Below are 72089 nucleotides of genomic sequence, written 5' to 3' on the forward strand. Positions count from 1 at the left end.
ACTATGATTCTTCCCTTAATCTCTACCTGTTTTCCAAGCTATAAATACTCGACTCTTTTTCTTTTCACCTTAACGGAATACACTTCAGAGCTTCACTTAATTCTCACAACCCCTTCTAAAAGTTTCTGCACTTTGGCTTTCTCAAGACTTCTGCTTTCATTTGTTTTCCTGAAACTGGTACGTCCTAGTTTTGATTCTAGCATCAACCCCAATGTGTTTACTTACAAGTTTTTATGTCTATGCCTACTTTACTGCTTTGTAGAATTCAATTTCTATGATAGTATGCTTATGTCTTGCTATCTATTACTGCAATAAATCCCATTCCCCATACCCCTTTATGTGCTTGAGCAGTGGTTTAAGACATGGAAATACACAAAATTATTGTCCATGGATTAAAACTGGATCCTTTGGATCCTAGGCTCTTTCAATTTCCCATACCACATTCCCTTAGGTATGTTGAGTTGAGGTATAGCCTGGCAGCATCTAAGTTGCTGTCCAGGGCTAAACCTGACCTTCAATAGGTCCTAACTCTCTAATTCTTGGTTGACAGGCTGGTCAGGGGTGTGCCAGCACTCCTAATTGCTGGGCATGACCGCCAGTCTGCCTTAGCATTCCCTAATTCCCCTTGTGAACTTACACCTATTCCTAGAATCTTAAGCTCTGCCCCTCTCTTTTGAGCCTTGCTTTGGGACCTTGAGTTCCCTCTAAACTTGGACATTTGAGGGTTGGCCCTTCCACACTGCACTATAATCTGAATCTACAATATATTTGGGGTGTAAGCACTGCCTGGAGTTCCTGAAACTCCTTGGATCTCTGAAACACCCCAGATAAGAGAAGGCTTTGGAATCTGATCTTTGGAAGTTGGTTTATTTCATATTTCAGACCTGGGGTCTGAATTAGGCTCTCCTTGGTTGGAATCTTTAATTTCTGATATATTCTTTCTTATTCATTTTGGTCTGTAATAATCTTGTAATAAATATTTGGGGTAAGCTAGTGGAAAAGGGTAGGGGACTATGCATGCAAGGGGTAGATACCATGTTCATAGGGATTACTATTTTTCTAAAGTTCTGCATTTTATAAATCACTGAAATTCTGCACTCATGTAGATACCATGTTCATAGGGATTACTATTTTTCTAAAGTTCTGCGTTTTATAAATCACTGAAACTCTGCATTCTCATATAGATACCATGTTTATAGGATTTTCTGCATTCTCATATATATGCTATGTCTATAGGGTTTTCTACAATTTCATAACAGATGCCATGCCTGTAAGCCGATTCTAAAATTCTGCATCTTCATACAGACACCATGCCTATAGGACTTTCTGCATTCTGCATCTGTCATTAGGCAAACCTATTATAGGATTTAAATACCTAATCAATTGCATGTAGACAACCTGCCTATAGGATTCCTGCATAAGCAATAATAGTGCTCAAATCAGTAACACCTAGAAAGCATCTATAGGAGTTGTTGATTGAACTTGAATCGTCAACTCGCTCATAAGCCTAAAATTAGTAGCAATAATGTTTAACGCCTGCAGATCTTATGTCCCTGTAGTTGACAATTCTTCTTCTGCAATCAGTTTACTTCTTTATTTCCGAAACTAATAGATATCATGCCTATAGGTTCTGTTTAACGCCTAGGCAAGCCTTAGGGTAAAATTTTATAATCGCATCAGTTTTGATAATTACAACCAGCAGGCAGGCCTAATTCGGACTTCTTATCTGAAAAATATGTGATAAATTAGCCACCCTTCCTACGTTAAGTTTAACATAGACCAAACCAGTATTTGTAAGTCATGCTAAATAATCTGCTGCTTTGAATGAGGAGGCCGACTTGAGCCTTAACTGCTATTTGTATCCCTTTTAACTGCTATCTGTTATTGCTTGTCGCCTAGATTTTTATCCCTTTGAAAACTCCGCAAAATCCCCAACTCCTTCCCCTTTAGGATTAGTAGTCCCATATGCCTCTAGGACTGATAGGATTGGGACGGGTAATAGCATGCAATAAGTAACGATGCCATTTCGCGCTTTAACACCTTAACGGGATGGAAGGGTAGATATGGATATGATGACCGATGCGCTAATATCACGTGCGACCCCTCTTCTGAGGAGTGATTGCTGGGTATTGCATTGAAGTTATCCATATTAATTATAAACTTAGGATCCCCCTCCCTTTATTTGCTTTCATCTCTTCTTGTAAAACTGTTCAAATCTTGTTTTTCATAAATTTCTGCCCTCTCTACTTACCTTCGAAAATTTTCGACATGATTGCAATGTTATATGCGAATCCTTATTTGAGCCTTGATTGTTTACTTGTAAAGTCACAATTGTAACATGGCCGGGAACCACACCAGTGGATCTCGAGAGGTGCCTAACACCTTCCCCTCGAGATAATTTCTAGCCCTTACCCGAACTCTAGTTTTCCAACTCAAACTCTTCTAAAAAGTGTCCTAATGCACTATAATCATTAGGTGGCGACTCTTCAACTTCCAAATCTAATTCTCGAAAGGGAATAGAGTTGTCTTTCCAATGTCGTATACCCGATTTCTGACCCCACGGTTAGCGAAAAGGGGGCGTCGACACAAGTACCTAAGGGCAGCATGATCGGTGTGCACTATGACCTTGGCCCCCATAAGATACGGTCAGAACATTTCCATTGCAAACACTATGGCCAACAACTCTTTTTCGGTAACCGTGTAGTTCCTTTGAGCCTCATTCATGGTCTTGCTTGCATAGTACACCAGATGAAACATCTTGTTAACCTTTTGACCCAAGACAGCCCCAACCGCAATGTCACTTGCGTCACACATGAGCTCGAAAGGTAAGCTCCAATTTGGTGCGGTAATGATTGGGGTAGTGGTGAACTTAAGCTTGAGAAGCTCAAATGCTTGCATACATCCCTCATCGAATACAAACTTTGCATCCTTTTCTAGTAGCTTGCACAAGGGGTTTACCACCTTTGAAAAATCTTTTATAAACCTCCGGTAGAACCCTACGTGCCCAAGAAAACTCCTCACCCCTTTGACGGAAATGGGGGAGGAAGCGTTGAAATCACCTCTATCTTGGCTTTGTCAACTTCAATTCCACGCTTTGAAATCTTGTGGCCCAATACTATGCCTTCCTCCACCATGAAGTGACATTTTTCCCAATTAAGCACGATATTTGTGTCTTCACATCGGGCTAATATTCTATCCAAATTTCTCAAACACTCTTCAAAGGAATCACCAACCACACTGAAATCATCCATGAAGACCTCTAAGATATCTTCCACCATATCGGTGAAAATAGCCACCATGCATCGTTGGAAGGTCGCCGGAGCATTACACAACTCGAACGACATCCTAGAGAAAGCAAATGTGCTATACAGACAAGTGAATATGGTCTTTTCCTGATCTTCCGGAGCAATCAAGATTTGATTATACCCCGAGTATCCATCCAAAAAGCAATAAAAAGCACGCCCCGCAAGACGATCAAGCATTTGGTCAAGGAATGGCAATGGGAAATGATCCTTTCGGGTCACCTTGTTTAGCTTTCGGTAGTCCATACATACCCTCCATACGGTAACTGTCTGAGTGGGAATAAGTTCATTGTTGTCATTTGTTACCACAGTCATACCACCCTTTTTAGGTACACATTGCACCGGAGAAGTCCATAAGCTATCGGAAATGGGGTACACAACAATGGCATCCAACCACTTGATCACTTCTTTCTTCACCACTTCTTGCATTTCCTCGTTCAATCTTCTTTGATGCTCCAAGGAAGGCTTTGCATCATCCTCCAAGATAATTTTGTGCATACAGAAAGCGGGGCTTATTCTCCGAATGTCAGCCAAAGTCCATCCAATTGCCCTTTTCTGCTTTTGAAGCACCACCAAAGTGGCCTCAACCTGCATGTTAGTTAGGCAAGAATAAAGAATAACTGGTAAAGTGGAATTTGAGCCTAAGAATTCATACCTGAGGTGTGGAGGAAGTGGTTTAAACTCCAACACCGGTGGCTCCTCAATTGATGGTTTTTTGGTGGAGTTGTCCGATTTTCAAGATCCAAAGACAATTTTCTAGGCTCATAAGAATAAGAGCCCATTCCATGTAAAGCATTCATGCACTCCACTCGGCTTGCATCCTTATTGACATCAAGATTTAACAATACGGCTTCCAATGGGTCCTCCACATTGATCATTGCACTGGTGTCATCAATTATCACTGTTGTGACGAGGTCAACAAAAGAGCACACCTCGGTACCATTGGGCTGCTTCATAGATTTGCACACATGAAAGATGACCTTTTCATCTCCCACTCGGAAAGTGAGCTCACCCGCTTCAACATCAACCAATGCCTTCCCCATTGCAAGGAAAGGCATTCCCAAGATAATAGGAACCTCATAGTCCACCTCACAATCCAAAATCATAAAGTCGGTCGGCAATATGTATTTGTCCACTCGGATAAGCACGTCATCAATAATTCCCAAAGGTCACTTCATCGATCGATCCACCATTTGGAGTCTCATTGAAGTTGTCCTAGGTTGCCCAATACCCAAAGTTTTGAAAATCGAGTAGGGCATCAAATTGATACTAGCTCCCAAGTCTCATAGATCCTTGGCAAAATTCGCACTCCCAATGGTGCAGGGAATGGTGAAAGCACCGAGATCTTCAAGCTTTGGGGCCATTGAATGCACTATAGTACTAACTTGGTGAGTCATCTTTATAGTTTCACAATCCATAGAACACTTCTTTGTAACCAAGTCTTTCATGAATTTTGCATAACCCAGCATTTGTTCAAGTGCCTCCACCAACGGTACATTAATAGATAAGCTCTTCATCATATCAATGAACTTTTTAAACTGATTATCATTCTTCTACTTCGCGAGCCTTTGAGGATAAGGTGGAGGTGGCCTTGGCAAAGGAGCCTTGGCTTTTGGCACAACCAGATCCGGCATGTCAATTATGTGTTCCCTAGACGGGTTCACATCATTTTGAGTTTCCACCTAGACTTCTTGAATATCAATCCTCACTTCATTGTTCACATTTTCATCAACCACATCTTCAACTACCAAAGGGACTTCGTCATCTTGCAACTCAACATCATCATCCACGACTTGCTTTTGCTTAGAGGCATTCACATCACCGCCTCTCCCACTTCTTGTTGTAACTGCCATAACATGATTGTTCCTACCCTTTGGGTTCACTACCGTATCACTTGGTAGAGCACCCTTCGGGCGAGTATTCAATGACTAAGAGATTTGGCCTAATTGCACCTCCAAGTTTCGGATAGAGGTGTTGTAAGAAGCTAAATGTGCATCAGAATCCGCATTCCTCTTCATCATCTTCTCGAACATCATTTCAATTCTGCCCATATCATTACCCGAAGAACTAGGACCTTGAGATGGAAATAGTGGTGGATTGTTCGGTTGTTGGTACATTGGGGGGGCTTTGAAAGCATTGCCCTCGGTTTCCTTGGTTTCCATTGTTCCATCCTCCTTGATTATTATTGACATCCCAATTATTGTTATTACCATTCCAATTCCCTTGGTTGCCTAGATTGTTGTTCTGATTACCCCAGTTGTTGTTTTGGTTGTTGTTCCCCCAATTGCCACTGTTTTGTTGATTGCCCCAATTGCCTTGAGGTCTCCACTGTTGTTGGTTGGAAGAGTTGCCCTGTTGGCCTTGATAGTTGTTTACATATTGAACCTCTTCACTTTGGTCATCATAACCATCATTTTGAAAACCATCACATGCATCATCAAATTGCTCAGAATTCCCTTGGTTTTGTTGCCTTCTTTGCCTTCTCTTGTTGATAAGCATATTAACACCCTCCATGCATTCACTTGGCAAGGATTTTGCACTTGTTGTAACTGTGCCTTAGCCAATTGATTCATAGTAGTTGTCAACTCCGCTATAGCTTGCCCATGGTCATGTAATTCCTTGTGCAAATGAATAACTGTAGGGTTGGGTTGAGATACATTGGCTCTACTTTGCCATGCAGAAGAAGTGTCAGCCATCTCATCAAGTATATCACATGCCTCATCATATGATAGTTTCATAAAGTTTCCCCCGGCAAGTTGGTTCACTATGCATTGATTTGTTGTATTGATGCCCCGGTAGAAAGTTTGTTGGATCATAGCGTCGGTCATCATTATTGGGGCATTCCTTCACCATCATTCTATACCGCTCCCTAATCTCATGCAAAGGTTTCGTGGGCTCTTGCTTGAAAGCCAATATCTCATCTCGTAGTGCCGCCATATGCCCGGGTGAAAAGAATTTAGAAATGAATATATCCGCCAACTCATCCCAAGTTGTGATGGAATGGTTGGGGAGTCTCTCAAGCCAATCAATGCCTTCCCCCGAAGTGAGAATGGGAAAAGTCTCAACCTAAGAGCATCCTAAGACACATTCGTTTGTTTGCTCCCTCAGCATGTATCTACGAACCCCTTTAGATGTTTGTAGGAATTTTGATCCGCAGCGCTCGTGAAGTACCCACGCTGCTCAAGTAAGGTCAACATCATATTGGTTATCTGAAAGATGCCCGCCCGGATTCTAGGTGGGACAATAGCACTTGCATAACCCTGGTTCGGAACTACTCTAGGAGCTACTCTTGGAGGTGGCGGAGGAGGGTCTGGAATATTGTCATTTAGATTAGCATTGGCATTGCGGCCTCTACGTTGTCCTTGAGGTACAAGAGGCAGCTCATCTTGCTCAACATCATCTACCTCCTCCCCTGCAATCACGTTTCCAAGAGGGTCATTAGCGTTGTTCAAATCCATATTTGTACCTGAGTAGTGATACAAACAAGTAAGTAACAAAGAAGGAAAGAAGAACAATACAAAAAACTAACTAAATAGATAGCTAAAACCGTAGCTCCTCGGTAACGGCACCAAAAAGTGATCACCGCCTACTCCACACCACTAAAAAGTAGTGATAGAGGGTCGCAATATCTTTTACCCGATTTTGGGTCGGGATCAATTTCCACAGAGAGCTAAAAAGGGAGTTGAGTATCTATTTAGGTTGGGATTACGTATTGGTTCCAAATTCACTGCTATTCATTTTTGGGTTTTCTTTTATAATTCTACTATTATCAAACTACAAATTATAATTGCAACTAGATTAAGCTAAGAGTAAAATGCTACAAGTCATTCAAATATTCTAAAAGGCACTAGGGTAGTGACTTTTACCTAGGTAGCCAATTGATGGGTAATTACGTCTAAACCACGATTGACATGATTGGGGAATATGTTATAAACGTTGCTCGATATTACCCACTCTAACACCTCTCGGCAGAAAGAATGATTTTGCCCAATTGACTTTCTCAAGACCAATTGGGTATGCATATTTGCTCAAGCAAATAGGGTTCAAGTCGGGTATTACTCTCTCGAGGTTTAACCCTTTAATTGGGACTATCAATTCTCTTGAGTCCATCCCAATTCCTTGTTGGATCAATTTCGGACACTTAGGCTCTCTTTCTCAAGAAAAGCCCAAGTCAACTTAGCACAAACTAGTGTTTGCAACCACTAATTCAGTAATTAAACCATGAAATTGACCCAAATAGCAAACACCCATAGTCAATCTAGCCCTAAATTGCAACACCCATCAATTACCCACACTAGGGTTGAGCCACAACCCTAGCTAATGGGTCTAGCTACTCATACTTGAAGAGAAAAATAGAGAAATAGATGAAGATGAACACATATTAATTAATTGCTAAGCTAAATACAAAAAATCAATGATAAAAAGTAAGTAAAAACGCCCAAAATGGCTACAAGATATGTTCCCACGAGCGCAGCAGCTATTCTAAAATGTCTGATGCCCTAAAAATGGAAAAAGATTCTATTTATACTAAGCTAGAAAAACTGGATAAAAATGCCCCTGCGGGGTCAGTGCGGCCGCACTAGGCTCTTGAACTTGAAAACTTGGCTCTCTGAACTCAGGCTCCGTGGACTGCACAGAATGGACCGCGGTCGTGGAGGCTTCTAGTGCGGTCCGCACAAACTGGACCGCGGATCGCACAGGCTTGAAAGCTCCAACTTCACCCTTTCTGAACCTTGGCTCTGCGGACCGCACAGAATGGTAGTGCGGCCACATTGCCTTCAGTGCAGACTACACAAAACCTTCTGCGGCCGCACTGCCTTAATGCCTGAAGTACCAGCTCTCTGAACCTCCCTATTGCTGACCACACAAAGTGTAGTGCGGCCTCACTAGGCCTGTTTTTCCTGAGTTTGTCTTGTCTTTAGTACTTGTGCCAGTTTCACTCCTTTTGAGATGCTCTTTGACATCTTGTCACTTTATTGATCAAACTTGTAATCAAGCACAACTTATGAGCCTTTTGGGACTATTTTGTTTGAATTTATAAACAAAGCATAAGCAAGAAGGAGTATAAAATGCGCCAAAATCCCTAGTTATCAATCATCACCGTTTCTTCCTTGGTTAGAGGAAGATGTCTTGTTGAATACCCCATGAGCACTTCCTTCCACTTAGTGTGCCCTTGTTGTAGACTTTGTGGCCTTTTCTTTGTGGAGAGTATCCCAGAAGGATTTCTTCATTTGCCTTTTGCATTGAACTTCCCAAGCTGGTCCTTCCAGTTATCGAGAGCATGGCATTTTCTAGTCAAGAAGGTATTTTCTTCCATTTGGCAGTCCATGCCGCATTTTCCAATTTCGTTCTTTTATTTAGCAATACCATCTTGTTGTGGAGTCCTTGGTGTAGAGAAGTTGTGCGTGATCCCCTATTTTTTGCTTTCACTTGAATCTTTTGACAAGAGCCATTAACACGTCGAGAGTCTCCTCCTTTGCTTTGTGAACCCATGTCCAGGTGACTCTTGAGTTTGGCAGACCACACACCAGGTCCTTCTGAGGTACTTTATTCGGAGGTGAGAGGGTTGCATACACCAATCTCTCATGCCAAAATTTCCGACTTCACCCATCTCATACCACCAGTTTTTGGAGATTCATAGTCGACCGAGTGGATGTTCCCGTTTCCTTTGTCCACTGAGACCACTTGGTCAGTTATCAGATTGGTACATGTACTTTAGGCCATTCACATAGTACACGTTCACAACTGAGTGCAAAAAAAACTTTCCAACTGAGAATGTACCCTCTCCTTTCTTTTTAAGGATACATTTCCTTCCTGCGGGGCTTTTAGTGAGAAGAATTTCATGATGTGTTTCAGTCATGTGCTTTGAGCATCCACAGTCCATAGTCCATCGCAGTCCGCTTCCTCTCACTGTTCCCTGCTCATGCAAATCAAAGGTTAGACTTAGGAATCCAAACTAGTTTGGGTCCCTTGTTATGATAGAAAGTATGAATAAGGGCTTTCCTAGTCCATGCAGGCAACATCCGCTTCTTGCGAGCGGTAACTGGTCCCTTGTTAGTAGTCACTTTATCAGTAAACACCTTGTTTTTCTGAAAAGACTGAACCCTGGCCTGACAATTTTCTTTAAAATGCATGTTGTTCCCACAGTGGGTACATAGCCAGTTATCAGGTACATTGACATACTTGCTGTGAGGGTTGTAAGGAGTTTTCTCCCTTTGGAACCCGATGCCCTGCCTGTTTCCACTATTGTTAAGATACATGGCAGTGACAACATCTGAGGACCAGGTCCACTTCAGGGATTCTCAAGATCAGTTCTTACTTTCTCAAATTCAGCTTGAAGTTGTTGATTCTTCTCGAGTTCACTACATAGACTAGTTTTCACAACAGTTAATTCCTTTTCAAGCATGATGTGTGTCTCACTCGCTACTTCCTTTCATTTCCCAAGACTCACATTCCTATGTTCTCTATTGAGTTCCTCAATGGTTTCCTCTAGATCGGTGCATATCACTAAAAGGTTATCCCTCTCTTCTTCAGTAGTTGCAATTTTTCCTTCTAAGGTGTGTCTCTCATTGCTAAGACCTTCTATTGTTTCTTTTAGATCAACAACTACTACCATCAGGCGGTCTCTCTCATTTTCCACACTAGTTACTCTTTCATTCAAGGCTTCATTTTATTTTTCAAGATTAGATATGGTCTCATTTAGGTCCACTACGCAGACCACCAGATCATCTCTAGATTGTTCGGCCTCTCCTAATTCTATGGTCAGGATCTCCTTATCATTAACAAGGCTGTAATAGGCATCAATTAGGACATTAGCTAACGACCTTAGCTTCTTAGAAGAGTAGGATTTCAGATTTCTCTGAACATCCCTGAAGTTTACCTCATCGTCTTCATCTTCTTCATTATCATCAGACTGAGCCATCATCGCGAACAGTGAATCATACTTCGTTGCTTCAGTTTCCACTGCCATCATGGAACTATTTTCTGCAACTGGTTCCGTTTCGGATTCACTAGAGGAGTCTCCCCAAGTAGCAAGAGCCTTCTTAACAATATTGTCAGCAGTACCTTTTCGATTGAATCGTTTGTTTGGAACCAGGTTCCTTTTTGCTGCTTTGTCAAGATTTTGCTTGTATTGCTCCTGTTTCGCGAGTGGGCAGTCTTTGATGAAATGCCCTGACTTTCCACATCTGTGAGAGAGATTGTTGTTCCTTGCTTTACTTGAACTGCCCCACTTTGGTATACCACCATTTCATCGAACCATCTTTTGAAATCTCTTAGTAAGATAGGCCATGTCACTATCTTCATCACTTGAGTCACTGCTTTCAGCTTTGAGTACCAGGTTCTTTTCCTTCTTAGGCTCTCTTCCTTCACTGTCTTTCTTTCTTTTCATGTCGCGTGTCTTCAGATTACCAATCAACTCATCCATGGTCAGATTTTGTAGATCTTTAGCTTCAGTGATGACATTTACCTTACTTTCCCAAGAACCAGGTAGAACACTGAGGATTTTCCTTACAAGCTTGTTTCTGGGAATGACATCTCCAAGTGAATGAAGCTCATTTATGATGGAGGTGAATCTTGTGTGCATATCTTGTATAGATTTTTCATCCTTCATCCTAAAGAGCTCATATTCCGTGGTGAGCATGTCAATCTTGGACTGTTTGACCTGAGTAGTTCTTTCGTGTGTTGTTTGCAACGCTTCCTATATTTATTTGGCAGTGTCACAAGCTGAGACTCTGTTGTACTCATCAGGTCCTATGCCACACATCAAGATTTTTTTGGCACGATAGTTCTTTTCTACAGCTTTTCTGTCAATGTCGCTATACTCTTTTCTGCCTTTCGGCACCATTGGTCCTGTTTCTTCAAGCTTCTTCATAGGGACATATGGACCATCACAAATAATGTCCCACAGTTTTGAGTCTTCTGCCATCATAAAATCATGCATGTGGGTCTTCCAACCAACCATAGTACTGACCGTTGAATTTGGGAGGTCTGTAGGTTGATTGTCCTTCCTCAAAGTTGGGTGGACCATCCATTGAGATCTTTTCTAGGTATTAACCTTTTAGAAAGAACCCGCTTTGATACCAATTGATAGTTTATATGAGTCCACCAAATTGTAGAGTACCTGGTCCTATATGAGATAATGCTAAGAAATCTTATGGAAACTGAAAGTAAAGAAGACAAGGGATTTTTACGTGGAAAAATCCCACACAAGGGGATCAAAAAACCACGACCTGATCTTGTAGCTTGCAATCTCCCTATTACAAGCCACTTTGCAATAACTCTATTACAAAGACTTCAACTGACTTGTGATGCTCTCACCACAAGCCACTTTATAACTTTCCTAGTTACAAAGGCTTTAAACTTATGACTATTCCTAGTCACAACATAAACTCGAAAGTTTATGGATTTTTGTTTTTTTCCTAAGACAAAGCTTCTAAAAAAGCAAACTAGGAAATACAATGAAGAACAAATGACAAGATTACAACTCAACTATGGATGTACATAAACTCAATAACAAACTAATCCTTAGTGGAGTTGTCTTCTTGTTCTTGACACACCAGTGACTTCAATGCCGGATAAACACTGTTATGCTTGGGAGAATATCACTGAATGCACAAAAGATGTTGTGCCTTGCACCAGGATGTTATATCACAAAAGACATCACAATAGATAGTGGTGTCAATTCTTGGTACACGCTTCTTCCCAATGAGAAGTGACTGTTGTACTGTCTGCACAGCCACTTCTGTGCAGTTGCGTTCCAGCTGGATAGTTGACTTGTACTTCTGTCAGAGAACACTAACGGACCAGGTCCTAGTTGTGTTCCTCTTCTGTAACAGTTGCGAGATGGTCAGTTTATGCTGCTACGTTTCAGCTGTACAGTTGACCTATACTTCTGTCAGAGAACCCTAAGGGACCAGGTCCCTGTTGTGTTCCTCTTTATAACGATTGCGAACAGTCACTGGCTTGTACTTGTGTCGGAGAACCCTAAGGGACAAGGTCACCAGGTCCCTGTTGTGTTCCTCCATGTGGTCGTTCATTTATTTGCTGATTTTCAGACTTGGACCAGGTCAGTTGAAATGTATACCATGTGGGCCAGGTTCTCTATCTGGTTCTTTACAACAAGTTTGTTAGATCATCAAAACATAAGAAGCATCAGGCAAAGACATTGAAAACCTATCACCTAGGTTTTGATAAAAATGATATTTAACCACGAAAATGATTATGGAATTGGGGAGAAATTATATATTTGAGTTCGTGAGGTTATGGATAACATTTCTCTTCAAAAATTTGCGGAATCCGGGCACATGGGCCCCAAGGTGAATTTTAAGAATCTTCCAATTTGGGTTGGGTAATTACTCTAATAGTTAAATTATGAACTTGTGAGTGTATATTGATTAATTTATATAATATTTGGCTAGTTTCGGATTTTTTGACACCAAGTTGAGACATTAGAGTGAATTCATAGGCCGGAAAGTGAGCTTTGAGATGAGATAAATCTCTTGCCTAACCTTGTAAGAGGGAATTTACCCTATAGGTGTTTCACTACTAGAAATTCGGGAAAAACCGTCCAAAAAGACCGACTAAAGTTGGCCGGTAATGGACAATAACCGTCCAAAACGCGACCATTTACGTGTGGACAGTATTTTAAAGGTCGGAAGGGCATACCGACCAAAGTTAGTCAAAAATTACAGACCAAACTTTGGTCGGTTAATTGAATTCCAAAAAAAATTGCCAGAAACACCGACCAATTTTTTTCGGTATTTTAATTATGCAATTAAAAAATGCACCATCTGGGAATCGAACCAGGGTCTGTACTGTAGCGGGATACTATTCTACTACTAGACCATTGATGCATTTTATTTTAATACAGTCTTTTATTTTATTTATACTCTTTAATTATATTTTCGCTCGAAAATAACCAACCAAAGTTGGTCAGTTTTATTAAAAATTAAAATTACCGACCAAAGTTGGATAGTTTTTTAAAATGACCGGCCGAATTAACCGACTGATTTTGGTCGGTTTTTTAATATCAATTTTAATTTATTTTAAAAGAAAAACCGACCAAAGTTGGTCGGTTTCTTGAAAAATAAATTTTGCGGGACTCAAAAATAGGTTCCCGCATTTTTGCACCAAAGAAAATACCAAAGTTGGTCGGTTTCGTAAAAAAAAATTAAAAATATTTTTTTTGAAAAATCGACCAACTTTGGTCGGTTTTTTGGCTGGTTTTTTTACTGACCAACCTTGATCGGTTTTTGCCGAATTTTTAATAGTGTTTTCAATTACTATTTGCTTCTAATTGTGGCGGCTATGTACGCACGAGGTGACGAGAGTCCGTTTGTAGATACTAATCATGCTTAAATCTGGGTAGTTTTAGGACACAAATCATGAAATACTTGTATTGTTTGCACTCTACTTGTTAATTTAAGTGCCTAAATTATATTGAAACTTGATAAAGGATTCGTAAAGACCGAATTTTACTTTCTTTGAGTTTTGGCGGGTTACTTGACCGTTAATTGAAATTGTGCCCCCTTGTATACTAGTTTTGCAATATGTTTTAAATCGGATGTTCATAGAGTATTCTCTCTTCTTGTGGAGTGGGTCGAACGCCTCGGCAGTATAATAGATGCATCTATGGTTCGTGCCGCTCGACCCTCGGCAATGTACACATTATTCTGGATTGGGACATACGACCTCGGCATAAATCGTGCGTGAATATGCTTGGAGCCCGATTACACTTGATATCATATTATGACTTGAGAGGTTATAATTTATTTATTGGCCCGAAATTGTTGGAGTTAGTATGTGTTAGTTCAGTTAAAGAATCATTTATTCACTGCTCACTATTGTGTTATTATCATTATTCGCATATTCCTTGCCTATTTAGAATTTTTGTATTTTATATCTTGGCCCATAGTAAGTGTCGATGTTGGTTTCACGTCATTACTTCTTCGAGGTTAGACTGGATACTTGCTGGGTATATGTTGTTAATGTACTCACGCTACACTTCTGCAATAATCATGCAGGATCTGAAGCGGGTGCATCTGACAGTCATCCAGGCGCGCACCCCCGTTACGCTGAGGCATAGTGGTGAGCTATTTTCTGAGCCGTTCTGCAGCACTCGCAATCTCTCTTTTGTATTTACTTTTTGTCTATCTTATTTCAGACAGTAGCATAGGTGTTTTGTATATTCTATCAGTTGCTCATACACTTGTGAAAACGGGTCTTGAAAACATGCTAGTAGATACTTTATGGCTTTTGAGTATTTATTCTACCATATTTGCTCTTTTATTAGCTTACGCGTTACTTTATTAAATTTTTCCACTTCTCATTTACTTAATAAATAAAAATCAACTATTTTGAATTTATTAAAAAGAATAAATATGTGGCTAGTTTACCGTTGGCTTGTCTAGTGGCAATATTAAGCATCATCACGGCCTATAAGGAAAATTGGATCGTGACATGTTCAAACAACCTACAATGAAAATATCACCATATAAAGGTAAACACTTCTATCAAGGAAATAATGTATGTTCTCTATCAACGTTAACGTGTCTTAGGAAGAGTCAAATATATAATACTTGTCGTCCGAGTTATTTGGATACTACTTGAATCTTCTATGTTTTGTATTTTTTCAATTTACTTGTCACATAATTTGTACTTTGATTGCCCTGCTTAATAATGTTATACAATTGAAAGCCAAGAGACTGAGCAAATTTACTATATGAAAGATTTGAGTTCTAGAATTTAGCCACTTATATAATTCCTGGCATATGAGCAATCAACAAAATATCTTCACTAGTCAAAATTGTCCAATCTAAGAAAGGCATCAGTCAACCCCATTGAATTGTCCGTTTAAAGAATCCTAATTAGATTTATTAATAATCTTATCTTGACGTGTGATAATTAGTTTGTCTTTCAGCAGTCATATATGGATTAACAGTTACCAACTCTATTAATTCTATGACGATATTAGACCAGGCAAAATTAATGACGTTCAATGATCTCAATAATTTTGATAGAATTAATCATACTTCTGTAAAGCATCAAAACACCATTCTGATTCCCCATTTAGTTTCAGGTTTCTGACTAGATATATTGCACCATTAATGTTGATCTAGAAGCTTTCACATAAGTGGGAGGTGGTGCTTGTTAGCCTCAAGGGCGACTCAATAAAATTAATGGTCTAAAGCCAAATTTTAATAGAGATTTTTGCTTTTTTATATATATTAGAATTCATATATGTATACACACGCATATGCAAAAGATATAGTGTTGCCATTTTTTTCATACTTGTTATTAATAGTATAATCTATATTATTATAAAAGTGAGAAGCCCTTAACTAAAAAGTTAAATTACTAAAATACCCTTTTTAATAATCTAATTACCTTACTTAAAAATTAAAATAAAACTTCTCATTTGAATTAGGAAATGACTGTTGGATTTTTTCAAAATAAAACAAAGGAAATAATTTGAAAAAAAAAAAACTGAAAAGTTGGGAAAAGACAAAGATAACTAAAGAAACGGTCCAAGTATGCGATTAAAAGATATGGTGAAGGCTGAATTTATTTGCTACAGAGGCCTGACTAATTTTCTAATCAAAGAAACTAAGAACTGCTGAAAATTATATTGTTTCCGTACAACATGATAAAAATACAAAGATTCGGAATCAAGGATAGAATAATTTTCAGAGAAGGAAAATCTGAAATTTTTCTCCTCTTTTTTCTATACTAGTATTAGTGTACGTGTGTTGCACGTGTGCGTCACGTCAATCATTATTAAACATATACAAGAAGAAAATATCTTATGTTGTTGTATTCACCTAACATCTCTTCATAAATGCTACGTTCATAATTTTATTATATAGCAGATAATTAATTCTTATTAATTTAAAAAGGCAAGTAATGAATATAAGGAAATAATAAAGATTTCAATATTAATTGTAAATTTTGGACAATCGTTTAACAAAATTAAGAGCGTACTCTTCCAGTTGATATAGAACAAAGTATAAAAACTTTATGCTAATTACAATCATGTAATGAATCAATTAGTTTTTTACTTTTCTGGAAAATAAGGAAAACAATATTTACTTTTAATTTATCAAGATTCTAAAATAGATATTTATGTAGAGAATGAAGTTAAGCTACTTTTATAACAAAAGAGTTTAAAAGTTTAAAATTGTATCACGCTCTTTACTTTCATTCCTTGTCCTTTTCTCGAATTGATTTCAATCATATTTTGTCGATGATAAATATTTTGTATTGGAATTTTATACTTCTATAATATTATAATTAAATAAATATTATTTCTGAAACTTTTAGTTTAAATCATCTCAAATTTTGAATATTGAAATGTATTTATATTTTTGTGGAATAAAATTTTTATTTTCAATGTGTTCAAATAAAAAAGTTTATATAAGATGAAATATTAATTAATATTTAAGTATTAAACGTTAGAAGATCCTACATATTTGTTCAAATAATAATAAGCAAGTTGATATTTTAGCTAAGAAAAACTTTATTTTTAAAGTGTTCAAATGAGAAACGAATTTATAAAACTAAAATTTAAGTGATTCTTGCGTATAATTTAAATAAGAAACAATCTGCTAAGCTATATTTTATTTTCATTTTAAAACCTTAAATATTGAAAAAAATACTATTTTTTTCAAATGTAAAATCAAATCTAATTGCAAGTACGTAGACAGATTAATGAATTTTACATGATTTGTTCTTAGTAGAGTTTTGCATCTTAACCTAAATTATATTCCATACATTAACTCTATCGTAAAATTTATTTGTTGATTAATCCCTAGAGCAATTGCTCATGCATTTGTAAGTCTATTTATCTGCACGTATTTTATCAAATTAGTATGTTTTCCTCTTTTCACATGTATGTTTCAATCTTTCTTTTACGGAAGTCTTTTTAGAATTTTTATAATGTATGAAAATCAAGTTATTCAAAAATTAATTTTAAAATAAGATTAGAATTTTATACCTAGTTCAAATAAAGAAAATTTAATAAATATAATTTTAGTTGATTTTAAAATCCTAAATATTAAAAAAATAACTTAAATTACTATTTTGTCTAATATGAACTTATATTTTTTAAGGTTAAAAAAGGCGAACGATATATTGCTATGGACCTTCGTACTTTTAATAGTGTAAATGTAGATGTTGTTGAAGATAAAGCTAAGAAAATTATCTTCTATCTTATTGTGATTTTTTTTGTCATCTACCATGTAAATAAAGGAAGCGACCATTTTTAATAAGCAAAAGCTTAGAATGGTTCTTTCATCCTAAATCTCAACGGAATAAAGAGTGAATACATGCTAGTATGAATTGATTATCTTGAAATTCAGGAAAGCTAAAAAGAACTACTAACAAATCTATATCTATATATAAATATAATTGAGGGAAAAAAAATGACTTGGCACCTCTCTTTGGCCAAGGATTATATTTACCTTTTTCTCCTTTTTTTTTTTTTACTTTTCCCCCCTCATTTTTTCATTTATTTTATTTTTAATAGTCTAATATGTCATTAATTTCTTTCCTCTTAATTACTATTTATACTCTTTTCAGAAACGCTTGTGCTATCCTAACGTCTCCTCTCCTTCTTATTAGTTTCATTCTCCTTCCTCATTTAAACATGCATTTATTTTCTTCCTTCACTCACATTTTAATGTGGTTGTCTTTTAATTAGTAATTAATCATCTTTATATATTACTCCCCAGCACCCACTTCTCCCTCTATACTTTTTATTTTCACTCACTTTCTTTGTCCTCATTTCCATGATTGCATATGTCTTAAAAATTGTTATAGTTTTATAGGATAGCACTCTTAATTGCACAGATTTTCAAAAATATATCCTAACATTCTTGATTTTTCAGGTCCAGAAGACATATCTGTAGTTTTAAGTTTTGGCGCATGTTGGTTATGTGTAATTTTTTCTTTTTAATTGGTCAGTTTTAACGTCAATCTCTCTTTTGTGGCAATATCCTAACATATTTTGTTATTTTTGATTCAGGAGAGATATTTACAGCATGAAATCTTGGCGGATGTTGGTCATGTATAATCTTTCTTTTTCAATTGGTTATATTTAATGATAATCTCACCTTTCTAAAGACTGTGCATGGGTATTTATATGGAATAGTGTAGTTTGCAGATTTATATATTCAGATGTTTGTTACAAAGGCAAATTAGGAGAACAAAAAATGAGTTTATCTTACTGATGGCAGAAAACGTAAGTTAGAGGGAGAAAAAGAAGAAAATAAGGAAGAGAAACAAAAGGGAAAAAAAGAAAAGAAAAAATTCTTACATTTCTTTCTTCTTTGTAATGTGTCAAAAAATTGGATTTGTGTCTTCCTTCTGCTTTTCCATGCTTTTAATTTCCTCCCTCTTTCTTATTCTTTTAATCATAAATACAAGAAATTTTGAAAAATATCAATATAGAAACTGCGCATGTATATTTATATGGAATAGTGTAGTTTGCACAATTATTTATATGTCTGTTACAAAAATAAATTAGGAGAACAAAAAAGGAGTTTATCTTAGTGAGGGAGGAAAACATAACTTAGAGGGAGAAAAAGAAGAAAAGAAGGAAAGAGAAATAAAAGGGAAAAATGAAAGAAAAGAATCGTACATTTCTTTCTTCTTTTTACGTAGTGTGTCAAAAAAATTGGATTTGTAACTTCTTCTTCGTTTTCATGTTTTTAATTTCCTCCCTTTATCTTATTCTCTTTTTTTTTTTTTGGTTTATCATAAACAACAAAAAACTTTATAAAGTACCAATATAGTGGGTGTGTGTATATGTATGTACTGTAATTTTCTCAAATTATAGAATTAAAATTATAAAGGACTTTTTTATATTCATTAATTTATTTTGTGGCGGCAAATTCACAAGTAGCTTATATAAAAAGAATATTTAAAGGAAAAGTAAGATGCAAACAACAACTTAATAGAAGCATTAAAGAGTTATTTATGTCAAATATTCCTAAGAATATTTGTGGGATGTGGCGGTGCTTATTTACAGTAGACCAAAGAATTTTTACTTACTCAGTATATAAAATTACCATAACAAAAATCAAAAGGGAGTTCCCACTATCATAACAATTAATAATTCTCAATTCATCAGTGGAAAAAATAGAAAAAAAATAATACCTTTGATCAAAAGATAACTCGTTGTTTAGTCTTTATAGAGTTCTAGTTGCACATACACATATGGACCAATGTGAAGAAAACAGATTCCTTGATCCTTGTCTTACGACTTTTGCGAAGGTTAAACAAATTAGAGTATTCTTTATTCTTGATGCATAGAGAATAAAATCACAAGTTTAACATCTTTCTGAATGAACACATCCTTTCGACTTCCACATAGTTACGGGAGGCGCAAGGATGAATCCGTCTCCACAAGAATCTTTAGTAGGAGACGTTCCTATTTCTTCCCTTTAATGTACCGACTTAAATTAGATAATTCCTAATCAAATAAGGTAGTTAAATTTTAATTAATTATTGAGCTCTAAATATTACTGACTTTCTATACTATAAAAATTCAAATAAGGAAAGATTTAGAACAAGGAATATAATTAATTTCAAATCTTAAATATTAGTAAAATAATTAAATTACAATTTTGTCCAATGTAAAATTAGTTTTTAAAGGGTAAAAAAGGCGAACGACATTTCGCTAATGGAATTCGTGTTTTTAATATAATATAGATATAGATATAGATTGTTGCATTATTTTCTAAATAAACATAAGTGTCAAGTATGATTTGTTCTGCTTGTTGAGTTCGCTGAAGTTCTGTGATTTGAAGTACCGCTATCACAGAATAGTTATTTCGTTCTATTCTGGGAGGAATTAATCCGTATACCTTGAGCAACACTGAGGGAATTAAATTGCTTAAGGACACACTGTGCATTCAATGGAGGAGTCCATCGTACATAAAATATTTTTTCTTGGATATGTAAGTTACTTTCCTCCATATTCAACGTACGGCGCATTTTTTTCTCATGTCAGTAACTTTTTATTGTTATCATTATCAAATACTAGTGAATTTGATCACGCCTCGCGCAGTTATAAAGATAGTAATTTGAAATAATATTTTTATAAACTTAGCAGAGATAGAATAAATAATAATTTTCTTGTATATGCATATAATTTTAAATTCTTTTATATTGATTAAATAAAAAAGGTAATATTTTTACTGAAATTAGAATATTTTACTGCATATTTCATTATAAAACCTCTTTTCTAAAATAAAAAGAATTTTTAAGAAACTTTTTCACTTTTAAGTATAAGTATGTATTATTTTCTTATTCAAATTGAAGAAACTAAAAATGAAAACTAAAAATATAAAGAAAGCAAAAAAAAATTCATGTAACCAACTTATTATTGGTTATATACACTTACATCTTCCAATTTCACAAACAAAAAAAATGTCAAGTGAAGTACATATTCATGTACTACAGAAAAACGAAATCCACAACACACAAATGTGTGCAACAGTGACTCAAGTCTCAAACACAAGGCAGATGAAGATAACAACTCCATAGTAAGCAAAAAGTTACTACAATTTTCAGAGTAAACCCCCAGACTCTCACGAAGGGCTCATTAACACGAATTTTCATATCAATGGCAACAAAGATTTTTAGCAGAAACACAACTCAGTTTACAGTATAATATCCTTTTGGACCATCCTTAACCTTAAGAAAACAAATAATAATGAATTAATAATGGAAAACAGTTTCTAGCACGCTAAAATTCAGAGGTCATAAAGGTATTCCAATAAATCATTCTCCACAAAATAATTTTTTTTTTCAACTGCACAACTATTCTAGGCTTGATTTACTTCTGTTTTCATAGAAAAATTACAAGCTAACATATGTCAAATTAGAAATTGGAATAACTATGTATATATTGCACAGAGGAGGAAAAAATATGTTAAAAATATCTATCTTATATATTTTACCTTTCATATGAAAAGTTTTCACCAGAATGTCGTTTGCATACTCCCATCATCCAAAATATAATATTTTCTTCAAACAACACCTTCACCTAGACAAAAAAAAAATTCACAATACTATTAATAAGGTGACATGAGAAGCCAAACGATAAGGTGATAGAAATTGAAGAAGATAAAGAGTTTAAATCAAGAAAATAAAATATGTTAAGAAGAAATAAAAAATGCTAGAATTGGAAAGTGAAAAGATCAAATAGAATATCAAAAGAATGGCCAACTCCCCTTGTCTTGTTTGGCTCTTATAAATACAAAGTAAAGAATACATTGGAGTGGGAGAAGAGAGTAATTAGAGTAATTAAGGTGGGGATTGAGAGAGTAAACAGAATCCTTGGGAAAGAGAGGTGCCAACTCATCTTTTATTTTCCCAACTTTATAGATAGATAGATAGATAGATTTTTCCCATGTGATAAATTGAAGAACTTAATAAGATGAAGTTATTATAGGGAGGGAGTTATAAGAACATGTTTATTGGTGGACCGTGGACTATATCCAAGAATAGATGATATAAGTGATCCTTAATTTAAAAAACAACTACAAAAGAAAAAATCGTTGTAATATAAAAGTGAATCGATTAACAAGCTATTTATTATTTTTTAGTGCAAAAAACATTACCATTTTAAGTGAAAATAAAATAGTAAAAAGATATCTAATACAGTCAAATCTCTCTATAACTGTCTCGTTTGTTCCCTTTTTTGGATGTTATAGTGAAGCGCTATTATAGATGACATATATTATAACATAACATAAAAATCGGTCCTGAGTAAAACTTGACTCTTATAACTATTGGTTATTATATAAAGATGTTATATAGTGGTCTTACTGTATATGAAAGAAAAAAATACAATAAAATAAAAATCTCTAAATAGAATATTTTTATAAATACACAAATAGAGTACTTTTGTAACTACTCTTTTTTCATTTTGGTGAAAGCTTTCTTTCTATGTCCAAGCACAGAACTATGCATCCAGATTTCATTTTCCGACACTGCTTTTTTCTTTTCTAATATCTTGGAAATAATTCTTATAATATTTCAAATAGATTAAAGATATAGGATAATTTGCATATTGTGCATTTTCTCATGAGGGGCAAAAAGACATCCTTGTAAGTTACCTGATCGTTTTAGTATTTAAGAATGAGATAGCTTTCCTAGACAATTCAGAAAACCTAAATCTTCATGGACTATTTGTTCTTGCTAAATCGAAAAAAGAAGCTTGATAATTTATAAAATTGAAGCAATGAAATATAAAGCTTGAATAAATTTTAAGTTGAGTATATGGATTCAGAGTGATTGAAGACTTATCCGATAGTATTTACCAACAATCATTATTTTTTTGTACTTAAACTTTTGTCTTCAACTTTTTCTTTATAACTCAAACATAATTTTCAAAATTATATTTATGTGATCTTTGAAAATAATTATATTTATTCAGAAGGGATACACACGCAATGTGTATGCCGAGAAACTAGTCTTCTTAAGTAACATAAAGCCTTCAACTTCACATAATAACATTATTATTTATATTAGTAAAGAGTAATTTTTAAAAAAAAAAAGATACTAGACATGTATTTACAATATATTTCCTTTGATATTATAGTAGAAAAAATAATATGAAAATTTAAGTAGTTTAATTCAAAGTTCTAACACATTTTTACTGTTAAAGAGGAGACATTCTTTCTTTCTTTCTTTTTTACAAAATTTTTATACTTTTTTATTTTTTCTGTAAACTTTAATATTGTCTAAAGTAAAATAAAATAATAATACCCACTTTTAAAATTTTTTGGTGCATCAAAATTTTAATGGACTAAATCAAAGCTTTATTAACCTCCCCTTGAGCCATTCATCCACCCTTGCCATTTTCATCAAATTTTACAGTCTTAATTAAGATAAAATAATATTGACAAGAACATTAAAGGCGTTGAATATATCATGCAATTATAAAATGTGAATTAAACTGGTTGAACAACATGTATTTGGGGCAGTGATCTCAACGGAACTAATAGCCTAAAAATAAATATATTAAAAGACCCTTAAATTTCTTTCATAAAATTCATATAATAACGAAAGACAAAAAAACTACGTAGCTTTGATCTAGTGGTGAGAATGCAACACATAACATGTGAGTTAAATGCACGTCACGGTATTGAACTCTCCTCTATACAAAAATATGATATTTCTGCGAAAATGATAAAGGGATAAGCTCATTATTTATCGAGTTTTGAACCTTGCCTCAAGGATTTCTTAGCTAAAAAAAACACAAATGAACTTACTTTCTGATGTATGAATCAACCAAATGTGACAAAAAAAGAAGTTAATTTAGAGAATTTGGTTGAAATTAAAGTAAAACAAGAAGGAAAAAAAGCTACACGTAAAGGAAGAAAAATAGAATTGATGAGAAGGTAAATACAATATTTAATTTAATGAGAGAAAGAATTTATCATATTAACTCACTCAACCCTAACTATACCAAATTTAAAATATTAAAATTTGAAATCTTTTAAATATAAATCTTTTATTTATTAATAACTATACTTCATATTTTTGAGCCTTAAGTATTTTTGGGCCTACAGCAAAGGCTTCACCTGCCTTACCCTAGAGCCGCCCTTGGTTAGCCAACTATATCAAAATCTTTCAACAGCAGCTCGCCCGAAAATGCTACATCAATATCGGCATACAGTTTAACCACATTTGACGGTGTTTCAGTGTGATGTGGACATACAGCATCTCCACCTATCATGTTGACGGTGTTTCAGTGTGATCTGGATTATCTAGCATCTCCACCATTGGAGCAAACTGCAGAAGTGGAACGACTTATTCAGCGTGAAGAACCAAAACAAAAAAGGAAAAAGAGAAAACTAGCATCTGACTTTTACAAACCTCATCATCTTCTTCAAGGTACATTCCATCAACTGCACTGTTCTGCTGGAAGTCCCATCCAAGAGTCTGCTCAAGCAGCTCTCTCAGTTTTCTAGTCTATCATTCAAACAAGAAAAACACTCCATTTGTCAACTTCAGATAGGCAATTAAAAAGGAAAGCTCCTTTACTTGCATTTCGAGTAGTTGTTCAATAAATTTGGAATTGCATGTCTAAAGGAACAAGGTGGATTATACTTGGTGCTTCCCATGAGATAGTACTAAAGTACTTGAGCATCGAAGTGCACAAGAGATTTTTATAGAATACTAAATGCACATGGACAGAACACATAACTTTGGCATAAATACAACAATCTAAAGGGAAAGGGACAAAAAGAAATACGATTATCCTTCCTGACAAGGGCGGCTCAATGAAATCGGAGGCCTAAAGCCAAAATTTAAGAAGATGTGAGGAAATATTTAGATAACCAAGAAAAAATTATATGGTCTTAACAAATTTTCTTTCAGGTTTTAAGTTCTCTTTTAAGTATTCCACAGTATAACATTGTCCAATATTTTAAAATTTCGAATTAAATTATTTAAATATTCATATCTACTAATAAAATATTTGATAACTAGAATTAATGTAGTGTATTGAAATAAAATGTTAATGTTTTGTTAATTTAAAAAAAACTTTACTAATATAAATAAGTATAAGTAATAGAAAAAGTTTGGGGGGCCTCTGACTCTTGGGGGCCTAAAGCATAAGCTTTAGTGGCCTTACCCTAGAGCCACCCATGCTTCCTGATGATGAAATTGAGTTGTGAAGTTGACATCCTGTTTGTCAATTCTACAAATAATTATAAGGTTCACAACTTTCAATCTAGATCCGCTTAAGAAATATACCAAATTCATCAGTTGATTTCACTGGAGACCTATGTTGCTTGGATCCTCCAAAAATGCACACCCCGGAGTCGGATCCTCCAAAAATGCATTACTGTTGGAGGATCCAACACAAACGCAGTGGCATTTTTGGAGGATCCAAGCAACATCGCTAGAGACATGGTCAAAGTGACAAGGACAGAAGTAACTCTCATTCAAGTTGAAAGTAATCTATATAAAAAGCATCGCCTTCTCCAAGTTAGCTTCTCATGCTCTAGATGCTTTTAAGTGCTCTCACCAGATCTTTATTCATCATAAATAAATCCCTACTTCAACTACAAGAATCACAGAAAAAGTATGTTAGATGTGATTAACAACCTAGGTGATGATTCTTCAGCCAGTTCTCAGATTTGCAAAAGGGTAGGGTTAAGGCATCACCCTTTTGCTCCTTCCATAAAATCCATATATTTGTTTTGCAAAAGACACTAGTAGAAACTACAATGCAACAGTCCATAATAAAGAATGCTTCTGACTCTATTCACAGGCACTTGATCACTAAAAGAAAATCTGAATTTATTTCAAAGAATCAAAAGGGATCAGTCACTGGAGGCATACCCAAGTCAGCAGGTCTCCATCAACCATGGGGGCATCAAGCACCAATGAGAAGAAATCCTGAAATCAATGGATTAAAGATGGCTCAACCAAACTATCATAATCACGAGATATGTGATCCCAAGTAAAACCATCCACAGCCATATTACTAGGTAGTGTAAGTGCTTGACCAGTCATAGTGAAACATTACAAGCAACCAAGGGTGTAAGCTAGTGGTTAATGAAGTAAACTAAAAGCATGAGTGACCAGGGTTCAAGTCCCAGCAGAGGCATAAACCGCTAGGTGACGAGTACTCAATGGAATAGTTGAGGTGAGGAAGCAGGCACAGATATCCCCCATTAAAAAAACAACACTTACAAGATGTGTCAAAGAGTTTTACTTGAACGAAGAATGTTATTGTCCAAAGAAACCAGAGATTTGACCTTGAGATGCTTTACCTACACTTTAGTAGATACACTGATAGGTGAACTGGATTCTTACCTTACAAAGGTGACACAGGAAGTTATCAGCAGACAATAAAGACTCATCCAACAATGTCATTGCACCTTTCTCTGCCCTGCCAGTATCCTTACTATCCTTTTGAAATCCAACTTTCAACTGATAATATATTGCTTTCACAAACTGATGATAAATAAAGATTGCATTAGTCAGTATCTAAGAGTCTAAAAGGATGAAAAACTCAAAATAAACAGAAGGCATCTTTTTCATACTGGCACGTATGCAATATGGAGCTGCATGGAAAACTAACAATGTACACCATCAATTCCATTTTCAATGGGATTTAATCAAATATCATAAAGACAAATTAAACACTACCACTATTCCCGATCTTCACCTGATGTACTAGAGAAAGTAGGGTACCATAATTTACACATTAAATGTAAAACGACGTTGTTATTGATGCTACATACAAAGTTTAACACGATACAACCACAGGTCCACTATGTTCATTTGCCCAACTTCACACCAAGAAGTATAGTACCATACCGCTGTCCATGTTTATTCTTGTTCATTAACAAGAGCAAGAAAAATCACATAAACCCCGCATTGCTTAAAATGCCTCTACAAAACTACAATAAGATCTCTCTAACAATAAAGGAATTCCTTATAAAGTGAACTAAGAAAAAACCTCATAGGCATTGCATTTCTCGCTTTGAACATGCATATTAAATTATACACTTTCTCATTTTTACCTTATGTTGGACAGAGTTGTTGAAATGCAATGATAAAATAGGTGAAACCTTAAACTGATTATTCCATAGGCCCAGGCTTCCCGCCTCAGAGCTGGAAGGTACATACCTTTCTATATGACAGCATGCACAGAAATGACATTTAAGAATTACCTTGGTGAAGAGCTGAGTCCTTGTGTGTAGAGGCTGCAAAGATATAAATGGTTAAACTAGACATGAATTTGAAAGAAGACCTACGACCACGATGTAGGTTGTTTAAGCAATTCACATAAACTGGGCATGAAGATAAATTATAGTCAAAAACAACTTAGACTTTTATCTGAAAGCGTAATTGAGTATCCACATTGATCACAAGAAACAAAAAGAGGGGTGGGGGTGGGGGGAAGGAGTCGATAGATACTGTTTCTACAGAAACACAACTTTATTTGCGCAAATAATAGCTAAAAGATCAAGTTCAGTGGTATATTTTGCTGACTATAATAAATAGGAATATCAGATGCAAGAAGTTCAGCACTACTTTGCACACTTATAGTATCATAACCTTTATATACCCAGAATATGACTTTGCAGAAGGACCTCCCATTGAAGAAGATAGTCATTAATAGCTCAGCAAATCAAGATGTTACAAATCACCTATTGATACTAAAAGGGAATTCTCAACATCGGAATCCAAAATCTTTCTGGTCTTGTTTCAGGATATCAAGGGAAGTGTGAAATTTTGGAACTACAGTGTTCTATATTCTATCAAAAAATACACCATAATCTTAAGTTACAATTAAGAAACCAAAAGAGCTCATTGTTAAATTACAGGAATCGAAGTTTACCATGAAAAAGTAGAAGTCCAAGTAATCTCACATATTTTCTTCCCTGATAGGATCACATGACTACCTTCAGCAACTTGAACATTCTCAAATCATGTTTTTGTGGGAGAAGTGGACCTTATCCAAACTTCTATTGCAGTTGGCGGATGATAAGCGATTAAAACGGCTATATGTTCATATTCTTTCAAAAGAATTGAAAGGACAAGTGAACAATCTTGTAAAACTCAATTGTATTTAGGCCGTATTAGTAGCATGATTCCCACCATACAGAAATTAGGGAATCAACTACACAAGCTTCTATCATAAAATACCAACAAAAAAGAAAAAGGAAGGGATGATCCATCACCTCTAGTCTTTCCTAATTGTAACAGGCAAATCTTCCTTTATGCAATGGTAGTGATGTTTTTTTCCCCACATGATAGAGATGTAAAGTTAAGCTTTAAAGCCTCTTATAGGCTCTAGTGTCCCATTTCCTTCCCAACCTTTTTTTGTCAAATGAGAACAAGATGGTAAACTTGAATTGTATTATTTAGGTCCATACTGCATCCAGAAATGGAAGTACAGACGAAGATCTCGCTAGCCACATACATGCTGAGGGATTGACGCATACTTACAGCTTCTGTACAGCCAAGTAATAGGCTGACTAAAAGCTTCCACTGCAGAAAAGCTTCAAGTGACTGTCCCATCTGTAAATTGCTCACACATTAAACTTCAAGAACTGTCCTCTTAATTAAGTTGGTTTATCACATAAATAATATAAGAACAACGAAAAGGTGAAACCGCTGGTTGATACCAGAAATGCAACAAAGGCAAATTGTAACTCTCCCAGAAGCGAATCGTCTGAACCACCATGTTGCTTCATCAGAATAGTCTCCAATATTTGTGTCTGCATTGAAGGAAAAAGCTAAAGTTCTTCTCAAAAGCAAAAGGAAAAAATAGAAATACTGTCATTTTACAGAAATAATGCAGATTTGAGACAAATACCTTGTCAAGATTCATGCTAGTAAGCTCTGGTCCTGAAGCTCCCTTTTGCTTGATAACACGAGGAATTGAGGTGTAATAACAACCTTTACTAGGCGATTTCTCAACAGGCTTCGAGAACTTGCTACTCTTCAACTGTTCAGCCAAGACTTTCTCCATGGCTGTCTTAGGAACATTCTCAACCACCTCAGATTCAGAAATAACTGTGATTTCTCCTCCAATAGGTTCTGCCAAATGATAGAACTGTTGAAGCATATTGCAAAGAGAACAAGACAGAGCAATGACCCCACACACAAAAACACATACTCAGAGGTAGAAGTAAGAATAGCTGCTGTCAGCCTAGCCAAAAATTGAATTGCGAAGAGTGACTCACATTTTGATTTCCTCAGGCAGAGATGAAGAACCCCCACAGGTTCTATAGCCATTATCTATGACATGAAACACACTAGCTGAAGCAGTTCTACTCGTCTGGTCAAAGAATCCAAAGGATCACAATATTGTTGTTTATTTTAATATGAATTCAACTAAGTAGCGGATCTCACATTAGCAAGGAATGGGAAATCGCATCCCACAATTAATGGAATTAATAATGGTATACCATTACCAATGGGATCCCTAGGCGCATAACTAATGGGATCCCTAGGCGCATAACTAATGGGATTACGTGTCATCACAAATCAGGCTCCATCATATTGCACAAAAACACAAGGGCTGAGAGACATTGCTCTCACGCATTCCCAAAGTTAATACCTGTCTATCTAGCTTACGCTGCAAGAGTCTTATTTATCTGGTACATATTTTTAATTTCCATTTTTTTGATGGGATTATTTATCCAATTGATACAAGGGTTATTCATGGGATGAGTGGCACCATCAACAAAGTACAAACTCTCCTTTTACTCATATGCCCATGAATCAACTCTTTTCTATATGTCTGGTCTGGAACGAACCCTCATTCAAAGACTTGATTTTTTCTAAGACTTGATTGTTATAACAACTCTCAAACTCATCTTTCTGTTTTTCCTACAATCAATCTTTTTCATTCTTTAACTTGAAAACAACACACATTAGATTCTGCAGCATCCTATGATCAATCATGATGCGATTTGAGATGAGAACAAGAAAACAAAAATTACAAGTTCAAGAAATCGTGAAAACCACCATACAATTATTCAATAAAAAAGGAAAAATAAGCATATGAGAAAAAATTACCCATCCACTAAGCAGAAAAGGCAACTTGACTTTTCTGCTTGTAAATGAATAATGTTTTTGTTGATTTGAGAAAATCTTGTTTTGGAGCATTGATCTACACCAACCAACACCCTCAACTTAACAAAATTGAGAAGCAAAATACTCTGAACATATTAATATGCTGATAAGTGATAACTCAAGGAAGCTGTTAACCTTCATAAAAAACTCAAGGAAGCTGTAAAGCTGACCAGAGTGCAAACAGAAGTTTTGAAGCTCCATTTCAGCTTATTGGGTTTATATTCCGCATTAATATGCATATCTTTTTTACAATCAACTCAACCAAGGTTTCAACATCTTTCGCGCAGATGCTCCCCTCAGTTCTCATTGTCAAAACGTTAAGAGACAAAGTAAAAGCAGTGTACTCACCAATACTTTCAATGGTATTCTTCGTAATATAGTTAGATAAGCGCTTCCAATCTCCATACCGTTCCAATGCATAAGGGCCAAGTTGTCTGTCAAACTCCAAATTTTTCACCGCTTGAGCATATCTCTCTTCCTTCAATAAACGGGAAATAATCATTGTTTGGCAAGAAACAAGTCTTCTGAAGCAATAAACATCCACACCATAGATACGATACGAATAACGTTGCATTAAATGAAAACCAGTGCCATGATAGGATTACGTCACTGAGAACTAACAATTAACCACTACATGGAAACTCATAGTTCAACAGTGCAGTAGACAAGCTGAAGCTCAACAGGCTGAGAGCTCATATGTAGCAAAGACCTGGAGGAATTATGGCCCGACACATCTAAGGACATGTAACAAAAATAGAAGAGCTCAACTTGCACTCATAGCAACAACTTTTTGCACTTATCAGTCAAACGAGTCAGTAATTAGTCCCTTGGAAGATTAATGAATTGTTCTCTAATTATCAATGTGAGAAGGCACGGGAGAAAATATGATATATATTGATATTGTGTGTAATGCAATACAAGAGGTGCTATTTATAGATACTCTATACAAAGGGGATACTACTCCTATTCCAATGTGGGACAATTACATAGCTATCTCTAACACTCCCTCTCAAGCAGGAGCATATAAATCATATGTACCGAGCTTGTTACATATATAATCAATGCGAGGACCAGCGAGGGACTTGGTGAAAATATCTGCAAGTTGATCATTCGATCTCACAAACTTCGTAGTAATATCTCCTGAGAGTATCTTTTCTCTGACGAAGTGACAATCAATCTCAATGTGTTTAGTTCTCTCATGAAACACCGGATTTGATGCAATATGAAGTGCAGCTTGATTATCGCACACAAGTTCCATCCGACTGATTTCACCAAATTTCAACTCCTTGAGCAATTGTTTGGTCCAGACTAGTTCACATGTTGCCATAGCCATTGCTCGGTATTCTGCTTCTGCACTAGACCGAGCAACTACATTCTGTTTCTTACTTTTCCAGGACACCAAATTTCCTCCTACTAAAACACAATATCCAGACGTAGAACGTCTATCAGAAGGTGATCCTGCCCAATCAGCATCTGAGTACTCAAAGATCTGCTCATGACCTCGATTCTCAAACAGTAATCCTTTGCCTGGAGCCGATTTTATATACCGGATAATGCGGACAACTGCATCCCAATGACTATCACAGGGAGAATACATAAACTGACTTACAACACTCACATGATAAGAAATGTCAGGTCTAGTCACTGTGAGATAATTTAATTTACCAACCAGCCGCCTATAGCTTGCAGGGTCACTAAGCGGCTCCCCCTGTCCAGGCAGAAGTTTAGAATTTGGATCCATCGGCGTGTCAACAGGTCTGCAACCTGTCATCCCTGTTTCCTCAAGAATGTCTAAAACATATTTCCTTTGAGAAATAACAATCCCTGAGCTAGATTGAGCAACCTCAATACCTAAAAAGTACTTCAATTTGCCTAGATCCTTAGTTTGAAAGTGCTGGAAGAGATGCTGCTTCAGATTAGTAATACCATCCTGATCATTGCCCGTAATAACAATATCATCAACATAGACTACCAGATAAATACATAGACTTGAAGCAGAGTGGCAATAAAACACAGAGTGATCAGCTTCACTACGAGTCATGCCAAACTCCTGGATAACCGTGCTGAACTTACCAAACCAGGCTCGAGGAGACTGCTTTAGACCATAAAGTGACCGACGCAAGCGACATACAAGGCCACGAGACTCCCCCTGAGCAATAAAACCAGGTGGTTGCTCCATATAAACCTCATCCTCAAGATCACCATGAAGAAAGGCATTCTTAATGTCCAACTGATAGAGGGGCCAATGACGAACTGCAGCCATGGATAGAAAAAGGCGAACTGATGCCACTTTAGCCACTGGAGAGAAGGTATCACTGTAATCTAGCCCAAATATTTGAGTGTATCCTTTGGCAACAAGACGTGCCTTAAGTCGATCAATCTGGCCATCGGGACCAACTTTGACTGCATAAACCCAACGACAACCAACGGTAGATTTGCCTGAAGGAAGAGGAAAAAACTCTCATGTACCACTTGTATGTAAAGCAGACATCTCGTCACTCATAGCCTGTCGCCATCCTGGATGAGACAATGTTTCACCTGTAGACTTAGGGATGGAAACCGAGGACAATGAAGATATAAAAGCATAATGGGGAGATGACAGACGATGATAACTCAAACCAACATAATGAGGATCAGGGTTTAGTGTGGTCCGTATACCTTTCCGAAGTGCAATCAGTGTACTAGGAGCAGGATCCGCAGTAGGAGCCGTGTCAGGTGCAGGACGAGAACCAAATGGGCCTGATGTAGGGCGCGAACGACGATGATAAGTCAAGAGTGGTGTTCCTGTAGCTGAGGAACTAGGAGGGACAACACTGGACTCCTCAAAAGTTGATATGGGTGAAACCTCTGTGGTCAAAGGTGGAGGAAGATTACTAAACTCCTCAAAAGTCGGTATAGGTAAGACCTCAGATATGTCATGGTAGTCCGCAGAAGTGACGTCAGTTGTGAAGAAAGGTTTAGACTCAAAAAATGTGACGTTAGCTGACATAAGGTACCTGCAAAGATCAGGTGAATAACAATGATATCCCTTCTGAACATGAGAATAACCAAGGAAGGCACACTTGAGAGCACGAGGAGCTAACTTATCTTTCCCCGGGGCTAAGTTATGAACAAAACATGTGCTCCCAAAAACCCGAGGTGGAAGAGGGTATAAGGCTGACTGGGGAAACAATATTGAATGTGGAATCTGACCCTTGATGGGAGATGAAGGCATCCTATTAATCAAATAACAAGCTGTGAGAACTGCATCGCCCCAAAAACGCAGCGGAACACGAGACTCAATTAGAAGTGTGTGAGCAGTCTCAATAAGGTGCCTATTCTTTTTGCAACCCCATTTTGCTGAGGGGTCAAGATGTCTGATGAATAATTCCATGAGAAGACATAAACTGCTGAAACTGAGAAGATACATATTCTAAGGCATTATCACTACGAAAAATGCGGATAGAGACACCAAATTGGTTTTTGATTTCAGCACAAAAACTCTGGAATATAGAGAATAACTCAGAACGATCTTTCATTAAGAAAAGCCAAGTACATCTTGAGTAATCATCAATAAAGCTAACAAAATAACGAAATCCCAAGGTTGAACTGACTCTACTAGGACCCCATATATCAGAATGAACCAAGGAGAAAACAGACTCTGCATGACTCTCAACACTACGCGTAAAGGAAGCTCGGGTATGTTTCCCAAGCTGACACGACTCACAATCTAATCTAGACAAACTAGATAAACTAGGCACCATCTTTTGAAGTTTGGATAAACTCGGATATCCTAAACGTCTGTGGATTAGATCTGGAGGATCTGTAACTAGACATGTTGTGGAAGGACTTAGCGAGTTAAGGTAGTAAAGACCTTCTGATTCACGACCTGTACCAATTGTCCGTCCCGTACTGCGGTCCTGCATAATAAAAGAATCATCAATAAAATATATACCACAATTGAGGACACGAGTCAAATGACTAACAGATGCAAGACTAAAAGGACAACCAGGAACATAAAGAATGGAATCTAGGGTGAGAGAAGACAATGGGTTGGCTTGTCCAACTCCTTATGCCTTAGTTTGACATCCATTGGCTAAAGTAACAGTAGGAAGAGACTGTGAATATACAATATTCGACAAAAGTGATTTATTACCAGAGAAGTGATCAGAAGCGCCTGATTCCATGACCCATGGTCCAAGAGTACTAGACTGGGAAACAAAAGCAAAAGAATTACCAGTAACAGGAGTATCAGTCTGGGCAACTGAGGCTACTTGTGGAGATGTCTGCTTACTTGCTCGATACTGAAGGAGCTCATTATATTCTTCTTTAGATACAGAAAAGCCCTGGCTACCTGTAATCTCGCTCTGAGCAACGTAGGCATTTTTGGGTGGACGGCCATGTAGGGAATAACACATTTCACGAGTGTGTCCAAGTTTGTGACAATAAGAACACTTGGGTTTAGATCTCCCAAAATGACCTCCTCCTCGTCTATTCTCCATAGCTTGAGATGCCCGAACATCCACTGTCTGGGATGCAAGAACAGAGGAATCAAGTATTTGTGATGAAATCACTGGGTGACTTGGTGCTGCAGCAAGGCAAAGTAATCGAGAGAATAATTCATCAACTGTGGGGACAGTCGGACTCGCCAAAATATGGTCTCGTACTGAATCAAGATCATGAGGAAGTCCAGCGAGTGTAAGAACTAGAAACATTTTCTGTCGCTGCTCTTGTTGTTTTGACACACTAGCAGAAACTGGCATCAATATCTCAAATTCCTCCATGACTGCCTGTACCTGACCCAAGTAAGTAGACATATCTAATTCTTGCTTCTTTAAGTTTGTCATCTGTGATATCACATCATAGAAGCGAGATATGTCATTAGTGTATAAGGTACGAGCCTTTGCCCAAACCAAATAACATGTCTGGAATGGTCGAAACAAAGGCATTAACTTAGAATCAATAGAACGCCATAAGATGCTACATAATTGAGCATCAATTTTTGCCCAAAGCGCTATCGCCTTTTCATCTCCTTCGCTAGACTGTTTAATTAGATGATCTTGCACACCTTAACCTTTACACCACAACTCGACAGATGAAGCCCAAGCTAAGTAGTTTGAATCTCCCATTAAAGGTTCCGAGGTAATCATAACATTAGAGTTTCCAGAACTCATGCTTTTAGACCCAAAAACATCCATTCCCAAAGATATCTTGTAAATTATTACCAAATAAGAGAAATAATCAACTGTAATCCACTGAAAATAAAGTAAGGAACACTGAACCAGAATAGGAAACTACTGTAGCAGTTGGAAAGTTACTATAGCTGCCGAAAAATATTCAAAGTGGTTGGAATGAAATAAAAAACAATAGGGGTAGGATCGGAATTACCAGAAGACCCAACTATTCTGAAGGAACTTTTTCAAAAAAATGGCCGGAAGTTCACTTTTGAAATCACTATTCACGCCGGAAAAATATAAAAGTGGTCAGAATTTGGTGTAACCTGAATAGGTAAGCTCGGAATTGCAAGGGGAACAATCTGTCCTGAAGAGTCGTCGCCAAAAAATGGCCGAAAGGTGGCCCACGCGACGTCGGAACTTCGCCGGAAAATTTTCTTTGGACAGCTACAGTACCGCCGGAGATTTTCACTGGGATTTGGTCGCCGGACAGTGACTACTCTTGTGGTAGTGTTGGATTTTTTTGCACAACACTGACCGAGACAAAGCAGACGCAAAACAACTTTGAAAGTCGCCGGAAAAAGGGTTCCGGTGACTGATTTCACTTCCCGGAATCGCTGAAATTTATGCACAACGATAAATCTCTCACGATAGCTCTGATACCATGTGAGAAGGCACGGGAGAAAATATGATACATATTGATATTGTATGTAATGCAATACAAGAGGTGCTATTTATAGCTACTCTATACAAAGGGATACTATTCCTATTCCAATGTGGGACAATTACATAGCTATCTCTAACAATCAATAGAACATGTCAGAAAAGGAAGGGTGTATGAAAGTTATAAATTTATATGCAAGTGATAATATATGTTCATCATTGTTCATTTAATTGAGTTGGATGAACTAATGGACAACCTGCTTGCTAAGACTAATAGAGGTAAGAGACCAGCAAACCCTTCCAACTCGTCTACAAGATTTCGCACGAGGTAGAATGGGAAAGTAAGACTTCTCATTTCTGAAGGTCATTTCTTTAATATAGATAGTAGTGGTCTCTTCATGAATTTATTTGCTTTCATAATCATGGAAACAATTCCAACAGCAGCATCTATCAAGGAAAATAACCATGGGACAATTCCACGAACATCTAAAATGGTAGTCAAGAAAAGAAGATACGATTGGCCTTACTCCACCTTATTAGCTAGCATGTTCTAGGCCAGCTTAGAGAAGTAACGAAAATTCTTCGAAGAACTTACCTCTTCTTCGGATAATTTGACAAAGCGCTCATCCTTTGAATCCCATTTCCTAACAATTACCTGCTAAATTACCACGGGAAGATAGAGATCGAGTTTCCAAACATACTTTGACATAAAAGAAAAGAAGAAACGTATAGTACATCAATGGAAAATGAACAACTGTTCAAACATTGAAAGAAAGCAAAACCAGAAAAAGAAGCAAGAGATTAGCATATAAGGAATCTATGATAATATAACTATATCCGTGCCTATGGTCTGGCAACATAAAACTGTACAAACTCTATCTCGCTATCAACACTGAAAGAACTCGAACAACTATGGACATAAATGGATCAACATAAAAATGCAGAAGTGGAAAATGAGATGTTTTGTTAACCTCTGAAGGGCTGGCATCAACGAAAAAACCAACTATTGGTGAGAACTCATTTCCTTCTCTGCACTCACAAGAAGAAAGGCAACATTAGTTGTTACTAATCATATTGTTTCCTAAGGAGAGAAAGGAACCCCACAAAAAGAGCAGCAAAGAACAACACAGTACAAAAATTATAAGGTTTGGCAACAGAAACGGATTCTTACAGCAGAAATGAATACTATTAAGTACTTGAAAACCACAGTTCATGACAACTCTAGAAGCTTTAGTTCCTAAAATTCAAGGAGACAAAAAGCTAACCTGTTGGATGAACTGTAGTAGATGAAATGGACGCCAGGAGGAATCATCTTCACGCCTTTGAAATTAGGCCCAGTGGAAAACATCTGCAAATGAAAAAACAAATAAAAAAACTACTCCAAATGAAAACCAAATCGATCAAATTGTCACAAAACACGCACACACACACACCCCAAAAATCACTACATACGTGGGTATCAACACCGATGAGGGTGTTCTGAGGGACATCAAGAAGTAACATAGTAGCACCCTGCTTCACAAACTCTAGCGCTGCTTCAGGTTCCATTTTTTAGCTCTGTTTCCTCCCCAAGCTATTTTGGCAGAAACTCTCCTTTCTCTGTGGAACTGGCTTCCCGCGAGACCAGGTTCGAGAAACGTCTTTAAATGTGCCGCCGATGTTTAGCCAAAATTGCAGGTTCTGCTCCTCAATTTTAATTGTTAGGCCATCCTGACTCCTGAGATTAACAATTACAATGACTCCCCTTTTATTTTCCAAGGAATTCTAATTAGCCCTATCATGCTAAGGAAATATTTAAAAATATTTTAACTTTAAAATTCTTATTTTATTTTAAATTTATTTACCACAAATTTCAAAAGTCTTACATTCTATAATTTCTTTGGGAGTCGTTCTAATAAGACTTTTTGTAAATGCTTTTCTTAGTGGTGTTATAATAGTAAGAGCGATCCTAAACACTTCATGCAAACCATTGTTCAATTCCTTTTTTCTTTTTTCATATAGTAAATGAGGATTGAAATTATAGAGGAGTAATTTATTAGAGTATACATATACATACATATATATTCATCAATTAAAGTATTATTTTTTACTTGACAATTACTCTTAGAATTTTTATTCTGAAAGTAAGTCTAATCATCTTGTCAAATTGATTGTTACGATTTCAAAAACATATCAAGTTAAGGCAATACTTATTATTTTTCTCAAATTCTCCTGTCTCCTGTCTTAAGAGTGGTTTTTAGTCACCGTCAATTACTTCTTATAAAGATTTTGTATTTTTTTGCTATAAACTTCAATAGTATTGTCTGAGCGAAAATAAATAAAATCTACTATAAATTTTGAATCCTCAATATTTTGGGACCTAAAGCAAAGGCTTTACTATCTCCTCCCACCCTCACCCCACCCCATCTTATTGAGCTGCCCATGCCCGTCGGATTGTCCTTTCTCCTTGAATTTCTTCCATCTATACTCTTTGGTGGATGGAGATATGAATTAGGGGTGGGCATATATCGGGTAAAACTGATAATCCGAAGAGTTAATTTTATTAGGTTATTGGGTTAATGGTTCGATAACGGGTTAAATTTTTTTTATTGGGTTATCGGTTTGGGCTCGATTTGGCAATTCTGTTATTGAGTAAAACCGATAACACAATAAGGATTAACTAATTTAATAGTTTACCCTTAAGTATATACATACTAGGTTTCATAATTCATAGTACACTCTTTGATTTCCCTAATTCTTTCTTAGTTTCTCCGCCTCACACCCTCACCAGTCAGCCCGTCAAGACTTAGGCCGGCGTCAGTCGCATTTCTCATCTTCTTTCTTTCATTCTTCAGTCGTATCTTCACTTCATTTCTCAGATCCATCAGATTCTTCAGTCGCATCTTCACTTCACTCTTCAGTCGCATTTCTCAGCTGCATTCTTCAGCTTCATCTTGATTCTTCGTGTAAGTTTTTAGTTGCTTCATCTTCATTTTTTTCTTAGTTTGTTTGAAAGCATTCTGGCTCCAAATTTTTCTTAGTTTGTTTGAAAGCTGAAGTGAAATTTGTCGTGTGCTTTAATTGTTAAGCTGTTACAAAGTTATCTTGTGTCAGTTGTTATAAAATTTGTATTTCATAACTAATAAACTTTTTAATCTATATACATAATTCTGTACTAGAGTAAACAAGTAGATATCAATGTACAAAGAATTACTGCTAGTCATTTGAACAAAGAAGATCTTAAGACCACTGATTTTACCGAAACTGTTTTATACATTGCAAATCTTATAAAACTGTTTTAGCAAAACAGTTTTATACTGAAACTATTTTATATATTGCGAAACAGTTTTATACATTGCATGTTTTAGTTGTTTTATCTTATCGGGTTATCAGGTAAACCGATAACCGAACCGATAATAATCGATAACCGATTAACCGATAATCAATATCTTATCCATTTGGTTATCGGGTTATGATATTTGTAAACCGATAACCGATAGGCAAAACCGATAATATTCATAACCGAACCGAACCGACCGATGCCCACCACTAATATGAATACCTCAACAACAAGAGAGAAATGCGCCCACTTTTATTTTTAGTGTACAAATGAAAGTATTTCATTCCAATGACAATTCTAATAGCAATAAATAGACGAGACGACAACACAAACATCTCATATGTATCTTTTGGCTCTATATTTAACTTCTGGGTTGCGGATGTTATCTTGGCTCTGAATCAACCGAATCTCCAAACTGCTTGACTGGCAGTCATAGCCAGCCTTTTGATAATCTGCTAGTGTCCTCAATAAAAGTGCCTGCCTCAAGCAACAAAAATAAGTTGATTTAAGCAAAATGGCAAGCAACTGGTAATCATCATAGCGTGAACATTCTTAACACTTGAGCGTGCATTGGGTACATTGTACCCATATTTTGATAAAATAGGTTCGGGTGCATAACAAAGGATTTACATCATTTTGTTCTAGGCACAAGTCAAGGCAAGCAGCTGCTTTAACCAAAAAGTATAACAGCAACCTCTATACATAAATTTTTGTTAAGTTTATCCGACTGGAAGCTCATAGCTGCTATACAATTCCTGGCCTTAATGAAGTGCTATAGCCCTATAAATTTAGCACAGTTAAATGAAGCAAATATCCCAAAATCATGACAATGCAATCACACTAGTCATGAATGTCATCATAATAACCAATTTAACGGAGTCATTCAGTCTCCACGTTCAAAAATTGTTATGAGTGGGTCTTCACAAACAACAGGGAAGCACAGAAGTACCTGTAAGCTTGAGACAGCAAGCTCTGCCGCTTTGTCAAGGTCGTTAGGGTATTTCTGTATGAGATAGAGCAATTAAGATCAGAAACATAAGTTGTGGGAAATAAAGCTCAAAAGCTTATTTTTAAGTTGTTTAAACAGTACATTGCTCCATCCCAGCAATAACGCAGTCATTAGATCCCCTGTTCCCTGCAAGCATGTAGTGTATATTGAATGAGTATCCAAGGGGTCATATGTATAGAGGAACTGTTGCGGGTGAATGAGCATCAACATTAGAAAGCAAAAAGAACTTCTGGCATTTCTATACTGCTGTAAATGTGCACACACCAGCCAGCTTGATCGGCCTGGTACCATTTAATAAACCCATGTACATTTAATAAACAGGAATAATCAGGTGTTGACACAAGCACAATGAGAAGTATTTGGTAATTGGATACATAGCTGCTGATGCAAGTTCTCTCTGTGCGCGATCTGCATAAGAGCTCCCATCAACCAAAAAAGAGAACAAGAAGCATTGAAACTCCTAAAAGATTAAAGAATGCTTGGAAAAATTAAAGTTTGCTAAAGCTTCCGCCATATCTAGGATTTCTGATAAATTAAGATGTTGCAACTATTGAGCTATTTTTTATTTATTTTTAAAATTTTGATAGGAAAGTAACTGTTGAGTTATAATTGCCCCACATGGATTTTGCAAGTGCTTCCACAGGATTTATAAAGATTTTGGGCAACTCTACCCATTGCTTTGAAGTTTTAGACTGGCTACTCATATCTTTCACATTGTGTCAGTGCCAACTTTAGCAAGCCCGTTTTCACACCCACGATACGAATTAAGATTGCATGTGAACCCCATGACAGGGTTACGCATGGGGGAGTGCATTGAGTTTCTAATTGTCTCTCACGGATAGAGTTCTGGATTCCGTTGTTGTTACTGCTCCACTGTATCATTTCATCTTCTTGAGTCGAGGGTCTACCGAAAACAGCCTCTCTACTCCTCTGGAGTAGGGGTAAGGTGTGCGTACACACTACCCTCCCCAGACTGGGACTTGTGGGATTTATTGGGTTGTTGTTGTTGTTGTTGTTGTTGTTGTTGTTGTCTAATGGATAGAGTAATTAATGGCTTCCAAAATAGTTTTTGGGTAGGACGCTCAGACTTTATCAATCGGTAACAAGTGTTGTTTCAATTGTTTCTCTGTGGAACTCACTCTAACAACCGAAAGCGAGAAGCTCATTGATGATATTACTTGTGATCACTGTAGGATTATTTCTCTCTATGAGCAGCAAAAAGGAAAAGGATAATCAGTTTAACCTCTATCAACTATTCCAACAAAGCACCGATTTACGTGATTCAAAACTTTCAAGGAAAAAAAGAAGCAACAATTTTTCCCTCAAAAGTCAAACTTGTTTAATTATATAGCTTTGAGACGCATACCGTGAAATATGCAGGAATTTTCGGTATCACAATCTTAAATTGCTCCGGAGATTGACCCTGTCACATTAGATATTCGTATCAGATACATATTTTAGCCAAATAACAATTTCAGTGTCCGAGTCATCCCAAAATAACTATAAAAATAGACATAGAATGACGATGCTCCAATTGCAGTTGACTAACTGTTTCATAGAAGCAATGGTAGGGACAAAATAACTGCATCACAATCTAAAGACAGTTCACATGCAAAAACCATTTGAAATTTGCAGGACACGTCTTAAAGAGGAAGAAATGCAGACCAGTGGACAAAACCAAATTCAAACATGAAATATTCTCCCTCGGTCCCATTTTAATCTATTAGTTTTACTATACCAGCCATCTATTTCGTATTTCGTATTCTGTATTTCATATCTCTTATATTGCTGTTATTTTATTATGCATTTTTATGGTACTAATATATCGGCTCCCTGTTGCTTTTTTGAGCCGAGGGTCTCCTGGAAACAGCCTCTCTACCCTTTGGGGTAGGGGTAAGGTCTGCGTACATATTACCCTCCCCAGACCCCACTTGTGGGATTTATACTGGGTCGTTGTTGTAGAAGGTATTACTAGTAAGGAGAAAAGATTGGTGTATTTTTATTTTTTTTTGAAATAAAAGTTGATGCATGTGCTTTTAGTAATTATTGGGGAAACAATGTGGAACCAAATCAGCTTTGGTGTTGGAAAATAAAATAGAGGATATTGAGAAAAATTAATGAGGGACCACAACACTTTTGCTTTAAAAGAAAACTAAATAAGTTCCTTTTAAGGAAAGTGGATACTATTTCTGGATAGAACATATGAAAGTAGGAATATATTCTTGGAAAGTGCATGATATCAAGAACGTATCTCACAACGTAGGATTTGGTAGACCGAAATCCACTTAACACCAAATGAGCCAATCATGTCATTTACCTTTTCTTTCTGGTGACTGCCAATAAGGAGAAGATTGCCATCAATGTTTATGCTAGTAATAACAACCTGACATAGAGCATAAAAGGCCTGAATGATGTAATTTACATACAAAAAATGTCTACAGCCATGAAATTTACATATATTATCTTTTAAACAAAAAAAGGGGGAATAATTTTTCCTATCTTTTTTCCTTGATATTCCAGTAATTTTCTTGATATACAGAATGTTTTAGCACGACACTAACAGTGGGATAATCATCAACAAGTGAACTAATGGAGGAGTGATGCAGAAAATAGAACTATACAATCAATCAAATACTCCTCAATTCCAAACTAGTTGGAATTGTCTTATATGTATCCTCTATATCTATTACACTTTATTCAGGCCCATTCATCCCCCAAATAGAACTACACATGCACACATTCAGATTCACTTGAGTTAAGGTGAATGGCTATGACTAGTGTTTCCAAATAATAAAGGACTACAAAATGTATAACAATAGAGCTTACCAAACCTACAGAGCTAATTATTCCTTTTTTTCTCTTTTAGAACCAATTTCTAATTGTATCTTACCCCAAAATGTTTTTTGCTCAAACTTCAACTTCCCTTTTCTTTCATGTTCAAGTTATTACTATGAGAACAATATTAGATTAGAAATAGTTTTTAAATGAGTGAGAACTGAGCAAGAGCTCCAAGAAAAACTGGTAGAGCCACAAGCATGAGCATCAGCCCTTAAGGATCATTAAACTTCTCCCAGGTGAGGCCACGTTCCCCCTCCTACCATGTGAGAGCAAAAGAAAAAGGAAGAATTGAGATTACGCATAAAGGAAAAATAACTCAAGAGGAACTGCAAAGTGAATCCATCCTCCACAAAAAGGCTAAGTAAAATAGAATATGAAGAAAAGACATACTGGGTACTTAAAAAGTGATGATCGAATTCTGCAGGAGGCATTTTACCACTCATGGAAAGACTGAGAAACAGGTAAGAGGATAGGGGGAGCGGAAGTTATTCTCAGTGATCAAAATTAACATGCTTCAGAAAAGAAAAAGTTCCAATCGTCGCTTGTAAGTTGCTGAGAAGCAAGAGCGAGATTAACCTAAAGAGCCCCTCTAAATTGTCAGCCAAGAGATATAAAGAGTGTAAATCTTCATCCCGATTGAAGTTATGAGCCTAATTGCACTATCTAGTCCCATGGAGTGCTCCAATAATCCAAGATAAAACATAAATTACTGGGTTAATTGATTCTCATTTGCAGGGATCATTAAGGTTGTTAAGGAGACACGGCAAGCAGGAAAAGTAATTGCAATTAAGATTGTTAAATATGACTGAATCTAGGAATATTATATTTGCGAGTATAAGTATGTCAAGGTACCTTTGATGGTCCAGCAGCATGCAGAATGTTGCAAGCTTCTTGCCCATCTTTTTCAGAAGTGATACTGTCAAAAGAAAAAACCTCTAAGGTAGAATTATTGCAAGAAAAGAAAAAAGTACACAAAATTATGTCTTTCTTTTCTATTTTGAGTTTTCTCAATTTTCAATAAAATTTCGAAATTTTTAGAACTAACAATGGTCAATTGAAACTAGTAAGAGTCATGATAAATATGAATATATGATATTAGTCAGTGGAGAGGCTCAAACTATATGACAAGATTAAGAAGAAAAACAAAATAAATGCTAGTGTTATGCTTCTATTTTATTCAAAAAAAAAAATAAAAAAAAATAGAAGCATAACACTATAATTTATTTTGTTATGCTTCTATTTTATATATCATTTTTTTATAAGGTAAGCTTCTATAAATCATGCGCTGATCAACAAAAGAATAGATCACATAAACAAGCTTCAAGTTTAAGGATTGAAAATTTAAACAGAACTTCAGAACACCTCAGGCATCCCTTAAAAGATGGAGTTGGTTTAATGCTTAAGAGGATCAACCATCAAACCTAGACAACAACAACAACAATAACAACAACCCAGGAAAATCCCACAAATGGGGTCTGGGGAGGGTAGTATGTACGCAGACCTTACCCCTACCCCTGGCTGTTTCCGAAAGACCCTCGGCTCAAGATAATAAGAAAAACCAGAAAAACAAAAGGGGAGAATATTAGTTTCACCATAGATATCATAGGAAAAATAGGAACCTAAAATGCATAAGAAAAATACAAGACAGAAATGATGGCTAGTAAATAGATCTAGCACCGAAAAGAGAAAATATTAAGACACGACAATGCCCCTAGTAATTTTCGATTAAAACCTTACCAGACTAGGCTCACAATGTGCAAAGTAACGCAAGACTCAACTAGCTCCTAGCCTACAACTGTAATACTCGACCTCCACAAATTTCTATCAAGTGTCATGTCCTCGGAAATCTGAAGTCTCGCCATATCCTGCCTGATCACTTCTCCCCAATACTTCTTAGGCCGCCCTCTACCTCTTCTCGTGCCCTCCACAAACAGTCGCTCACACCTCCTCACTGGAGCATCTGGGCTTCTCCTCATTACATGCCCGAACCACTGAGCCGCGCTTCTCGCATCTTGTCATCAATGGGAGCCACGTGCACCTTCTCCCGAATATCATCATTTCTAATCTTGTCCATCCTGGTGTGCCCGCACATCCACCTCAACATTCTCATTTCAGCTACTTTCATCTTTTGGATATGTAAGATCTTAACAAGCCAACACTCTGCCCCATACATCATGGCCGGTCTAACCACCGCTTTATAGAACTTACCTTTGAGTATTGTTGGCACTCTTTTGTCACACAAAACTCCGGATGCTAACCTCCACTTCATCCATCCTACCCCAATACGGTGTGCGACATCTTCATCAATCTCCCTCCCCATGGATAACTGACCCAAGGTACTTGAAGCCTCCTCTACTTGGGATAACCTGTGATTCAAGCCTCACATCCACGCCCACTTCCCCCGGCTCAGTGCTGAAAATACACTCCAAGTATTTCGTCTTCGTTCTACTCAGCTTGAAACCTTTAGACTCAAGAGTATGTCTCCAAACTTCCAGTTTCTCGTTAACACTGGTTCGTGACTCATCGATCAGAACTATGTTATCGGCAAATAGCATGCACTATGGCACCTCCCCCTGTATATGGTTAGTTAACGCATCCATCACCTGGGCGAATAAGAATGGACTGAGCACAGAGCCTTGGTGTAACCCCATTTCAACCGGAAAGTGCTCAGAGTCGCCTCTTACCGTCCTAACCCGAGTCTTAGCCCCATCATACATGTCCCTAATCGCCATAATATAGGGAATCGGCACACCTTTTGCCTCCAAGCATCTCCATAAAACTTCTCTAGGAACCTTGTCATACGCTTTCTCCAAGTCAATAAACACCATGTGCAGATCCTTCTTTCTCTCTCTGTACAATTCCACCAACCTCCTAACAAGGTCTATAGCTTCTGTGGTTGAACGACCCGGCATGAACCCGAACTGGTTGTCTGATATAGACACTATCATCCCCACCCTTGCTTCAACGACCCTCTCCCATACTTTCATGGTATGACTCAGTAATTTGATACCCCTATAATTATTACAACTCTGGATATCACCTTTGTTCTTGTACAATGGGACCACCGTACTCCACCTCCACTCGTCTGGCATCCTCTTTGCCTTGAAAATAACATTAAACAACCCAGTCAACCACTCTAAACCTGCTCTCCCTACACCCTTCCAAAATTCCACTGGAATCTCGTCTGGTCCGGTTGCTCTTCCCCTACTCATCCTACTCATAGCCCCCACGACCTCCTCAACCTTGATACGCCTGCAGTGCCCGAAGTCCCGGTGACTCACGGAATGCTCCAATTCGCCTAGCACAATATCCCGATCCCCTTTTTCATTCAGAAGTCTGTGGAAGTAAGTTTGCCATCTCCTCTTAATCTGGGCATCTTCCACCAGTATCCTACCATCCTCGTCCTTGATGCATCTCACTTGGTCCAAATCTCGAGCCTTCCTCTCTCTCAACTTGGACAGCCGAAATAACTTCTTCTCCCCGCCCTTTTCCCTCATTTCCTCGTACATACGGCTATAAGCTGCATTCTTCGCCTCTGTGACCGACAGTTTAGCTTTTTTCCTAGCTACCTTATATCTCTTCATGCACGCTCGCCTCTCCTCCTCACCTATGCTCCCCACTAACTTCAGGTATGTCGCCTTCTTCGCTTCCACTTTAACTTGGACCACTTCATTCCACCACCAGTCACCTTTATGCCTACCAGATACACCAGTCGAGACCCCTAACACCTCTCTCGCAGACGCCCTTATACAGTCTGATGTTGCTGACCACATAGTGTTTGCGTCCCCACTGCTCCTCCAAGCTCCCATAGCCAACAACCGACACTCCAACTCTTGGGCTTTATCCTTAGTCAAGGCTCCCCACCTGATTCTCGTGATCCCCCAGCAGACCGTTTCCTCCTCGATAACCTAATACCAACGTCTATCACCAAGAGTCTATGTTGAGTCGCGAGTGCCTCGCTCGGAATCACCTTGCAATCCTTACACAAACCGCTGTCACACCTCCTGAGGAGAAGATAGTCAATCTGAGTCTTCGCTACCCCATTTTGAAAAGTAACCAAATGCTCCCTCCTCTTCGGAAATCTAGAGTTCGCAATCACCAACCCAAAAGCCTTAGCGAAGTCCAACAGCGTGGTACCTCCTCCGTTCCTCTCCCCAAAGCCAAATCCTCCATGCACCTCGCCATAACCACTTGCGCTTGCCCCAGATAGATATTTCAACAAAAGAGGAACCCTTAATACTTTACATACCTCCCATAATAGCTTGTTATGCTAAGCTTCTAAAATTAGCTTATTTTGAAAAGTGTTTTCCTCAAAAGTGCTTTTCAAAAAAGTACTTTTGTTGAGAAGAAGTTTGTGTATGACTAATTAATTTGAAAAGCACTTTTGAGCAGCAATTAGTATTTGGCCAAGCTTTTAAAAAGTGTTTCTAAGTGTATTTTTTTCAAACGTGCTTTTCAAAAAAGTGCTTTTGGGAAGAAGCTACTTTTTTCTGCTTCTACTCGAAAGCATTTTTTTCCTTCTAAAAGCTTGGCCAAATACCTTAACTTGGGGAAAAACGCACTTTTGGAATAAAAAAAACACCTTTGGCCAAACAGGCTAACTCTATAACAACCAAAAAAAAAAAACTCAAAAGAAATGTCATAACACTTGAGTCAAGTTTACCATCGTAACGACTACATAAAAATAACTATCTCTTCATTATATCAGGTGAAATCCCCTGGAAATGATTTTTTCCTCTATGGATAAGTAACATACACTGGAAATATTACCTGGACCCAGTCAACTGCTCTGCTTCAAACTGGTTAGGTGTCAACATTGAAGCAACAGGGACAACCTACTTAATGAAACACATCAAGAGAGTGAAAAACTTAAACAACTGCATTAAATACTCCAGAGCAAACAAAGTACTCAATCACTAATTCATAATCTGAAGCCACCCTCACGCTCCAATCTAAATGCATGTGTGTAATCGGATCCAATTCGGCATGTCTAATTAAAAAATCAAGAAAAAAGAGTAGATTTTTTAACATCCATAACGAGGGATTATGGTGGCCAGCTGGTTGTCTAACACTCTAACTGAACTTCCACCTTGTTGGTGGGGGTTCGATTCCTCACCTTCTAATCCTTCCCCTCCCCTCTATGTATAACAAAAAATTAGAAAAAATACATAACTCTTGCTAGGGGTGTGCATTTGATTTATCGATTCGATTTTGACCCTTATCGATAATTACTTATCGATTATCGATTTGTACATATGCTGATCGTTATCGTTTCAATAAGGTTTCGATTTTTTCGATTTCGATTTATCGATTTTTGGGGGTTATCGATTCGGTTATCGATTATACCAATAAGAAAATTTGCGGGATTCCACGGAAAATATATCGCTATAAACACGCCTAACTAATATGGACAAAAAGAAGCTAAAATAAGACGAACACCGTTTATAACATAAAAATTGTGTCAACAAGCACATGCAATGAAACTAAAGTAAGGGATCAAATGTATGACACCAACACTCCAACGGTATAAAAAAAATAAAAATATATCATCACGGCTAATTCTATTTTCCATTAATTTGAACTTCATTCCCTTGAGCTTTAAATATGATCATTTCTTAAATGTGGTAGATGAAATAATAGTGTTAGGGACTTAGGGTAAAGGAAAGGGTATTATAGAATAAGGGTAAAAAAAAAAAAAAAAATTAGTATAATTTATCGGTTTATCGATAAACCGATAACCGAAGAGGACAAAATCGAAATCGAAATCGATAACTCGATAAGGAAAATTTCGAAATCGAAATCGATAAATCGATAAACCGATAACAAATAATCGATTCGATTTATCGATAAACCGATTCGAATGCACATCCCTAACTCTTGCCATCACCATTCACCAACCACAATGCAAGTAGGTAAATTCTAAAACGATATGGGTGACATGACTTACAAAAATCTATAAACACAAAATACTGCCATAAAAATAAATTTACAAAAAAAAAAGACGCTCGGTGCCTATCAAAAGAAGAGAGTCATAAAATATTAAGGGCAATATAAATCACAAGATACAAATGGACAGTTCAGTGCAAAAACATATATTAAATAAAAAGGCCTCAGTGACTTATCACAACAACTAGCTAGGAGAACACTAATCAGTAAAATGTTTAAGTCCTCATCCATTTCTAACACTGATTAAATCAGCACAATGCTTATGAATGTATCTTTCTGAATGCAAGTGATGCTTTGTTCGTGGTGAATTGTTAAAGGAAATTAATAAGAAAATACCTTCTCACGGTATACTGCCACCAGTTCTGGAGGGACATATAGCTTACCTTCATCACCCATAACAGGATCACAAACTGACAAACACAACATAATTACACAAAGAGCTAAGAGAGAGAAAACATAAGAGATATGTATACATCTACATACACCAGAAAGAGATGCAATTTGGTACAACAGCCTAGTAGTAGCTAGCTAAGACAACATTGGACAACCTCACCAGCAATTACTGCATTGAAATTCACCTTCTCCAAAATTAAGGAAACACTTGACTACATGAAGAGTACTGTAAATTCAGTAAGTTTGAGAGATTATATCTTCCAAAATGCCGCAGAATAAATTGCTCTTGGGGATATACTCACCATATGTAAGTTTGGGGTTGACGGACCGAAGCTTATCGACGACTTTCAGTACTGTGTTCAAGAAGGAGACTGAACCAATATAACCTACAAGTGCTAGTCAATATTAGCATCAGAGGCCAACAAAGCATTCCCGACAAAGAGGAGAACATTAAAAGGGAAGGAAATGAGAAAAAGAAAAGAAAAATTCTGTCAATAGAAAAGGAACAAATTAAAAAGCACTCTGAATTCTTATAATTGCAAACAAATGCAGCACAAAACACAAGACAGATGACTGGATTGGCACAAGACATAACACGCAATTAATCTGATGCAAGCCTCTTTTTTTTTGGAGAAATAATCTTATGCAAGTTAACGGAAACTCTTTTGTAGTTTCATTTCATTTGCTGTAGGAGCTATAGCATGAAGGACAGAATACAGGTTTAACTGGTAAATATGAAGCCTGTTGACATTCTTTATCAAAAAACAAAGGGACTGTTGACATTGTAAGTTCTCTATTAGTCTTCTACCTTGCACTGTGAACAACTACAACTCTGCTATCACAGCTTTCAAACATAAGCATGAATGCACATCAAGAAAAATATTATGCAACAGGATTATTCACTCATTGAAATAAATAAAATTTAAAATACCTGTCAGTAGATGAGTATAATATAATAGATCATTGGCCTCAAGACCTTCTACTAACTCCCACAGTTGTTCTCCATTTAAAACCTGGCCCTTAAAGGTTGGATATCCTGCAGAGTTCTCAAGCTGATTAACCACAACATAGTCTAGTTATTATAATTTTACAGGCTAACAGATGACCTCGCACCGTATTTCAGGCCTCAGATTCTTTGAATGAAGTGATATAAGCAGCTTGCCTGTGTGATTTGAGAACTGAACAGAATTGATTTGGTCTACATCATAGCCCAACAGTTGGAGAGGGAATACTGCTGACTTGTTGCCCACGTATCCCTAAATAAAAAGCAAAAAATGAAAAATAAACCTCTGCATCAATTATTGTTATACACAATAAATTGTGAAGAACACCAAAAGAGTATCAATAATCCCACATCATAGTCAATAGTTAATAGATGAAGGTTTCTATTCTTCTGTGCGCATAATTTTCAATTTTATCAAATCAATCACCGTGCAGGTGGTTAACAATCTTGCAAGATATGCAACTAAATGTCTGTCAAAGTCAGACTTCTAGGATGACCAAATGACTCCTAAAGAGATAAAGCGTTAAACAAGCTGACATCTGAACAAGAGGAAAATCAAACACGTTCTGCGAATTGCTTATCCAGTACTTGAGAAATAAGTAACATTTAAAAGAAACACCAACATGTTACTCATCACTAAAAAAATGAAATGGAAAGTGTTTCCATCTCTTCCATTTCAAATGATCTTTTTATTTGGCCACACTTCACTGTGGAAGAGATATGGGTGTACCATTTCAGAATTTAGGTGAAGTTGTGCTACACAACCAATTGTATTCAGATTCTGGCAGTTCAGGGAAAGTGAATACCTAGTGAAAATGAAAGAAAAAAAACTACCAGCTTAGGTGCATTTTAATTAAAGGAGTCTCAATTAAACACCTAATGAACTAAAATCCTATTCATAGAAACCTTTAGGTGGAAGCTTATGAAAAAAGAGATTTGGGTTAATTACAATAATCTGTCAAACCTAATAGTGGATAACATAACCCATATTGAAGCAATGTAACTTTAAATTAGTTCAAAAGGAAGGGACCGAACAAAATTAAGTGATCAACTCAACTAGAGGTTATCAGGATGCACAAATATGGGCTTCGTGCAATGCAAAATGATACTCGTGCAAGAAAAGCTTCAGTGGTCAGAGCCATTTCAGGGAATTAAAAATCCAGTTATTGAACAAGCAGGTAATTATACAAACAACGTGGGAGCTTGTAGACCATTTAACCTACATAAAGAGCTGATATCTGGCATTGATCTACAAAGTATATACCTAGTCGTTGAGAATTGAATTTATGTTGAGCAATACCCTAATTGGGATTGAGGGGCGCTTAAGTCATGAAAAAACATGAGTACCTGAACAGTATGAGACTGAATGCTGAGGACACGACCGGTATCCGAGGGCAGTGCTAACGCGAGGATCGGTGGTGGAGCCATCTGCAATTGCTTTGAGCACCTGGGTCTGCAAAATTTACTTCAATTACTCTCCACAAAAATCACGCACACTAGTAGATAAAGATACTCAGTTTCTTGAGGAAAAGAACTTCACCTGAAATTCGAGAAGCTTCGGATTGTGTTGAATCCAATGCGAGCAATGAGCGGAGAAACAAACATAAATAAAGGACTAAACTTTGAAAATTCAATATTGTTGTATTAATCTAAAGCACCTTGCAATAATTATTATTTAGAAGTTTTGAATTAAATTATTGAGACTTGGAGATTTGATGTTAAGTCAATCTTCGTGGCGTTTGAGTTTTGACTGCCTCGGTTAGGTGCATGTGAATATGATTTGGTGCTATCAGTGATCACTAACGATCAAAATTTTGACCCGAGATATTTTAGGGTTCCGCCACCAGTTATTCCTCTCAGTTTGGGTTGCATAGTGAAATGTCATTCTGTCCTTATTTTAATATTTTAAAATATTTTTTTTAATTATTTTCTAATACTTAGAATTAGCCATTTAATTATTTTTCTAATATTTAAGACTTCAAGCTTAATTAAAAGTTTATATATAAGTCTTTCCTTATTCAAACTATATACAAACTTCTATCTTTAAGAATTTGGAATTAAGAAAGATAGTTATATAAATTCTTTCCACCTAAAATTTAATACTTTTAACACCAAAGATTTAAACAATAATTCTAAGCTAAATAATAAAAGATGATTTGAGTTATGTCTTCTCTTATCAGATATTAGAAATTTTGACCATTTTGCTTCAATGTCGTATTAATTTAAAATATAAGAATTAAAATAAATTAAAAAATAAATTTAATTTAAAGAATTTATTTAATGACAAATAAAAGAAAAGTGGACAATACTTTACAACCGGAAGGAGCAATTTTTCGTAATATATTTTGATTAAATTAAGTAACATAATATCTTATTTATTGCAAACATACTATATTATTCTTAATTTCTTAATAATTATACAAAGTTAAATCAAGGTATTATAGTAGTTGAAACTCAGTGTATGATGATATTCTTTTCAGTTATTTTCTTACTTCTATTAAATTAAAATTAAGAAATTCAATTTATAAGGAACAATTGGGATCATTTAGTTATTTTTATAAGTAAAAGATAAAAATAATTGGAGTCATTGACTTATTTTTCTAATATTTAGAACTTTCAAATTAATAAAACTTTATTTATTAGATTTTTTTCTCATAAAAGAGAACGTTAATCAACAACATTATCCGTGAACTAAGTGAGATCTAATGAGTTGAACTCAAGTATTGTCACTAGAATGTTACCAATAAATAATCTTTTATTAATCAAATCAAAAATATCTTAAAATATGTATGCAGATAAAGGTAAATATTTTAAATACTATTACAGTGATTTGTATGAATATATATCAAAATCTACATGAAACATTAATAGACCTTTTTGAGAATTATACTACGCCATGATTTTATGTTATATAAAACAATAATAAGCACTATTTTTCTACCTTAAGTTTTTTAAAAATCATTTTATCTTTTCTATAAACAAATTCAGTTGAGTTTAAATAGTACTCTTCTAATTAAATTCTTGGTATGATAACTAAAGCTAACAATAGATTTCACTCTATATAAATAGTTTAACTATTTTTTTTAATATGTAAGACTTTGATATCAACTAAAATATTTGTTTTGTTAAATCTTTTCTTATTTGAACTACATATACTAGGACTTTAAAATCAAATTAAATTTTATTTTATATAGGAAGATCATGTTAACATTAGTTTATTTCTTACATAGCATACGGTTTGTTTGATTTAGTGTTTTTCCACTGTATTGTCCAGCGGTGAGCAAAATCCAAGGATGCCACGATTTTCACTATGGGTACTAGTAGAAATTTCTTAGAAAATAATTTTGTTATGCTCAATTAATAAGTGTAAAATAAGAAAATTCATGATCAGTACAAGTGAATTTTTGCCGAATGATGTTTCCTACTACCCATTCGAGTCTCAAAGAGAACTGATTTATCTCTTAACCAATTGACAACGCGGAAGAAAGCGTAAGAAGGTAACCAAAACAAAAATATACCTAATTAAATAACACTATAACAAAGAATAAAAATAATAAATATATAAAAAATTAATCAGTTATAATTTTATAACAAAAAACAAAAACTCCTAAACCTAAAAGGAGTTCTTATAAGGGCACAAAAGTTTTCGACTTTGATTTTTCCGTATTCATTTCTTTTACAAATTATTATATTAAATAACTCAAATAAGGAAGGATTTGATACATAAAATTTAATTGATTTAGATCAACGAATTATCTCATGGATTCTTTTTTACTATTTGAAGATAGAATTCTTATTATATAAGTTATAATTACATTTAACTATATAAAACTTTGGGATTAGCTAATATTAAGAATTTAAATTAATAAAAACTAAATGTTTTCCTTTAATGTTGAAATTAATAATTAAATTTTTGATGTTGATACCTAATTTTTTTCTCATATTTTACAAAGCATCCCATATACCTTCAAAATATCATTTTGCACTATTACCCAATTTATAAGGGTCATTTAAGTATTTTCTATAATTTTAAAGCTTTAAAATTAATTTTCTTGCATTTAAATTATTCAAATATTTATTAATTATCCTTCAAATTATTTTGGGGTGATTTGATTAGCCAAATTTATTTTTTATACTCACACATATATTTTATAATATTTTACTTAATTTTTTATAATTACAGTTGCATTTTTGTGCTATTTACACATTTTTGAAATAATAGCCTATGTGTAACGATCTGGCCGGTCATTTTGAGAGTTGTAGCTCCGTTCCCTTATTTTCTGCTCCTTTTGTATTCTACAGTTGTTATATGACTTACTGGGTTAGTTGGTTCGAGTCCGGAGTGATTTCAGAGTGAATTGAGACACTTAGTCTTTTAATTGAAAGCTAAAAATTAATCGGATGTTGACTTATATATAAACGACCTCGAATTTAAATTTTGATGGTTATGTTAGCTCTGTTAGGTGATTTTGGACTTGAGAGCGCGTTCGGATTGTGATTTTGAGGTCCGTAGTAGAATTAGGCTTGAAATGGCGAAAGTTAGAATTTTTGAAAGTTTGACCGGGGGTGGGCTTTTTGATATCGGGGTCGGATTGGATTTTCAGAAGTTGGAGTAGGTTTGTGGTGTCATTTGTGACTTGTGTGCAAAATTTGAGGTCAATCGGACGTGACTTGATAGGTTTCGACGTCGTTTGAAGAACTTGTAAATTTCAAAGTTCATTTGGCTTGAATTAGGGTGTGATTCATGTTTTTTATGTTGTTTGAGGTGATTTGAAGGTTCGACTAAGTTTGTATCGGGATTTAGGACTTAATGGTATGTTTGGTTGAGGTCCTGGGGGACTCGGGTTGATTCGGGTGGTTAACGGACTTGGAGTTTGATTTGAGAAGCAGCTGAAGTTTTGTTGCTGGTGGTGTAATCGCACATGCGGAGTGGGAACCGCAGGTGCGAGCCCGCGGAAATGGGGCAAGAGCCGCAGAAGCGGCCAAGGGAGAGGTGAGCTGAGATCGCAGGTGCGAAGATGTTCATGCACCTGTGTGGTAGCAAAAGCGAGCAGAAGGGCGCAGATGCGGCTGGTTCCGCAGGTGCGATGGCATTTCCCGCACAAGCTATATGCGCAGATGAGGTCCAGCGCTCGCAGAAGCAGAGGCATCTTGTTAAGTGGATTCCGCAGAAGCGGAGATTTAACCGCATAAGCAGTTCCGCAGGTGCGAATAAGTGGCCGCATATGCGAAAGGCCTTGGCAGAATGTTTAAAAACGAGGGTTCGCGACTTTGGCTTCATTTCAACATTTTGAACTCGGTCTTAGGCGGTTTTGGAGAGGATTTTCGAGGGGGTTCTTGAGGTAAGCTTCTTGTACTCGTTTTTGATCAATAATCTTGTTTTCCCATTATTTTTCCCACCTAGATTTTATGGTTTTGAGGTTAAATTTGGGGGTTTGAGGTTAGGGATTTGAATAGTGGATTTGGGAGTTTTAGGTGATGATTTGGTATTGGATTTTGATAAAAATTGTATGGTTGGACTCGTGAGTGAATGTGCTTTCGGTTTTGTAATTTTTTTTGGATTTCGAGCCGATTTCGGATGTTGGCTATAATTTCATATTTTTTTGTGGAATTAATTCATTTAGACTATATTGATTGTATTGTACTGCTTCTGGCTAGATTCGGGACGTTTGGAGACCCATTTTAAAGACAAAGGCATGTTGGAGTAGAGTTTTGCCCCGATTGAGGTAAGTAACACTTTCAAACTTGGTTCTGAGGGTTCGAAACCCCAAATTATGTGTTATGTGATTGGTATTGAGCTGATGCACATGCCAAGTGACGGGCGTACACCGTGAGAATTGTGACATGGTCGGTTCCATGGCACTGTATAGTGGTCATACCTTGTTGATATCCATATTTTCATCATGTGATAAAGTAATTGAGTTGTCGATCATGCTAGATATCATGTTTAGGCTTTATGCCGGTACTGTTGGGACCCATAGTGGTCGTTTCATGCTGTCATCTTACTAATTTCATTGATATTTCATGCTTAGTCATATTCATTCATTTCAAATCATATCTTTGTCTCAGTTGTTATTTATTGATACATCATATCATTATTTTCGGGCTAGTTTCATGACATGGTGAGCCCGTGAGTGAGACTGGAGAGATTGACGATTGAGTGAGGCCGAGAGCCTGATTATGAGTGACAGTTATGGGATCGGGTTGCACGTCGCAATGGTTTTACTGATTGATGATAGCGCTTGGGCTGAAGAAGCCCTTCCAGAGTCTGTACACACCCCCAGTGAGCGTGGTTGATATTATTGAGGGATGGATCTTCCCTGGATATGGATCTTGTCCGAAGCATTATATACCTGGAGATGGATCTTCTCCACGGGTTGGAATGGCCCTACTCGGTACTGGATGACTAATGGTCAGTAATGTAAATATTTCGGGATGGATCTTCCCTGGGCCGTATGGGCCATATACAGTACCGAGTGATTGAACATTTGAGAGCGTGAGAACATGAGGATGTCAGCATGGTGTATCACATACAGCATATGCATTGGTATGTAGAAGTAGCGGAGTTATACTCTTCATATCATTTAGATTTGATCTACTTTACTGTTTCGAGCTATCTATTGAACTTTAAAGCATGCCTACATTTCTACACTGTTATTTTTATATTGAACTGTGCGGTTGAGTTCGTCACTACCTTTCAGTCCAAAGGTTGGATTTGTTACTTATTGAGTTGGTTGTACTCACGCTACACCCTGCACCTATGCAGATCCAGGTGCTTCCACTTGCGACAGCTGCTGATTTAGGAGTCAGGATCTCGGAGTACACTATAGAGTTAGTTGCATGGTGTTAGCAGTCCTTCACTCTTCTCCATTATCTTTATCTGTATTTCAGTTCTTATTCCTTAGACATTGTAATAGGTTGTATTCCGTTGTAGATGCTTATGTACTCGGTGACACCCCGGTTTCGGGATAGATTGTATCGTTTTTTGGATTATTTCTATTTCAAAAAGGTTTTTCTTAAATATTATTTGCTTCTGTCTTTATTTTTACTGTGTTGAGATGTTGAGTAGTAGCTTGCCGAGTACCACGATAGGCGTTATCACATCAGTTGGTTTTGGATCGTGACAAGTTGGTATCAGAGCCTAGGTTACATAGGTCTCACTAGTCATGAGCAGGTTTAGTAGAGTCTTGCGGATCGGTACGGAGACATTTGTACTTATCTTCGAGAGGCTGTCGAACCCTTAGGAAACTTCACATTCTTGAATTCTGGTCGTGTGAATCTATTGATTATGGTAACTAAACTTTTGTTACTCTATTCTCTCATATATGGTGAGGACACGTATTATTGGGCAGGATGGACAGCCACCAGTACCATCAGTCAGGGACCCGAGAGGCCGAGGTCACGATAGAGGCTATGGTAGGGGAAGAGATATAGCTTGTACAGCAGCTAGGGCAGCACCTGCAGATCCACCAGTTGCCTCAGTTTAGGAGCATGTTCCAGTTGTGGATGAGCCTGTGGGTCCAGCTCAGGCACCACCCCTGCCCATCATGATTCTAGGCCTTTAGGAGGCCTTAGCTCAGATTCTAACCGTGTGCACCAGTCTTCCTCAGACGGTCTTTTTTCCGGCTGCAACAACCACTTCTCAGGCTGGGGGAGGTACCAGACTCCCATCACCCGTCCACCCGAGTAGGTGATGCGGGGACTCCAGACACCGGGGGCACTACCAGCCCAGCCGGTGGTTGCTGCTCAGGCCCATGTGGTTCCTGTTATGACTGATGATGAGCAGCTAAGACTAGAGAGGTTTGGTAGACTCCAGCCTCCATCTTTCAGCGAGATAGATTTGGAGGATGCTTAGGTTTTCTTGGACAAGTGTTAGATGATTCTTCGTACATTAGGTATTCTAGGGATCAATGGGGTCTCGTTCACTACTTTTTAATTTTTTTGGGGCTGCCTTCAACTGGTTGGAGGCTTATGAGAGGCGTAGGTCGGTCGGTGCAGCTCCACTTACATGGCAGGAGTTCTCCATTCTCTTCTTGGAGAAGTATGTGCTGCAGTCTCGTAGAGAGGAGCTACGCATGTAGTTTGAGCAGTTACGTCAGGATGATATGACCGTGACGTAGTACGAGATGAGGTTTTTTGAGTTGGCCCATCATGCAGTTTGGTTGGTCCCCACTGATAGGGAGAGGATCCAGGGGTTCATTGATGGCCTCACATTTCAGTTGCAGGTGCTTATAACTAGAGAGAGGGTGTCTGGTGCTACCTTCGATGAGGTTGTTGACATTGCTCGATAGATAGAGTTGGTTCACAGTTAGGAGCGGGTTGAGAGGGAGGCCAAGAGGTCTCGTGGATTAGGTGGTTTTAGTGGTATTTCTTTTGGAGGTCAATTCTACCACGGTAGGGGTCGTCCCTATAGGCATACTCAGACGGCTTATCTAGTTCACCGTAGTGCATTATCTGGCCATGGTTCACACAGTTCTCAGCAGGGTCACTCATCTCTCAATTCCCTTCCAACTCAGAGTTTTTCTTCTGCACCATCAGCTCAGAGTTCATCCATGTCGGGTCCTTCTAGTAGTTATCTCGGTCCTCGAGGCTCCCTTCAGTCCCCACCGCCATTCACATGGAGAGGCTACTTTGAGTGTGGAGATTTGGGTCATATCAAGAGGCATTGTCCCAGCCTCTCAAGAGGTTCAACTCAGTAGAGGAGTCAGCATACGACTTCAGCACCCGTTACTTCACCACCCACCCACCCAGCTTGGGGTGGAGCTCAGTTAGCTAGGGGTCGCCCTAGAGAGGGACATCGATCAGGTGGCAGTCATGCCCGATTTTATGCACTCCCTTCCAGACCATATGTTATTGCTTTAGACATAGTGATCACATGTATTGTCTTAGTATGTCACTGAGATGCTTCTGTATTACTTGACCCTAGTTTCACCTATTCATATGTATCATCGTATTTTGCTCATTATCGGGATATTCCCTATGAATCTTTAGTTTCATCTGTTCATATATCTACGTCGGTGGACGATACTATTATTATGGACTGTGTGTACTGGTCGTGTGTAGTGACTATTGGGGGATTGGAGACTATAGTTGATCTCTTGCTACTTAGTATGGTTGAATTTGACGTGATCTTGGGTATGGATTGGTTGTCACCATGTCATGCTATTTTGGATTGTCACGCTAAGACTGTGACATTGGCAATGCCCAGGTTGCCACGGATTGAGTGGCGAGGTTCTTTAGACTATGTTCCTAGTAGAGTGATTTCATACTTGAAGGCCCAGTAGATGGTTGGGAAGAGTTGTTTATCTTATTTGGCCTTTGTAAGGGATGTTAGTGCTAAGACCCCTACAATTGATTCTATTTCGGTAGTGCGAGAATTTTTGGATGTGTTTCCTGTAGATTTGTCGGGCATGCCATCCGACAGGGATATTGACTTGGTGCCGGGCACTCAGTCCAGTTCTATTCCTCCATACCGCATGGCACCAAGTAAGTTGAAGGAGTTGAAGGAGCAACTTTAGGAAATCCTTGATAAGGGGTTTATTGGGCCTAGTGTGTCACCTTGGGGAGCACCGGTTCTATTTGTGAAGAAGAAAAATGGCACTATGAGGATGTGCATTGAGTATAGGTAGTTGAACAAAGTCACAATCAAGAATAAGTATCATTTGCCGCGTATTGATGATCTATTTGACCAGTTTCAAAGAGCAGGGTGTTCTCCAAGATTGATTTGAGGTTAGGGTATCACTAGTTGAAGATTCGGGACTCGAATATTCTTAAGACAGCTTTTAGGACCCGTTATGGTCATTATGAGTTCCTTGTGATGTCTTTTGGGCTGACCAATTTACCAACAATGTTCATGCATACGATGAATAGTGTATTTCGGCCCTATCTCGACTCGTTTGTTATTGTGTTCATTGACGATATCCTGGTGTACTCTTGTAGCAAGGAGGAGCATGCCCAGCATTTGAGGGTTGTGTTGCAGTGGTTGAGGGAGGAGAAACTTTATACCAAGTTCTCTAAGTATGAGTTCTCGCTTAGTTCAATAGCGTTCTTGGGGCACGTGGTGTCAAGTGAGGGTATTCAGGTGGATCCAAAGAAGATAGAGGCAATTCAGAGTTGGCCCATACCATCCTCAGCTACGGAGATTCGGAGCTTTCTTGGTTTGTCTAGTTATTACCATCGTTTCGTACAGGGTTTCTCATTTATTGTGTCATCCTTGACTAAATTGACCCAGAAGGGTACTCCTTTCAGGTGGTCGGATGAGTGTGAGGAGAGCTTTCAGAAGCTCAAGACTGCTTTGACCATCTCATTATTGCGTCATCCTTGACCAAATTGACCTAGAAGGGTGCTCCTTTCAGGTGGTCATATGAGTGTGATGAGAGCTTTCAGAAGCTCAAGACTACCTTGACCAGAGCTCCAGTTCTGGTTCTACCATCAACTTCTGGTTCTTATACAATATATTGGGATGCTTCTCGGATCGGTATTGGGTGTGTTTTAATGCGGGAGGGTAAAGTGATTGTTTATGCTTCGCACTAGTTGAAGCCTCATGAGAAGAACTACCTTGTTCATGATTTGGAGTTAGCTACCATCGTTCATGTGTTGAAGATTTGGGGGCACTCTCTATAGTGTGCCTTATGAGGTATTTACAGATCATCGGAGACTCCAACACTTGTTCAAACAAAAGGGTCTAAATTTGAGGCAGCGGAGATGGTTAGAGCTACTAAAGGACTATGATATAGTGAGAGACCTCTTGAAGTTGATGTTTAGGCCTTGGCCAACCAGTTCGTGAGATTATATGTTTCGGAGCCCAGTCGGGTTCTAGTTTGTGTGGTTTCTCGGTCTTCCTTATTTGATTGCATCAGAGAGTGCCAGTACGATAATCCTCATTTTCTTGTCCTCAAGGACAAGGTTCAGCACGATGATGCCAAAGATGTTACTATTGGAGATGATGGGGTGTTGAGGATGCAGGGTCGGATATGTGTGCCCAATGTAGATAAGCTACGAGAGTTGATTCTTGAGGAGGCCCACAGCTCACGGTATTCCATTTATTCGGGTGTCGTGAAGATGTACTGGGATTTGAGACAACACTATTGGTGAAGGAGAATGAAGAAGGATATAGTTGGGTTTGTAGTTTAGTGTCTCAACTGTCAGCACGTAAAATATGAGTATCAGATATCATGAGCATTTCTTCAGAGGATAGAGATTCCAGACTAGAAGTGGGAGCGGATCACCATGGATTTCATAATTGGGCTCCCACGAACTTCGAGGAGGTTCTATGCTATTTGGGTGATTGTGGATCGGCTGACCAAGTCTGCGCACTTCATTTTAGTGGGTACTACTTATTCTTCCGATCCGTTGGCCGAGATTTACATCTAAGAGATTGTTCGCCTTCATGGTGTGTTAGTTTTAATCATTTCAAATAGAGGCACGCAGTTTACATTGCAATTTTGGAGATCCGTGCAGTGAGAGTTGGGCACTCAGGTTGAGTTGAGCACATCATTTCACCCTCAGACGAACAGATAGTCCGAGTGCACAATTTAGATATTGGAGGACATGCTACGCGCCTATGTTATTGATTTTGGGGTTTTATGGGACCAGTTTTTGCCACTCGTAGAGTTTGCTTACAACAACAACAATCACTCGAGCATTCAGACGGCTCCATATGAGGCTTTATATGGGAGGCGATGTAGATCTGCGGTGGATTGGTTTGAGCCGGGTGAGGCTTGGCTATTGGGTACTAACTTGGTTCAGGATGCTTTGGACAAGGTTAAATTGATTCAGGAGAGGCTTTGCATGGTGCATTCTAAACAGAAGAGTTATGCCGACAAGAAGGTCCGTGATGTGTCTTACATGGTTGGGAAGAAGGTTCTGCTGAAGGTTTTACCCATGAAGGGTGTTATGAGGTTCGGGAAGAAGGTTAAGTTGAGCCCTCGGTTCATTGGGCCTTTTGAGGTACTTTAGAGGGTTGGGGAGGTGGCTTACAAGCTTACCTTGCCACCTAGTTTGTCGATTGTGCATCTAGTATTTCATGTTTCTATGCTCCGGAAGTACATCGACGATTCGTCTCATATTTTAGATTTCAGCACGATTCAATTGGATGGTGATTTGACTTATGATATGGAGCTGGTGGCCATTTTGGATCAGCTGGTTCGAAAGTTGAGGTCAAAAGATATAGCTTCAGTGAAGGTGTAGTGGAGAGGTCAGCCCGTGGAGGAGGATACTTGGGAGACTGAGCGTGAGATGCGAAGTAGATATCCATACCTATTTGAGACTCCAGGTATGTTTCTAGACCCGTTCGAGGACGAACGTTTGTTTAAGAGGTGGAGGATGTAACGACTCGGCCGGTCGTTTTGAGAGTTATAGCCTTATTCCCCTATTTTCTACTCCTTTTGTGTTCTACAGCTGTTATATGACTTACCGGGTTAGTTGGTTTGGGTCTGGAGTGATTTCAGAGTGAATTGAGACACTTAGTTTCTTAATTGAAAGCTTAAGTTGAAAAAGTTGACCGGATGTTGACTTATGTGTAAATGACCTCGGATTTAAATTTTGATGGTTTTGTTAGCTCCGTTAGGTGATTTTGGACTTAGGAGCGCGTTCGGATTGTGAATTTGAGATCCGTAGTAGAATTAGGTTTGAAATGGCAAAAGTTGGAATTTTGGAAAGTTTTACTAGGGGTGGACTTTTTGATATCGTGGTCAGATTGGATTTTCGGCAGTTGGAGTAGGTTCGTGGTATCATTTGTGACTTGTGTGCAAAATTTGAGGTCAATCGGATGTGATTTGATAGGTTTCGACATCATTTGTAGAATTTGGAAATTTCAAAGTTCATTAGTCTTGAATTAGGGTGCTATTCGAGTTATTGATGTTGTTTGAGGTGATTTGAAGGCTGGACTAAGTTCGTATCGTGATTTAGGACTTGTTGGTATGTTTGGTTAAGGTCCCCGGGGCCTCGGGTTGATTTTGGGTGGTTAACAGACATGGAGTTTGATTTGGGAAGCAATTGAAGTTTTGCTGCTGCTGGTGTAATCGCACCTGCGGAGTGGGAACCGCAGGTGCGAGCCTGCAAAAATGGGGCAAGAGCCGCAGAAGCGGCCAAGGGAGCTGAGATTGCACGTGCGAAGATGTTCCCGCACTTGCGTGGTCGCAGAAGGGTGCAGATGCAGCCGATATCGCAAGTGCGATGACATTTCCCGCACCAGCTATATGCGCAGATGCGGTCTAGCGCTCGCAAAAGCGGAGACAACTGGTTAAGTGGATTCCATAGAAGTAGAGATTTAACCGCAAAAGCGGTTCCACAACTGCGGATAAGTGGTCGCAGGTGCGAATGGCCTGGGCAGAATGTTTAAAAACGAGGGGTTCGCGACTTTGGCTTCATTTCAACATTTTGAACTTGGTCTTAGGCGATTTTAAAGAGGATTTTCGAGGGGATTCCTAAGGTAAGCTTTTTGTACTCGTTTTTTATCAATAATCTTGTTTCTATATTATTTTCCCCACCTAGATTGTGTGGTTTTGAGGTAAAATTTGGGGGTTTGAGGCTAGGGATTTGGAGAGTGGATTTGGGGGTTTTAGGTGACGATTTGGTGTAGAATTTTGATAAAAATTGTATAGTTGGACTCGCGAGTGAATGTGCTTTCGGGTTTTGTGATTTTTGTTGGATTTCTAGACGTGGGATAGGGACGTGTTTGAGCCGATTTCGGATTTTGGCTATAATTTCATATTTTTCTTGTGAAATTGATTCCTTTAGCCTATGTTGATTTTATTATACTGCTTATGGCTAGATTCGGGATGTTTGGAGACTAATTTGAGAGGCAAAGGCATGTTGGAGTAGAGTATTGTCCGGATTGAGGTAAGTAACACTTCAAACTTGGTTCCGAGGGTTCAAAACCCCAAATTATGTGTTATGTGATTGGTATTGAGGTGATGCTCATGCCAAATGATGGGCGTATAGGCGTGCACCATGAGAATTGTGACCTGGTCGGGTCCATGACACTGTATAGTGGTCCTACCTTGTTGATATCCGTATTTTGATAAAGTAATTGAGCTGCCAATAATGCTAGATATCATGTTTAGGCTTTATGCCGGTACTATTGGGACCCATAGTGGTAGTTTCATGTTGTCATCTTACTGACTTCAGTGATATTTCATACTCAGTCATATTCATTCATTTCATATCATATCCCAATCTCAGTTGTTATTTATTGATACATCATCTCATTATTTTTGGGCTAGTTTCATGACATGGTGATCGCGTGAGTGAGACTGGAGAGATTGATGGCTGAGTGAGGCCGAGAGCCTGATTATGAGTGATAATTATGGGATCGGGCTGCACACCGCAACGGTTATACTGATTGATGATGGCGCTTGGGCTGAAGAAGCTCCTCCGGAGTCTGTACACACCCCAAGTGAGCGCAATTGATATTATTGATAGATGGATCTTCCCTGGACAAGGATCTTGTTCGAAACATTATATACCTGGAGATGGATCTTCTCCACGGGCTGGAATGGCCCTACTCGGTACTGGGTGACTGATGGTCAGTGATGTATATATTCCGGGATAGATCTTCCATGGGCCGTATGGGCCATATACAATACTGAATGATTGAACATTTGAGAGTGTGATGAGGCTGTCAACATGGTGCATCACATACAACATGCGCATTGGCATGTACAAGTAGCGGAGTTATACTCTTCATATCATTTAGATTTGATCTACTTTACTATTTCGAGCTATATATTGAACTTGAAAGCATGCCTATGCTTCTGCACTATTATTTTTATATAGAACTATGCCGGTTGAGTTTGTCACTACCTTTCAGTCCAAAGGTTGGATTTGTTACTTATTGAATTTGTTGTACTCACGCTACACCCTGCACCTCGTGTGCAGATCTAGGTGCTTCCAGTCGCGGTGGCTGCTGATTTAAGAGTCAGGATCTCGGAGACTATCGAGATAGTTGCATGGCGTTTGTAGGCCTTGACTCTCCTCCATTATCTTTATCAGTTCTTATTCCTTAGACATTATAGTATGCTGTATTCCGGTGTAGATGCTCATGTACTCGGTGACACCCCGGTTTCGGGATAGATTGTATCGTATTTCGGATTATTTCTGTTTCAAAAAGTTTTTTTAAAATATTATTTGCTTCCGTCTTTATTTTCAAAGTTTTTACTGTTTTGAGATGTTGAATAGTGGCTTGCCTAGTACCACGATAGGCGCCATCACGATGGTTGGTTTTGGGTCGTGACACTATGCTTTGTAGTTAATTGCATTTTATTATTTTATTTAGAGTCAAAATAAATTTTTATATTTTTACGACCTTCAACTATTATTTTAAAATACTTATTTGATTGAATAATATTTTTTATACTTATTTAGCTATTAGTTTATTTTTTAAATTTCTTTATTTAAAAATCTGGCCCATATTAGGCCAATTTCCGGACCAATTTAATGGCCCAAATGCCCAAAAATCCCTGGCCCAATTCCCCTAGCCCAAACCAAACAACCCCTTTAATTTAATCCGGTTGCAACCCGTTAATAACCCACCCCCGCTTCCCCCTTTGATCCTGGCTGTTGATCTTATTTAATCAACGACCCATAAGAAACTTACACACCTCCTTATATCACCATAACCCAAAACCTAAACCCATTCTCCATCCACCCGGCCATCCTCACACGTTCTTAAGCACTTTTGCTTCTCTGTAAAACCCTAGCAGCCGCCCACCTAAATCCTAGCCTCCATATGAGGTAAACATGAAAATCTTCCATATTTCCTTTCCAGTTTTACACAACCAATAATTCTTTCCATTTCCTTGACATTACAGTATGTTTGGTACCGAGTTATTTATGGAAGCTAAAAAACGGGCATTCGTTCGACTCTAATTCTGTATTATGGCCATGTTATTGACTTGATACATTCATAACAAGGTTTTATGGGTTCAATTTTGGTTTCTTCGTCTTGAACTAGGGTTTGTTCGATTGAGTCTTAATCCGATTCAAAATCGGTTTGCATGAGATTTTTTCCTTATTTCGTGATTCAATTGATGTTTTCCATTTTAATCTGGGTAATTCTAACTACTATATAAACACCTCCCCCAATTCCTCTAAGACGGATATGAACTGCTATTACTGTCTCACTCTCACTCCTTCTACTATTCTGAAACTTGAAACCTTGGCCGGCTGAAAGCCAAGGCTATCAGAATTCGATTGTTGATCTTTCTGAGAGCGAGCACTACCCGGGGTTCACCTGAAATCCTTGGGAACTTTGACGCACTGAGAATTTGGGTTATGTTGCTCTCTTGCTACTGATAATTGAACTACTACTAGAAATTAATCTTCTCATTTTACTCGATCATTGATTTGCAACTGGTAAGTACCCTGGACCCTCGCAATTTCATTCTCTCTTGTTGATGTTCATGCTTTGCATATCCTTGTCATTTAAGCCTTTCGGGCCAATATGATACTATTGGGTCTCTCTTTGTAATCATGTTTACTTTGAAATTATTATGTAGTCTTGTTTTTCTCTAGTCTCAAACCTGTACAAACTCTAAACTTTGATGTGTGTGCATTATATGTGTCCAATTGAATGATTTCTGACGGTATCAAGCATGTTTAGCCTATCATGATTGTGCGTGCCTGAGTACTTACATATGCTGCCTTTTATGAGTTCATCTACATGCCTTGCTTTAGCTTTTTGTGAGAAACTAGTTCATGCCCAGAATTTGTTCAAATGTATTGCTTCTTGCTTAGTTTTTCATGTACTATATGCTACTTTCTTTAAGTCAATTCATGATGAAATCTACATGGCAATACTATCCCAACTCTTAGACAAATAGGGTCCCGTGCTGTTTGTGAACTTCAATGTTTTGTTATCATTATGCGCTCACTGACTGCCTAAACTTCTAATTGAACTTCAATATATGTGGCGTTTTCTGTTATGCATGGTCAACTGGCATAGGACCTAGAGTCTACCTGTCCTAGTAATCTTAAGTTGATATATTTTTCGCACCCACCATGAGCTCTTTTGAGTTCTGGAGTCTCTATTTTATGACTAATACCCAACATTTTAGGTTCATTATGCTCAGGTTGCTTGTTATACTGTTTATGGTCATATTAGGCTCCCATGTTAGAGATTTTCATGAGAAAACTGCTATCCTCCTTGACTATGACTCTACTAGGCTTTCATGATTAGGACTCGGCTTTAATAATTAGGACTCTTGTGTCTAATGTCTCTTTTAGGCTGATATAGATCATGATTCACCTTTGAAATTATGCTTGGAATGGTTCGCTATTTTACAGTGCTTAATCGTGTTATTGTGAACGTGTTCTTCCTGGAAAACATAGTATGAACTTGCTTCACATGTCTCTTCTATGCTTTTCAATTTAGCATGATGTTGTTTATGTGTCTTGGCTAGAGCTGTTGATGGCTAAAACTCTAGGAACTAAGTATTTAAGTTGTTCCATGAGCATTTTGTCACTTGTATAGCTAAATCAGGCATCCATTTGGGTAAATAAGTTATTCATTGGGTTTGGGATTAGGCCATGTGTGTTGTTGAACCTGGGAACTGGACTTGGGCACACTCTATTTGTCTTGTGAGTTTGTGGTTTGGACCTGCTGTTTGTTCAGAGAATTAGGCTATTGAAGGCCCAGGGATACCCCTAGGTTACTTTGTAATAGGCCTGTAACTACTTTAGTGGGTTTATTTGTTTTATCTTGTATTTTTGTCATAGTCAAGTATGTATTATTTCATTCTTTGGCATGTAATAACTTGTAATAACAATAACTGGGGATTAGTGAAAGTGGGGGGTTGGGATACTTTAGTTCTCGCATGAAAGGATAGAAAACATGCCTATAGGATCTAAATGCTTCATTTGCTACTTGCTCAACATGCTCTATTTATATGTGTTATTAGATAACATGCCTATAGGATCTCGTTTGAGTAACCAAGAATTGTTTACACTGATACTTCTTTCAATCACGTGACTCATCTAGATACCATGTCTATAGGAACTTAAACAAGACTTGTTGATCGTTACACCTAGATACCATATCTATAGGACCTCAATTTGATTAATCAAAACTGCCATCGATGTTATTCTTATCATACTGCCCGCCTAGACAACATGCCTATAAAATGAATACGTGTTAACTATTTGTTGCCTAGATATCAACTGTTTAAAGAGCATGTCTATAGGATCTTACTACTCACTGTAACGATCCAACTGGCTGTTTTGAGCAATTGCATCCGGTTTGGCAGTTTGAGGTTACGAGCAGCTTGTGTATCGACTTACGTGCGCAGTCTGGCCGTGAAACTGGAAAGCTTTTATGTGAAAATATGAAAAATATAGTAATTTCTAGAGTTAAAATTTGGTTTTTAGTTGACTTTGGTCAATATTTTTGGTAAACGGACCCAGATCTGTGTCCCGATAATCCCGGGAGGTCCACAATAAAATATGAGACTTGGGCGTATGCCCAAAATTGAATGCCGAGGTCCCTATCCTTAGAAAATAATTTTTGAAGAAAATTGTTGTGTTGGTTTTTAAAGGAAATAAAGAAATAAATTAATGTTTGAATTCGTTGGTATCGGGCCTGTATTTTGGTTCCGGAGCCCGGTACAAGTTTGTTATGATATTTAAGTCCTATCTGTAAAATTTGGTGAGAACCAGAATTGATTTGACGTGATTTGGACGTCCGGTTGAAAAATTAGAAAATTTGAGTGTCCTTGAGAAAATCATGAGTTTTAAGGTTAAATTCATAATTTTTGATGTTATTTTGATGATTTGATCGCACAAACAAGTTTGTATGATGTTTTTAGACTTGCTTGCATGTTTGGTTTGGAGCCCCGAGGGCTTGGGTGAGTTTCGGATCGGTTTATACTATGTTGCGCTTGTTTTTGGATGTTTCATCGTTGTTTCTTCAAGCAAAAATAATACCATATTAAGCAAATGAGATCTAAATTCAGTTTTGTTTGAACCATTAGATCCATATCAAAATTATGGAGCCATAGGAAAAAGAATCATCGAATTTGGACATCGTATGAGGTAGGGCTGTTCATTCGGATTGGATATCCGAAATCCAAATTAATCCATTCAATTTCGGATTTCGAATTTTGGATTGGATCGGATTTCAGATTATGTTTTTTAAAATTTCGGATTTTGGATCGGATTCGGATTGGTATATTTTTATCCGATCCGAAATTATTAGGGAATGTATAAATACTACACTTTAATTTCGGATAGTCAGTACTTCCTTTACATCAACCTCTAAGTTATTACCTTTACAATTGCTAGATTTAGCTATATTGGCATCATAGTACTCTCATAATTGCATAAATATTATTTTTTCTTAATATATTGCTTCTTTTACAAAGAAAATATATATATTAGTTTAACTTTGAGGCATAATAATACGATTCGAAATTCGATCCGATCCAAACTTTAAAATCCGATCCAATCCGATATAATTTAGATCGGATTCGGATTGCATTTTCTAGAATTCGAAATCTGAAATTCAAATTCGAAATGTGCTAAATCCGATCCGATCCGATCTATCCGTGCACAACCCTAGTATGAGGAAGTTATGCTCATTTTCGTGTCGGGAAAAATTGCTGGCTTCTGGTGTGTTCGCAAATGCGAACTTTTTCATCGCATTTGCGATGCCCAGTTCACAAATGCGAACTTTTAGTCGCAAATGCGACTTCTGCCAGCCCTTCTTTGATCGCAATTTACGAGGGTTCGCAATTGCGAACCCTGGGTCGCAAATGCGACATCTGAGGCATGTTAAGTGAGGTTTTTGACGAGATTTTCACTCATTTTTTCAATTTTCTCAAACCCTAAACCTCCATAGGCGATTTTCCAAAGACCCAAACTTCTCCAAATCATTGGATAAGTGTCTCTAATCAATTTTCAACTATATTTTGTGATTATATCTTAGATTTAACATCAAATTCATGAAAATCTAAAGGAAAATTTGGGAAAAATTGTGAAATCTTTCAAAAATGTAAATGATGATTTGAATGACCAAATGGTATCAGAATTAAATAATTTTTGTATGGGTGAACTCGTAGCGGAATGAGTGTTCAATTTTTATAAATTTTGTCGAGTTCCGAGGTGCGGGCCTAGGGAATTGACTTTTGTTGACTTTTACAAATTGTATAAGAATCATAGTTTTGTTAATTGAAATTGTTTTCTCTTGCATTGTTTGATGTATTCAACTTGTTTTTGGCTAGATTGAGCCGATCGGTAAAGGAAAATCTAAATTTAGTATTGAGTTGGCTGGATTGAGGTAAGTATCTTGCCTAACCTTGTGCGGGGGACTTCCCCTTAGGATTTGAGTCTTCTATGCTAATTATAGTTCGTGCACGTGAGGTGACGAGTGTGTGCTCGAATTTATTTGTGGGAAATTTGCCTCTAGGGTTCTTAGGTCCTTATGTCCATTATGTGGAAAGTATCATGTTATGATTGGGTTTAATAATAGCTTGAATTGCCTCTATATGCTTCATATGATGTTGTTAACTTTCCTCTAATTCCTACGTGTTACAGTGACCCTTAATTGCCTTAATTGAAGTTATTGCCTCCCTTATTATTTTGGATACTTCTTAATTGTGAGTTTTTCTATGACTTCGTGCAAATATGTTACATGTCCAATTGTTGTGGTTACCGGTGTAGTATCACGTGATTATTATGTCTTGTTGTTTTGTTGAGGTTATCGTGCTTCTTGGTTTCTTTTCTGTGACCCTTACGATGCACTTGTTGATTCCCTTGCTGGGATGTTATTGTTTACAATATTGTCTCTCTTGCCGGGATGTTGTTGTTATACTCTTGTTCCCTTGCCAGGATTCTTTTATGCTTGATATTGAATTGTATTTGGGGATCAGGTTGCACGTCGCAACGGTATTGTGTGAAATAGGATCGGGTTACATGCCACAACGGTATTATATGAAATGGGATCGGGTTGCACGCCGCAACGGTATTATATGAAATGGGATCGGGTTGCATGCCGCAACGGTATTATATGAAATGGGATCGGGTTGCACGCTGCAACGGTATTTTGTGAAATGGGATCGGGTTGCACGCCGCAACGGTATTATGTGAAATGGGATTGGGTTGTACGCCACAATGGTATTATGTGAAATGGGATCGGGTTGCACGCCGCAACGGTATTATGTGAAATGAGATCGGGTTGCATGCCGCAACGGTATTATATGATTTGGGATCAGGTTGCACGCCGCAACAAGAAAGAATAAAAGTGAATATTGATTCTTATGGTGAGAACGAGAGTAAAAGCACGAAGGGTGATGCCGTGCACTTTCTGTTGCTGTGTTTATTTGTTGTTATCAATTCAAGTGCTTTAACTATTTAAACCCCTTTATTGTTGTGATCCTTTATGTTGGAACCTACAATGTTTTCAATACTTCGCCGTATTTATATATATATATATATATTCCAATACTTCAAACTTCAATAATTGTTACATCTTTAATTCGACTAGTTTCTCAATTATATCCCCTTATACCGCCTGAGGTTATATTTTACTTAAAAAAGGAATTTCTACTAAGCTTTAAGTTATTAACTCCCATGTTAAAGGTAATAATCCATTCGACGTTGTATTTTAATTGAAAGGGGTACCTTCTTTACTCAAATGATTTCAAAATAAACAACTTCATCTTTTCTCGCTGGCTTTCCTAATTAGTTTAGAAATTGTAATTTACTTATATTAGGTAAATGAGACTTCTTGAATATCTTGAGTGCATTTGTACAGTCATTATGTATTGTATAGCATGTGAATTTTATTGTTAAAAGTGAGATGGAAATTATGGGGGCACAAGATGCCATGTGTGCTGAAGGTTCGGAAGTT

General features: G+C 37.4%; 2 protein-coding genes across 3 annotated transcripts; both read right to left on the bottom strand.

Moving 5' to 3' along the window:
- Window positions 1-23677: 23677 nt before the first annotated feature.
- On the bottom strand, window positions 23678-37460 carry LOC104248283 (uncharacterized). 2 transcript variants are annotated; one of them, XM_009804514.2, is made up of 13 exons: window positions 37190-37460; window positions 37003-37085; window positions 36709-36766; window positions 36333-36392; window positions 30270-30399; window positions 28657-28880; window positions 28466-28558; window positions 28287-28358; window positions 27005-27037; window positions 26142-26282; window positions 25665-25721; window positions 24192-24287; window positions 23678-24107 (listed from the first exon to the last, which is right to left on the bottom strand). In XM_009804514.2, the coding sequence occupies exons 1-13, from the start codon at window positions 37283-37285 to the stop codon at window positions 24048-24050; spliced, it is 1203 nt and encodes a 400-aa protein (XP_009802816.1). In that variant the 5' UTR covers window positions 37286-37460; the 3' UTR covers window positions 23678-24047. The 2 variants fall into 2 exon arrangements, with proteins under 2 accessions (XP_009802816.1, XP_009802817.1); XM_009804515.2 differs by lacking the exon at window positions 36333-36392.
- Window positions 37461-39288: 1828 nt separating this feature from the next.
- On the bottom strand, window positions 39289-52108 carry LOC104248284 (pyridoxal kinase). Its single transcript, XM_009804516.2, has 13 exons — window positions 51786-52108; window positions 51593-51698; window positions 50405-50498; window positions 50174-50278; window positions 49545-49628; window positions 49186-49259; window positions 47674-47738; window positions 43756-43819; window positions 42383-42448; window positions 41432-41488; window positions 40147-40191; window positions 40006-40059; window positions 39289-39533 (listed from the first exon to the last, which is right to left on the bottom strand). The coding sequence occupies exons 1-13, from the start codon at window positions 51848-51850 to the stop codon at window positions 39393-39395; spliced, it is 1020 nt and encodes a 339-aa protein (XP_009802818.1). The 5' UTR covers window positions 51851-52108; the 3' UTR covers window positions 39289-39392.
- Between the last annotated feature and the right edge of the window lie 19981 nt (window positions 52109-72089).

This window comes from Nicotiana sylvestris, chromosome 2 (assembly GCF_000393655.2).
Source record: "Nicotiana sylvestris chromosome 2, ASM39365v2, whole genome shotgun sequence".
In the NCBI taxonomy this organism is placed as follows: domain Eukaryota; kingdom Viridiplantae; phylum Streptophyta; class Magnoliopsida; order Solanales; family Solanaceae; genus Nicotiana; species Nicotiana sylvestris.

Bases quoted from the DNA above. Each gene is read 5' to 3' on its own strand.
- LOC104248283 (XM_009804514.2), bottom strand. From the start codon at position 37,285: ATGGAACCTGAAGCAGCGCTAGAGTTTGTGAAGCAGGGTGCTACTATG. The intron at 37,086-37,189 runs GTATGTAGTGAT...TTTCATTTGCAG, and splicing joins TCATCGGTGTTGATACCCAC to ATGTTTTCCACTGGGCCTAA. The intron at 28,559-28,656 runs GTATTTGTCTCA...CCTTCAATGCAG, and splicing joins CTAGCATGAATCTTGACAAG to ACACAAATATTGGAGACTAT.
- LOC104248284 (XM_009804516.2), bottom strand. From the start codon at position 51,850: ATGTTTGTTTCTCCGCTCATTGCTCGCATTGGATTCAACACAATCCGA. The intron at 51,699-51,785 runs GTGAAGTTCTTT...TAAATTTTGCAG, and splicing joins CGAAGCTTCTCGAATTTCAG to ACCCAGGTGCTCAAAGCAAT. The intron at 49,629-50,173 runs GTATTTTAAATT...TAGCACTTGTAG, and splicing joins TTATACTCATCTACTGACAG to GTTATATTGGTTCAGTCTCC.